The sequence below is a fragment of the Vigna umbellata genome, chromosome 3, assembly GCF_029865625.1.
Source record: "Vigna umbellata cultivar VRB3 chromosome 3, Vumbellata_1.0, whole genome shotgun sequence".
In the NCBI taxonomy this organism is placed as follows: domain Eukaryota; kingdom Viridiplantae; phylum Streptophyta; class Magnoliopsida; order Fabales; family Fabaceae; genus Vigna; species Vigna umbellata.
The window spans coordinates 1,172,547-1,244,635 of NC_142167.1; the positions used below are offsets into that span (position 1 = coordinate 1,172,547).

Here is a 72,089-nt window from a genome sequence, read left to right on the forward strand (position 1 = left end):
ATTAATTATAATTTAATATTAATTTATTACCTGGTTCAAAATGTTCTATGGAGTACATGCAAAAAAAGTCATATTTAATTAAAATTGATTATAACAATTGGTAAACATAAATTATTTTCAAACACCTTTCGAGAGCATTTTATTATTTTTAAACTGAACTTTTTTCAAATACATAGGAAAAATTTTAGTTGTTTTTCTAGAATGAAAGTTCTTGGAGTATCTCCTTTTATATTTTAAAAACATATCATTGCTTAAATATTATCAATCAATATTTAAAGTGTTGTGAGTTTTTTTTTTAATTATTTTGAAGAATATATGTCACTTTATTGTCTTTATTACTGTAATTTTCTCTGTTGTATACACAAGAGTTATTCTAACTTAATCATTGAAAATAGAACAATTTAACTAATTAACTGCACGTAATTAAATGAGATTTATCAGAAAAAAAAAATTAAATAAGTCAACTTTTACAGATATAACATTTATTATATTTTTCATCTTTTTCAATTAGTCATACATTTGTCAAGCTTATTCAAATGTATTTAACCACAAGTAATCGTAAGGGATTTGTTTGAAGAAAAAATACTTAACCACCTAACGCTAGGAATTAATCAATTTTATACCTGCAATTATTAACATTTGAAATTGACACGAAATTTATATAAAGAAAAAAACTTAGAACTTAAAGATAGGAATTAATCAACATACAATTTGTCACTACAATGAAAATTTGCATGGCTCCCTCTCAGTTTTCTTTTTATTTGTTGTGTTAGGTTGTGCTTTCAAAATATATTAATTTTAAGGGTTAAATAAATTCAGTTTTTAAATTTTAATGCGATTTTTTTTAATGTATCAACTTTGATCTAGTTGATTTCTTAAACTTTAAAATTGAATACAGTTTTTCTAAATTTTTTTGGGTTAAATATGTTTTTAGTCCCTAAACTATTGGCTGTTTCTGGTTTTCGTCCCTCTTTCAAAGTAAGGTACAATTTGGTCCTCTTTCTTTTCGAAAAGTTCGTTTTAGTCCTCGAAATTTTGGTTTTAGTCCTCATTTGTTGCTAAAGGAGGACTAAATTTTTAAACAGTGTTTAATTTTCGAGGACTAAAACGAACGTTTCGAAAAGAATGAGGACCAAATTGTACCGTACTTTGAAAGAGGGACGAAAACCAGAAACGACCAATACTTTAGAAACTAAAAACATATTTAACCAAATTTTTTTTGACGTGTTAAATATTTTTTAAGTGTCAAGTGTTTCATGACGACATTTGAGTTACTCATACTATTTTAACATGTTTGAGTTCAAGCTACCATTTAACAAGTTCAAAAAATATTATTATTAAATTAAAACGATGGTATTCATTCAATCTTAAAGTTTGAAGCCAAAATATGTCAAAATTTAAAGTTTAATTTTGAGTCTAAGTTTAAAAACTAAAAACATACTTAACCCTGATTTTAATATATTAAAAATGTTTTTAAATATATATTTTAAATAATTAAAATAAGTGTATTTTGAAGTCCAAACCCAAAGGACAACATAAAAAAACTAACAAATAATCTAAATGAGCTCCCCTTCCTTTTCTCATTTTTCTATTGAAAATTATGAATAGTTTATAATCAATCAAAATTTTTAAACTAAATAATTTGTTGTCTACTATAAAGATTGTTTATTCTCTTTCTTTCCTTTTGTATTTTTCATGAATAATTGTGGATTAGTTAAGTGAAAAAATTATTCGCTCAACATAATTAAACATATATTGAAATTTGTTTATGTTTAGATTGTAACGTCCAATTTTTATAGTGAAAAAAAAAACTATTAAATAAGTTACCTAAGTGATAATAATACAACTATTATGTTACATTTATTTATAAAGCATAAACTGTGAACATAGCAAGTTTATATAGACACACGGAGAGGAAACTAGAATCCCAAAAGAAAATGCTTACAAGATAGAACAAAACCTAACTATGTTGTTGTTTCTCCCTCATTTATATCACATCAATTGGAACATTTTTCTATACTTACATCATTAAAGTGAACTTGATTGGTACAATTATAAAAAGTGATGAGGAAATTGAGACCTTTTTGAAGTTGACACTAATAAGGAAACCAATTAGATAATTAAGCCAATTAAATTATGCATGTCAATGTACACTGTCACGTCTCATTTATTACTGTGCTGAGTCACCTACTAGCTTCCATTAATGCACCCACGTCACACGTGCAGTGCCATTAAAACGCATTCACATTCTCTGACTCACGTCTGCCATGTGTCAATTCGGAAGGTTCGAAAACAGTAAGTGGAAACCAGGTGTCAATTGGAGAGGGGGATGTTCGTTTTTAACCGTGGAGCAAAACTAAGTTTTTCAGAAAAACCCTTCATTCTCCTCTGCATGCACCTTCTTTCCAAAAACTTGATTTTTCATCTTCCTCCGTCTTCTCTCTAAAAACCATTCTCCTTCTCTTTTCTGCAACTTACCATTTCCTACTCCGATCAACCTTCAGGCACCTTGGAAGCAGTCCCGGAGTCATAAGCTACGTTTTGAACCGAACGGTTTTGGATTCTGAAACGGGTAAGTTTCACGTTCTTAACTGTTCTTCCTTATCAACATGCAAGCCTCACTCTGAAATTGCATGCACCTTATCTGAACCAATCTTGGTTTTCTGTAATTTTAGCTTGAAGAGTTTTGGGTTGAGCGTTAAGGGTAGAAGAGATTTTTCACTGAAAACTAATTCTCTGTCTGGAGAACGTACGCACACTTCTATAGGTAAGGGAAACTTATTTGATTTAATTCATATGTTTTGGTTGTTATGAACGTTCGTTGTTTGCTGGATTGAATGTGATTTATGATGATTAATCTGCATGATGATGTTGGATATGTATCAATGTGAAAGTATGTAAATGGATATTGAATGTGAAGTATAAAGTATGAACTGATGTATGGTAAATATGAGATGAACTATAGTATGATTATTGGGAAGTATGAAATGTATATGCTGAAAAATGAGTTTACTGTAAGTGAGATTTTGAATATGAAATTCCTATGATATTGAACGTTCGTTATCGAAACGGTCTTTGACCGTTCGGTATTCTCAGTAACTTCTTTGAAATAGCTGAACCCTTTCATTTGGAAAGGATTCTATTTGAGGACGAACGCCCTCTTATATTAGTCTTACGTTTGAGCTTTCGGCCAAACGTAGATATCCTGAGTGTTGTGTGAGAATTTGAGAAGCTTGAAATTTTACATTTGGACACTTAACCATTTTGTTAAAATCATGAATGTAAACATCTCATCTTATATAAATTCCATGTTTTATGATTTTGAATCAGCGATGGGTCTCGACCCAAAGCGTACGTCCTAAGTGGCGCTCGGTCTTATACCGAACGCTCGTCTCAATGCGTATGTTATAAAGGAACGCTCAGTCCTATACCGAACGTTCGTTCTTCCCGTAATTTCCAACGAGCTGAAATAGCGTTCGTCCTAAAACTTAATTAGCGTTCGTCCTAAATTTCAGTAAATTCACGTACCGCGTTCGGTCATTTACTGGTAGTCGGTTTATTCTAACTAAATTGTACTTAGTACATTTAGTACTCGTCTTCGGTATCTTCGTTCAATTGAATTGACTCTGAAATCTTGGCAATTAAATTATTCTAAGTATAAGTTGAATTGTTCTAGAGTCAGTTCATTTAACTGATTCGAATTGTAATGACATTCGTCATGAAAGATGGGCCAGCTTTATCCCTTCGGCAAAGAAGTTCTTTCAGTCTCACTCTCGACGTTCGTCCTCGTTATGAAGAGGATTGAACGCTCGTCTTTTTATGGAAGTGGAACAAAGAATGAAAATGTTAATAAAAGGATGTATTATGATGTGCGAACAGTTCAAGAGATGAAATTATGTTTGTGGATTTTGAACGAGCGTTCCAGGGAGGAACGACTCTTGGATGAAAGTTGGAAATTTGTAAAGTATGAATGTGGTAAGCTTAGCTGGCGGGTCATCCTGATATTCCGTGAGTGCTCGTTCTCAAGTAGAGAGGAGTATGTCATGTGTGGGAATGGCAGGAGGTCTTAGTCCATAACTGTAACTTGGACAGAACGGACTAACCTCAGGTGGCAGCTGACGAGTATTCCAGTTATCCCACCTGGGTGCACGGACGTCGTAGCTACACAGAATTCATACAGTCCGGACAGTCAGTCTAGTACCAGGAATTTGATTGAATTAACGAATGAATTGAATGTATGTGTTGTGAATTAATTGATGTATTTGATATGTATGAAATGTATGCTTTACTTGAATTAAATTCAATAAGCTTACCCTTTCGTTTTTCCATTGTGTTGTCCGTATCTGTACGTCCGTCTTGTCAATGCAATGATCATCCGTGTGGATGTGAGCAGAGGGAGATGCATCCCTCTGGAGGAAACGCTTGAAGAGGAAATCATTGCTGAAGATAATTTGGTAGATGTTGAAGTGAAGGTCGAACAATAGTACGTTCGGTTATTTGCTAGTTTAGTTATAATAGCGGGCCATTCTAAAGCGTGCGCCTTTTTACTTTAAGTAAATATTTGGACGTTCGATATTTTTATTTTGTAAACCGTTCGTTCTTAAATTTTAGTGAACGCTCGTACGTTTATTGGTATTTAAGTGAGGCCGTTCGGCCATATGCGAACCTTATCTCTTTAAGTGTAAAACTGTTTTGTTATATTAATACATGTAAATATTCTATTATATAGTTGCTGACTGTATAATTTTGGGATGTTACATACACAGTTTATTAAATTGATTTTTAAATATGGTTTTTGATGAGTATAGTTAATTTTTATAGTTTCTCTTTATATTAATTTACGAGTTTGATTTAAATGAAATATATGTTAAGTTTGAATAATTAAAATTGAATTGAGATGGATGAAGAATGATATTTGAATAAATTTTATATTGTATTAATAATTTTGAATGTGGTTGATAGTTTTATAAGTTAAACTGATTTTTGAAAAAAAATTGAAAATAGTTATATTCTTATGCATGAGGTTAATTTTATGACCATGTTTTTCAAGCAAAATATTTCGCTGAAAAAAACAATATAAAAGAGACCCTGCACACTCAAATAAAAATAAAGATATAAATCAATCTTTACCTACCATGTTTTGTGAAAACACATGTGATAATAAAAAATAATAAAATTATTATTATTATTATTATAAAATTAAATATAATTAATTTTTATAATCTGATTGTAAATAGTTTTTTTAGAAAAAGTAAAATTAAAAAGTGAATATGAGCATCAAAAACAAAATTCTTCTCTATATATTGATATAAAAAATAATAATTTTTTTATTGTTATTATAAAATTAAATATACATTATTTTTATAATTTTATTATAAATAATTTTTATTGAAAATGATTTTTACTTATAAAGTAAAATTAGAAAATTAATGTAGATAAAAAAGAAGAATTATTTTTATGTATAGATATAAATAAAATATTTTGCATTATTTATTTAAGGGTTAAATATGTTTTTAGTCCCTAAACTATTGGCCGTTTCTGGTTTTCGTCCCTCTTTCAAAATAAGGTACAATTTGGTCCTCATTCTTTTCGAAACTCTAGTTTTAGTCCTCAAAACTTTGGTTTTAGTCCTCAAAAACTAACCTCGAAAACTACCACATTTTTAACGGTGTTAGTTTTCGAGGACTAAAACCAAAATTTTGAAAAGAATGAGTTCCAAATTGTACCTTATTTTGAAAGAGGGACGAAAACCAGAAACGACCAATAGTTTAGGGACTAAAAACATATTTAACCCTTTATTTAATTTCAAATTTTAACTGGTGAATAGAAAGAAATAACTTTTACAAATATAACATTCCTATGTTTTTAAGTCTTATTCAATTCTCCATGTTCATTATTTATTTGCAATTAACCAATAATTTAACAAGGGAAACAATTTAATGAATTGTGAAATCTCACCATTATTCTAACATCTTTAATTTATGGCAAATTAAATATATTAATTAAAAATTAAATATTGCTATAAATTTTTTATTTAGACTAACAATATTTTATATTTTTCAACTTAGTAATTTAAGGGAATATAATTTCAGTATGTAATTTATTACTATAAAAAATAAATTTTATATTTAGGATTATTAAAATTTCAATAACTTAAAATGAAACTGTACCAGCAGACCGGACGCCGTACGGAAGGACATTCACGTCATCGTACCGGCCGCCCACATTACCATACGAGACCCAGAAAACTACTCTTTTACTTACTGATTGGGAAGGGTTACGTGGTGAAGGGCGGACGCCCATGTACCCGTAATTACTCACTGTTGTGAAAGGTTGTGGCAGGGTGGACACCCGTCCGCCCATATTCAAGGCTCACCCCGAAGCCGGCCGCCCAGGCCAGATACCTGTTAGGACCGGCCGGTCTTGAGGATAAGACACGCGAGGGCGGCCGGTCGCGTTATTAATCATCTGAGTTTAAGGTAAGTAGGGTTTAAAAGCTATTGGGCTGAATTGGGCCGTGATTAACTTTTCACTAATCCCAAGCCCATAGCGAAAACTATAAATACAGATCCAGGGTGAGTGGTAGATAGGTTGCATTTACTGCACATTTATTACTGTCTGAGAAAAACGCCATAGCTCTCAACTGACTTTGGCATCGGAGAATCTTTTGCAGGTCTCCCACCAGTAGACTGAAGAGTGCACCGAGGAGTGAACACGGAGGATCGGACGTACGGAACAGGAGTAGAGAGTGACGTAGAGACGTGGGACCAGCACAGCCCCTCACATCCGAAACATAAACAAATATAATTTAACTATTTTTTGTTATTTTTAGGTTTAATCCTTTTCGACATCCCTATTTGTGTACGAATGTCTGAGATAGGTCCTCGTTTTCTAAAGTGTATCAAAATGGTCCTTAATTTTGAAAATTGATATCAATTGAGTCCTTTCCGTTAAGTTGGCTGGACGGCGTTAAAAAAATTGATGAGTGGGATGCTGAGATGACGAACGAACGCTCGTCCACCACCGAACGAACGCTCGTCGACCTCTTACCGCTGGACGAGCGTTCGTTCCACACTCGACGACCTTTCGTTCGGTGGTCGACGAGCGTTCGTTCGCTGGTGGACGAGCGTTCGTTCGCTGGTGGACGAGCGTTCTTTTGCTGGTGGACGAGCGTTCGTTCGTCATCTCAGCATCCACTCATAATTTTTTTAACGCCGTCCAGCCAACTTAACGGGAAGGACTCAATTGATATCAATTTTCAAAATTAAGGACCATTTTGATACACTTTAGAAAACGAGGACCTATCTCAGACATTCGTACACAAATAGGGATGTCGAAAAGGATTAAACCTTATTTTTATACATTATGTATAAAACTTCCGAATTTAAAGAAAAACAAGTTTCCACTGAAAACTATAATAATTAGGCAAAAATAAGAAACGGTAATTAAACTGGCATCACTTAGAAAATTGTAACTTTAAGAACATTAATTAAACTGACTTCAATTAGAAAACTGTGACGTTCTAAAAGACAAACTACATTAATCAAATAATAAGATGTCTGACCTCGTTTTAAAGAATTGTAACGTCATCATAAACATCTATACCTATTAATAAGAGAATTAATTTTGTAATTATTTTATAACTATTTTTTATTTTCAATTTTATTTTATTAATATAAATTATATTATTATTTTTAACATAAATTAATTATCTATAATAAAATTATAAAAATTATTTATGTTATGTGTTATTTCTTTGGTTTAATCATTCACTAAGTCCCTATTTTCGCATGGAATCTCAATTTCGTCCCTTTCTTTCTGAAAATATCAATTGGGTCCCAATTTTATGAAAATTGCAACAAATCGATCCTTTCCGTTAAATTGGCTGGACGGCGTTAAAAAAATTGATGAGTGGATGCTGTGATGACGAACGAACGCTCGTCCACCAGCGAACGAACGCTCGTCCACCAGCGAACGAACGCTCGTTCACCAGCGAACGAACGCTCGTTCACCAGCGAACGAACGCTCGTCCACCAACGAACGAACGTTCCACACTGGACGACCGTTCGTTCCACACTGGACGACCGTTCGTTCGGTGGTCGACGAGCGTTCGTTCGCTGGTGGACGAGCGTTCGTTCGCTGGTGAACGAGCGTTCGTTCGCTGGTGGACGAGCGTTCGTTTGTCATCTCAGCATCCACTCAAATTTTTTTAACGCCGTTTGACACTATTTAACGGAAAGGATCGATTTGTTGCAATTTTCATAAAATTGGGACCCAATTGATATTTTCAGAAAGAAAGGGACGAAATTGAGATTCCATGCGAAAATAGGGACTTAGTGAATGATTAAACCAAAAACAAATAAACTAATTAACTTGTCAAAATTAGGTTATACAAACTAATTTGTAAAAGTTTTAACTTGTCTTAAAGTAATTATTTTAAGTTGAGTACAGAAGAATTTTAGTCTATCAAAAAATTATTTTGTTTTATTTTTCTTACTTTTCTCTAGTAAAAGTTTTTATATTAAAATTTATTCAAATAAATGTGGGCAAAATTTGGATTTGACCAAAATTATGAATTATATGAAATAGGTGACTAATTGTCTTTATTATTTAAAATAGAATCAAAATCGTACAGACCGAATAAAATAGAGAAATCAAAATTCTACGACATAAAACTAATAAGGCTTACTGTAGTAAATATATGAAACTTTCAATTAATATTTATCATAATAAAATCAATGATATTCATAACTGTCGAGTTATTATGTTATTTAAGTATATCTTTTAAGAGTTTAGAGTTTTTGATGAATGAAAAAGTATTTATTAATTTTTTAATAATTTCCACCAATGATTACTGTCCTGATATTTTAGTGAACCGAATAAAATATTTTACTAAAAGAATTTGGGTATCATTATTTTTATTTATTTATTTATGACTATTATTATTATTATTATTATTATTATTATTATTATTATTATTATTATTATTAGTATTGTTGAAATATATTGTATTGTATAATGGGCTTTTAGGGTTCGCCGCTGCTCACTGCCCGCGCCGTCGTTCTCCGTCGCTTTCCGCGCCGCTGCCGTCGTCCGCCACCGCCGTCCGCCGCCGTCCGCCGCCGCCGTCGCTGCCTTTTCTCCGGCGAAGTTAAGGGTTCGGTTCGCCTCGACGAGCGCGACCCATCCCTGGTGGTCGCCGCCTCATTCTTCTCTCGACGCGCTGTCACGCGCCGTTTCTCTCTGACCACTCTCGGGCGCGTGGGCTTCACGCGCCGCCTCTCCCGTGCCGGATCTTCACCGCGCCACTGCCGGTCGTTTCGCCGCCGTCTCCTGAGTGTATTGTGGTCTCTGATTTGCTGTTCCGTTGAGGGTTGCTCCGTTTAGGGTTTCTTCCCACACCTTTTTCCCCTCTTTTCTTGTTTGGCTTTATAATGGCTGGTCTTGGAACACCGTCTCTCTCTGCTACTCCAACCATTACTTCTGCAAAACTCAATTGGAAAAACTATCTATCTTAGTCTTCTTCCGTGGAGTTATGGTTTCTTGGTCAAGGACACCATGATCATCTTGAACAAGATGTTTCCACCGTTCCTGAAGAAGAGAAATCTCAATGGCAAAAACTTGATTTTCAACTATGTGCTGTCCTATGGCAATCTGTTGAACCAGAAGTGTTAGAAATTTTAAGACCTTACAAATCGTGCTCTTCCTTTTGGAGAAAAGCTCAAGATATCTTTGCTAACGATGTGCAACGTCTCTTTGATGCAACTCAAAGAGTGACTTCCCTTAAACAAAACAATCATGACATGGTTACTTACATAGGAACGGCCCGTGCTGCTGTAGAAGAATTGAAGAATTTCTTTGTGGCTGATTCTTTAGAAGGCCTAAACAAGAAGCTTGATAAGTTTTATATGGTCTTAATTTTGAGAGGTCTACATTCAGATTTTGACCATGTTCGTGATCAAATGTTAGCTGGTGATCAAGTTCCATCAATGGACAGCTTAGTTACTCGACTTCTTCGGGTACCTTCATTAGTTAAAGACGAAAGTTCAATTGGTGGTATTGAAACATCAGCTATGGTAGCACCACAAGGAAGAGAGGAGGCAGAGGCAACCGAGGAGGACGTGGTGGCCGTGGTATGCGTCCTCAGTGCACATATTGTAAGAGGATAGGCCATACTCGAGAGAAATGTTATGCCTTACATGGATATCCTGACAAAGTCGCTCATGTTTCGAAATCTGATGATCTCGAACCCAAAATTTCAAATGAAGAATACCAAGAATTTTTGAAGTATAAGTCTGGAAAATCTTCTCATCCTGACCAATCCTCTTCCATGTCCAATGTGTCAACTGTCTGCATATCTCAATCTATGGAAGGTCACAATCCATGGATCCTTGACTCAGGTGCCTCAGACCATATCTCTGGTACTATTTCTTCATTTTCTTCCATGTCCTCTCAGAAAATTCCTCATTTAATTACTGTTGCCAATGGATCCAAAGTTGCATCTCAGGGAATTGGCAGAGTTTCCTTATCTCCTTCACTAAATTTAAATTCTGTTTTGTATATTCCTCATTGTCCTTACAATTTAATCTCCTTGAGCCAATTGACTCGTTCCTTAAATTGTTCTGTAACCTTTACTGCTAATTCCTTTGTTATACAGGAACATGGTACGGGTCGCCTGATTGGAGAAGGACATGAGTCTCGAGGACTTTATTTTTTGAAACATAGCTCTTCAGTTTCCTGTTTTACCACTTCATCTCCAAAACTTTTGCATGATCGGTTGGGCCATCCAAGTTTATCCAAGTTGAAGATGATGGTTCCAAGTCTCAAGAACATTCAAGTCTTAGATGGTGAGTCGTGTCAATTAGGAAAACATGTTAGATCTTCTCATCCTAAAAAGTCTAAGACACTATGTAATTCTCCTTTCTCAACTATTCACTCTGATATTTGGGGACCAAGTCGTGTTACTTCTTTTGGTTTTAATTATTTTGTAACCTTCATTGATGAATTCTCTCGATGTACTTGGGTTTATTTAATGAAAGAGAGATCTGAACTTTTGTCCATATTTGTGTCTTTTATTAATGAAATTAAGAACCAATTTGGGAAGACAATTAAAATCCTTCGTAGTGATAATGCTAAGGAATATTTTTCTTCAGCGTTTTCTTCATTTTTATCTTCCCAAGGAATTTTACATCAGTCAACATGTCCTCACACTCCACAACAAAATGGTATTGCAGAGAGGAAGAATAGACATCTCATTGAAACTGCACGCTCCTTGATGTTGAATACTAATATCCCTGTACATCACTGGGGCGATGCAGTCCTCACTGCCTGTTTTCTAATCAATAGGATGCCTTCTTCCTCTCTTGAAAATAAAATTCCTCATTCTGTCATTTTTCCAAATGACACTCTATATCATATCTCCCCACGTGTATTTGGGTGTACATGTTTTGTCCATAATGTTTCTCCAGGTCTTGATAAGCTATCCGCAAAGGCTATTAAGTGTGTCTTCTTGGGATATTCTCGTCTTCAGAAAGGGTATAAATGTTATTCTCCCTCCACCAAGAGATATTATATGTCTGCTGATGTCACATTCTTTGAGGATACACCGTTTTTCTCGTCCTCTGTGGAGGATCGTTCATCTGTTCAACAAATGTTTCCTCTACCATCGTGTGATCCCTTGGTTATTCCTGCTTCTATACCTCAAACTCAAAATGTGAATGACATTGTTCCTCCACCTCTTATCACATATCAGCGTCGGAGACAATCTCAAGCTCAGAACAATGAAGATCCTCTAGACTCATCTCCTCCTCCCTCAGCTCACCAGACCATGGATCCTTCATCCTCCTCGTCTTCTACTGACTCAGATGATAATTTGCCCATTGCCCTTCGAAAAGGTATTCGTTCTACTCGTAATCCATATCCTGTTTATAATTTTTTGAGTTATCATCGTTTGTCTTCTACCTATTTCTCTTTTGTTTCTTCCTTATCCTCCCTTAAGACTCCTAATAATATTTATGAGGCACTTGATCATCCTGGATGGCGTCAAGCCATGATTGATGAAATGCAGGCCCTTGACCACAATGGTACTTGGGACCTTGTTCCTCTTCCTCCTGGTAAGAAGCCTGTTGGCTGCCGATGGGTTTATGCTATTAAGGTTGGTCCTACTGGTGAAATTGATCGTCTAAAAGCTCGTCTAGTAGCTAAGGGATATACTCAAGTTTATGGCATTGATTATTGTGATACTTTTTCTCCTGTGGCTAAAACCAGTACAGTTCGTATTTTACTTGCTATGGCTGCCATTCGTCATTGGCCACTTTACCAGTTGGACATTAAAAATGCCTTTCTTCATGGTGATCTGGAAGAGGAGATATACATGGAGCAACCTCCTGGGTTTGTTGCTCAGGGGGAGTCTGGGTTAGTTTGTAAATTACGTCGTTCCCTCTATGGCTTGAAACAATCACCCCGTGCTTGGTTTGGTAAATTTAGTCGGGTTGTGCAAAATTTTGGATTGAAACGATGTGAGGCGGATCACTCAGTGTTTTATGGTCATTTTTCTCCTGACAAATGTGTTTATCTCATGGTGTATGTTGATGATATTGTTATTACAGGGAATGACAACACTAAAATTACTCAATTAAAGAATCATTTGTTCAACCACTTTCAGACTAAAGATCTGGGTCGTCTAAAATACTTCCTTGGTATTGAAGTAGCACAGTCAAAAGAAGGTGTCATCATTTCACAAAGGAAATATGCTCTTGATATTTTAGAGGAAACAGGCTTGACAAATTGCAAGCCTATTGATAGTCCTATGGACTCAAATCAAAAGCTAATGAGAGATCAAGGTGAACCTTTCTCAGATCCAGAGAGATATAGAAGGCTGGTTGGAAAACTCATATATCTTACAATAACAAGACCTGATCTTTCTTATCCAGTGGGAGTTGTGAGTCAATTTATGCAAAATCCACATGTTGACCATTGGAATGCAGTGATTCGAATTCTCAGATACATAAAAGGAAATCCAGGACAGAGATTGTTGTATGAGGACAAGGGAAGCACTCAGATTGAAGGATATTGTGATGCAGATTGGGCTGGTTCTCCAATTGATCGAAGATCTACTACAGGATATTGTGTTCTACTTGGAGGGAACCTTATATCTTGGAGAAGTAAGAAACAAAGTGTTGTTGCTAGATCTAGTGCTGAAGCTGAATACCGATCTATGGCTTTGACTACATGCGAACTTGTGTGGATCAAGCAACTTCTCCAAGAGTTGAAATTTTGTGGAAATGAGTCTTTGAAACTGTACTGTGACAACCAAGCAGCCCTTCATATTGCCTCCAATCCAGTGTTTCATGAGAGAACAAAACATATAGAAATTGATTGTCATTTTAATAGAGAGAAGTTGTTGACTAAGGAACTTGTTACTGAGTTTGTCAATTCTAATGAACAACTCGGAGACATTATGACCAAATCTCTAAGGGGGCCTAGGATTCAATGTATATGTTCCAAGCTTGGTGCATATGATCTATATGCTCCAGCTTGAGGGGGAGTGTTGAAATATATTGTATTGTATAATGGGCTTTTAGGGCTGGTCCATTGTTCCTTATATAGGACTTTTCTGTGTAATAGAAACTTGAACACAGTAATAATATTTTTACGATCTTTCAAACTTTCACAAGTATTATTGTAAGGACCTTGTTTTGTTAAAGTGGTGGGTAAGCATTTAAGGCTGGGGGACACTAGCTGCCATAGGGGGAGGTGGGGTTTTGTTTTATTTGGAAAAATGGGGAGCATGGGTGTTGAAAAACAGCAGCAAAGGGGGAGCAACGTCCGGGTTTTTTTTCTCTCATGATGGGCACCATTCAACAAAGCTGCAGGACGTAGGAGATAAAAGGGGGATACTGGGTTCTGAAATGGGGGGAGTTCTTGCTGCAAAGTTTGTGAAAGAGGTGAAGCTTAGAGTTGCTGGAAATTGCTGGGTGCTGCAAAATCTTGAGGGGGATAGATTCAAAGATTCACAAAGGAAGTCTTCAAGAGGTAAGGGGAGCTAGATTTTTCGTTTTGATTGTTGAATTATGCTGTGTTTGATGCAAATCTGGGAATTTTGGGGATGAAAATGGGTTTCTGCGTTTTCTGGAAAACTGTTTGCGATTCTGCAGAATTCTGCAGAAACGCGCGTTCGTCAAATTTGGTCAGCCCAATTGGACGCTCGTCCAAATGGCTCGACCAAATTTCTGAACGTTCGTCCAAAATAACCCAATTTGTTCTGAGCGTTCGTCCGGATCGGCCAATTCGGGACGTTCGTCCACGTAGCTCGGCAATAATATGCTGAGCGTTCGCCTTTCTGTTCGACGAGCGTTCGCGTTCGTCCTGAGTGTCGCGTTCGGTCTTCAGTTTGACGAGCGTTGGCGTTCGTTTTCAAGTGTAGCGTTCGTTCTTCCATATGAGTGTATCGTTCGTCCTTCAATTTGAGCGTAGCGTTCGTCGAGAGAAGTGTTCGGCTCTTGTTGAGCGTTCGTCCTGTGGCGTTCGACCTCCCATAGGAATGTAGTGTTCGTCCTACCATATGAGTGTAGCGTTCGTCCAAAGCCAATATACCTGCACGTTCGGTTTTGCTTAAAATTTGATATTCTTAAGTGTCAGTCTCGACCGTTCGGTCTTAGTAAATTAGTGCTGAGTGTTCGTCCAAATCATCCACATTGAGCGTTCGTCCAAATCATCCAGTGGCCGTTTGTCCGTGCAGTGTTCGAAAATGGTAGGCTAAATAACCGTTCGGTTTTTCCAGTAACGAAGGTTAGTGTTCGTTCTGGGTTTGTTTAGTGAAGATCGGCGATCGTATTCTTAGATTGTAGCGTTCGGCCTTAATTTAATTCTGAATGTGAGCGTTCGGCTTTAAGTTAGCATCTTAGATTCCCATCTTGAGCGTTCGGCCTGGTTCTCATAGTGTCCGTCCAGTTCGTTGAAAATAACGTCCGGTCAAGAAATGTTTAATCTAGAGCGTTCGGTTTTAGCGTTCGGCTACCTACTGGAAATGTTCGGTTTTAGCGTTCGGCCTTGTTTCATTAGATCTCTTAGCGTGCGTTCGGCAAGATAGCGTTCGGCAAGTGGCGTTCGACATTCGGTTTTGAGCGTTCGACCTAGTAGCGTATGATTTGAGGACGTCCGTCCAAATAGTGCTCGACCTGTCAATTGGAAATGGCGTTCGTCCAGTGACGTTCGTTCCAGAATGGGTTAAGTGAATAGTGGTCTTCCAAATAGTATTCTACAAATTATGTTGTCTAAGTTTATTTTTCTTTTGAGTTGAATTATGTGTACTAATATTTGGAATATATATATATATATATATATATATATATATATTGAGAAGTGATATGAGTGAAAGTATGTGAATGAATGAGAAATATGATAAATTACTGTGATGATACGATTGTAAATGTAAATGATGTATGTGAGTATGAAGTGGACATCTCAGGGAGAGATGACTACAAGTGACTATGTGATGTTGTGGTTGTTGGGTATAACTGTAGTGAACCTAGGATCGGTCTGTCTATCCCTACACTCAAAGCATTGTTCATGCTCACCTAGAGAAGAACAGTGTCAGTGGTGAGAGTAGAGGGAGGTCCTCGTCTATAGCCTTTAATGGCAGAGATAGGCAGGTTGGGGATTTACCTTATATAGTGTTGCGAAGTGCCAGCAGAACTATACAAGTGCAAAGACGACTGTTGGTTCGACAGTTATACAAATCCGGATGAGTTGTGTATGTGGATTTACCTTGCATAGTGTTGGGGAGTGCCAGCAGAACTATGCGAGTGTAAAGGTGAGTCGTATGTGTGGATTTACCTTGCATAATGTTGGGAAGTGCCAGCAGAACTATGCGAGTGTAAAGATGTGTGAGTTGTGGTTCAATGAGCATGCTATAATTGTTCTTTTATATGAATCTATGTATGATGCCATGAGTTAACTGTGATATTGGTATAACATGCTTTTTATATCTAGCTCACCCTTGCATTGTTTGTGTTGTGTTCTGTTTGGGTATGTTTCTCTGGCGATGATCATCCACTTGGATGGGAGCAGACGTTGTTGAGGAGAACCCTTTGGAGCAAGAACTGGAGGATACTAAGGTTGCGGAGTAGTCTTCTTAGGAGTTTCCCATCTGAACACATGTAGTGTTCGAATCTTTAAACTGTTTAAGTTTGAATTTCCGTTTCTTTTATTTCTGGATGACTGTAATTTCACATTTAATTACACGTCATGCTCCGACTGTTCTCTTTATTGGAATGTTGACGTCTTTATTATGTAATAATTGTTATTATATAATCGGGATGTTACAATTATTATTAGGTTTAATCCTTTAGTACATCCCTATTTATGTACGACTGTCTCAATTGGGTCCTCGTTTTTTAAAGTGTATCAAAATGGTCCTTAATTTTGAAAATTGATATCAATTGAGTCCTTTCCGTTAAGTTGGGTGGACGGCGTTAAAAAAATTGATGAGTGGATGCTGACATGACGAACGAACGCTCATCCACCAGCGGACGAACGCTCGTCCATCAGCGAACGAACGCTCGTCGACCACCGAACGAACGGTCGTCCAGTGTGGAACGAACGGTCGTCCAGCAGTAAGAGGTCGACGAGCGTTCGTTTTCTGGTGGACGAGCCGTTCGTTCTCTGGTGGACGAGCGTTCGTTCGCTGGTGGATGAGCGTTCGTTCGTCATCTCAGCATCCACTCATGAATTTTTTTAACGTCGTCCAGCCAACTTAACGGAAAGGACTCAATTGATATGAATTTTCAAAATTAAGGACCATTTTGATACACTTTAAAAAACGAGGACCCAATTGAGACATTCGTACATAAATAGGGATGTACTAAAGGATTAAACCTTATTATTATTATTAATGGCCAAAATATGAAGTTATAAGTGTTTTAAAAAGATGTTATAAGTTTAAAGAAAATGTGTGGACAACTAAAGTTGTCATTAAATAATGCAGAAGCCACCACCTTAAAATCTCTGACACATGGCACAACAATTTTCCATTTTTGCTTCCACGTGTTACCTCTTATTAATATAACTTTCTTTTTAGGTTTTAGCCTACCTTAGTTTTCGTTAGGCTTAATTACCTACTTAGTCCCCATGTTCGGAGGTAATTTGCTGTTTAGTACCCGGTTTTAAAAATGTAGGCATTTGATACCTATGTTTTGAAATTTGTATCAATTGAATCCTACCCACTTAACGCCGTTATAAATCTAACGTTTTTCTGACATCAACTTTGAATTGTGGACGAGCGGTTGTGGACGATCGTCCAAACAGAGGAGGACGCTCGTCCAACACTGGAGGACGCTCGTCCAAACAGAGGAGGACGCTCGTCCAACAGTGGAGGACGCTCGTCCAACAGTGGAGGACGCTCGTCCAAACAGAGGAGGACGCTCGTCCAACAGTGGAGGACGCTCGTCCAACAGTGGAGGACGCTCGTCCAAACAGAGGAGGACGCTCGTCCAAACAGATGAGGACGCTCATCCAACAGTGGAGGACGCTCGTCCAACAGTGGAGGACGCTCGTCCAAACAGATTAGGACGCTCGTCCAACAGAAGAGGACGCTCGTCCAACGATGCTCGGACGCTCGTCCACTACCGCTCGTCCACAATTCAAAGTTGATGTCAGAAAAACGTTAGATTTATAACGGCGTTAAGTGGTAGGATTCAATTGATACAAATTTCAAAACATAGGTATCAAATGTCTACATTTTTAAAACCGGGTACTAAACAGCAAATTACCTCCGAACATGGGGACTAAGTAGGTAATTAAGCCTTTTCGTTATAGATATAAAAATGGCCTTCTAGTTAAAAAAAATAATATTATATTAGGTAAAAAATTAACCTAAATTGAATCGTTGTATATGGTTAATTTCAATGTAAATAATTTTGAGTTATGTTTTATAGAATAATTATTGAAAAAATTAATCATATGCATAGACTATGAATATGAATACTCTATTGTTTAAATCAAGTTAAAATTGAAACATTTCATTTAGATTAATTTTGCAAAACTTGCCTAGAAGTCTTAACATGAGAAAAGTATTTCCAAAAGTTGGAAACAATACTAACAACATTAGAGGGAAAAAATCAACGACTTTGACTAAATGTGGTAGCATGTAGAAATTTGTTGGAATTTTTTTTTATCAGTTGGACTTGTATTTAATACTACAATCTTTTCACAATATAAATGAAAAGGTCATAATTCTTAAAGACCGTGATAGTTTCACACTTAATCGCGACAGTGATTTTTGTCTGATTATCCAGAATTTTTTTTTATTGATCAGAAAATAATTAAAAATGAGAAGAAAAAGATAAACCTTTGACACGCGTGACATATACACGAGTCCTAAAAAAGATATGTTTTGTGTCTGTGTTCTGCTGTGTTTCTTGTATTCAACTTCCATCCATATAGCATTTATATGGATAATTGCAAAGCTTCTATGCATTATGTATTTTGATTTTGAGTGGTAACATAGTTAGGCTAACTTAATGTAGCATATTTGGGGGAAAAAAGAAAAATGAAAACCTGTAGACTAATATAAATTAGACCCTAAATATAAGATTGATTTGGTTTAGCTTGAGATATTATATTATATGTCTTGATACAAATTTTTACAAAAAGAGTGGTAACACATGATTAAGAAGTGTTCGATTGTGTCCATGCAGAAGAAGTCACTGAATCCAATGATTTAAACAACCCATTTTTCCTCATCCATTTCAGGGATTGCAACATCTTCCCTCATCATAGATGCATAATTCTTTCCAACCGGTGCTCCAGCCTGAGCAAATAGCTCAACCACTGCTGGCAGCATACCGTAGTACCTTTTCAACTCATTTACCAAAGGTTTATTTCCTTGCTGATCTCGAATGTGATAGACACACACTGGAGGTGCCAGATCATTAATTGTTGCCTTCTGCCATGCATGTTGTCCATCCCTCATCTGGTGTTTGAAAGCTTGACAATTTTGAACTCTATGACCTTTGGGCCCCACTTGTACCTCTGGACAATATCCACAAGTTTGGACATCATACTTCTCCATAAGTTTTGAAGCTCCTGTGCACATTTTTTCCCAGGCTTTCATGCCCAGAACAGCAATAGCTGCACAGAAGCAAGCACATAGTCAATACAGTTAACAAAGGATACAACTTAGTAATGTCTGGGAAAAGAAAAAAGTATTTGTTTCCAAAAACCTTGGATATCGTCAGAATGCATCACCATGGAATTTGTGCCTTTATTGAACTTTTTTTTCTTATGCCAAAATCCATGTGCTTCTATATCTGCCCCAAGAGACATTTCTTTCGGAAATCTTTTCTCAAAATCTATAATCCTACCAGCAACACAGTAAACAGGGAAGGTCCTTCTCCTGGTAGGGTACTCTGGTATGTCAAAACCTGCCTGGACACACAATTCCACAATTGCTGGAATTCGGTCGACTTCAAGCATTTCATTATGTGAAACAGCCCTCCCTATTCTATCATACAGATGAAATGATTCTACAAGTGGCAGAACATGTTCAACACCACCTTTGACCCAACTATGTTCTTTGCTTGATGGGCTTCCTCTAACATCACATGTTTTAATTTTATGTGGCGGATGACCAACATGAACTTCTCCACATAAGCTGCAAAGCATCTAACATTAAAGCAACAATAATGCACATTTAAACCAAGTGATGAATCATTTTAACATTATTCATGTTATAAATCTTGTTCACATTATGAATTCTTCTAAAACCCAGAATGCATTGAAAAATGGTATAATATTACTTAGTTGACAAGTTAAAAATACAAGTCAATTCCAAAAATACCAGAAAAAGAAAAATACTTCTGATTGGAACTCGATCGTACTTGAATGGAAGTTTTGTAGGCAAAATGCTAAATGCTTAAACAACCACAATGAAAAATACTAGGGTTACAGCACTACCTGCATACATAAATAGCAGTATAGTTGACGAGTCTTGAAACACAGGATAATAGTTCACATCTGGCAGCAAAAACTTCATGAGCAACAGGAATCAGATTCTTATCCAGCATGCCATTTTCAGGAGGTTGTAATATAGTCTCATGCACCTTTTGTCTCTCCTTTTTCTTTAGTCTAGCTTCTCGCTTAAGCTCGTTAAAACTTGTCACTAGCGGTTTCCGCTCAAACTTGTTGAGCTTTTTTGGCATCTCATTGCAAGTCGACAGAGTGGAGTACCAAAGACAAAAATGTCCATGTATACCTCTGAGTTTTGAAAATCGAACAAGTGTAACTCTCTCAAGGAGATCACTAAGAGTTTGAACATGTCTTGGCAGCATCACTGCTCATTACAAGAGGATACCTACATACATGGACAAATTTATATATACTTTAAGCAAACTAAAAATTTGTGGCAATTATTTATTTTATGTTTTTATAAGTAAAATCCAATTCGTTGAAAAAACATGCATTATGATTTAATGTCTTCATGTTGGCTTTCCAACAAAACAAAAGGTTGTTAAATCCAAACTTTACGGCCGAAGTTACACATGTAACAGAATCATGACTACAGCTAGGAAAAAACACCCACACAAATATGAGCTTCAGCAGTTAACTTCATACACATAACCTACTTAGATTATGAAAATTGTAAACTCAATCAACAAGCAATTATTATTCACATGCTTGGATCGAAACCATTTAATCATGCAGCTTTTGGGGCAACCAACATTCTCTTATTTCTAGGTCACGATTTATGCAGAAAAGCACCTAGGTAACAATTTCGTGGTTCACCAGTTCACTCTTGCAAGTTTCTGTCGTTTTAGTCACTACAAGAAAAAAGTGTATTACATACAGCAAAAATCCGTATATAAGACCCAAAATCCGTATATATTCTGTGTTTATATATGGACATACGGACAAAAATCCGTATATAATACCATCGTAGCTAAGTTTACATACGGATTTATCCGTATATAACTTATATACGGAAATTATATACGGATTTATCCATATATAAGTTATATACGGATATTTCTGTATATAACTTATATACGGAAATTATATACGGATATTTCCGTATATAAGTTATATACGGATAAATCCGTACATAATTTCCGTATATAAGTTATATACGGATAAATCCGTATATAATTTCCGTATATAAGTTATATACGGATATTTCCGTATATAATGGTTTAACAAGAGCTAAATAAATTCTCTGTATATAGCAGTTCTCCATGCACAATATACAAGCAGACCTGGACATTATAGTGAACATTCAGCATTGTTACAAGCAAACCTGGACACTATACATTGCACATTGACATATAAATTTAATAAGGTTTTCAGATACACTTAATCCACAAAGAAAACATATGAATACATAAATATAACGGCAACATTTGGTAAGTTCATAAACAGATTGTATATGTGAGATTTATTTATGTACGATTGAATTTTTAAAACATGGACCGTCCACCAATGTTTATGCCACATTCACATAGAAAAGAATTTTTAAAACCATCTTTGTTGGAATGCAAAAGTTCAAGTGAATGCTTATCTTGGTAAGTAATATGTTAAGTGGAATAAAAAAAAACACATGGCCCTGCTAGCTTGGAAAAAAGAAGCCTTTCATTTTGGAGAAAGAAGCAACACGTAAGGAAAGCAAATTGTCATTTCTTTTTTATGAAAGCAAACGGCCAATGCACATGATGGAGGGGGCCACCACTTTGAAAGGTCACATCCAAGGAGCTCTAAAATTCTAAGCTTTTGAATGATAAAAACAACCACACGGCCCACACTTGCAGACAAATTGAAAAAGTGGAATTGGTATCTACGTGATGTGCAACTCAACTTGAAGAAGATCCCACGCATAGACAAACACGGCTGCCACATGAAAAAGCTCACAAGTTCTACATCCAGCACTACAGCAGTCCAGCAGCCCTTACGCACATGAAACTGTGGCTGCCATGATTTTAGAAGAGGAGAAAACGGAGCAGCCACCGAGAGCTGGAACGTGAACATCCAATGGAGAGCACCGTTTTGTATTTCTTTTAAAGTCAAAGCAGAAGTTCACGGTCCAGCACGTTGAGAGATGAAGGGTTATGGTTCAGTTTTTATTATCATTTTCTTTGCTAGAAAAGATGGTGCACACGTTGAGCTGGATCATAGGAACACACGGAGATGGTGTCTCAGCAAAGGCAGCAACAACAAGCGTCCAAAACCAGCAGTTTGGTTCAGTAGAAGGCTTTGTCCAGCAGCCATCCACACGCAGGGAGAGAAGGCTGTGACGGGAAATGGAGAATGGATGACGTCCCAACTGTTCCAGCAGTAACCACGTTGGAGAACACACGGTCGAGGCAGAGGAGGCATAGAGAAAAGAAATTAATCAATTTTTTATTTGGTAATGGAGAGCAAATGTTTGTCTTCTTTTGGAAATGGTGCACGTAGAAAGTGGAGGGCAGAAAAGTAGAGACAGCAGCCGTATGGGAGAGCACACAGAAGGGAGCATTTTACTTGGAAGAAAATAAAAGAGCCGTGTGTAGAAGTGAAGTGGAAGACGGCAGCAAGCACGATGTCCATATGGAGGCACACCCACGGTAGCAAGAAGGGAGCAAGGAAGTGAATGATGGTCTTAAAGAAGAGAAGGAGGCTGTGAGAAAAGTCTCACGGTGGTGCAGTGGTCAGAAGCAAACAGAAGAGAAGAAACCCACACACTCAAAGGAAATTATTTGTTTATTTGGCATGGGAATACACGTAGGAAATGGGGTGCAACTTTCCCTTATTTTCAGAAAAGTGGAGACTTCTTTCATTGTGGCATGCGCAGGAAGAATGAAGAAAATGCCTAATTCTATACACGCATGTGAACAAAGAAAATAACTTAATCAGTCAAATTCTGTAAAATGACTTCAAACTGTATAAACATGATACCAACATCAATCTAACATTAAAAAAAATGTTTCAATAATAAAATCCCTACTGGAATCAACAAAACAGAAAAAGTAATTGGAAAGTGGATGAACAAGTTTTAAAGTAAGAACACCAAGGTAGTTCTGCATATGTTTGCAATTAGGGTGTGAATGTTTACTAATGCCTAAATGCATCATCTTAATAGCTAACATGTTTAGTATGATCCTAATCAAACTCTAAAATAAAGAATATATCAAAAAACTAAAGCACAATAAAATTCCTAATTCTAGCTAGTCTGGGTAGCCTAAAGTGTGAGCCTAAAATGTGCCTAAAACAGAAAAAGGTTCGTTGTAATATTCAATCCATTCCGAGATTAAATTTGCATGAATTACATTTGCACACACTTCAGACATAGTCAAGGAACGCAAAGACCCACTGAATGAGACACAGAACACATCAACAGAGGAAGTTAATATAATTGAATTTTCCAGAACTTCCATTTCCAAATATTCTGGGCAACAGGAATGTTTATATGGTTGAATTCTAATACATCCAAATAAAGAACATTAAACTAAATTATCCCATTTGTTTAAATTGGGCAGAACTTTTCCCTTCCACGCATCTCAATTTCTTATCAAAATCACAATCCATGCCATCGGTTCCAAGACAAACTTCAAATTCAAAGAGACAAATTTCAAAAAACCAATAACTCTCAGGAAAAACTGCAAACAAAAGATTTCATATTGGAGAGACAAGAACTCACTTGTAACTCCACAGTGATAGCAAGGCCCTTGCTTGCCCATGTCTCAAACTTTTCCTCAAGTAAAGGGAAAAATATGTAGAAAAACTCAGAACACACAGAAAATATGTACAAAGGCAGCAGAAGCCAATACACCCAGAAGAGTTTATGCAATCAGTGATCCAGTGGTGCAGTGCATTCAAGACAGTTCAGATTTTTATCTTTTTTTTGGGATCTTTGGTATTGCAAATGACATGTTCAACCATGACTAATCCAAGTTGATCAGTGTGAACTTACTAAAGTCGGATTCAAAACCTTAAAAAAAATGAGCCCTTTGTCCATGAAGTTAAGTAACTTCATTACCACATATGAGGATAATTATCTCCATTAACAAGCAAAACAGATGTAATGAGCATGATATGTTCAAAGACAGATTAATTAAGGGGGTTTTTTCTTTTCAATGATTGACATAAGAATCTGAATTTGGAACTGAGGAGCCACAACTTCTCTGTTAAAACAGTAGATAGAACTTGATTCACAGAACATGTTATCTCAACAAGAATTGGCCAATAAGAAGGGAATAAGAAGGGAACTGATTGCATTTGCATCAAACTAGATGATGAGGTAATTCACTGTTGGGAATTTGGGTATAACTTAATGTCTTTAGCACTAGAGCTAAGGAATCTGCATCTTAGATTTTGGAAAGACAGAAAACTACATGCAGTACCCGGAACCTTTTCTAATTGGGAATCACATCTTCTAAAATCACTGAAAGAGGGTCAAGATTGTACACAGAACAAACCAAAATTTTCACACCATGACTTTTACACAACAGAACTAAAATAGACGGTCATCATGAGAAGACAATACCCATTTTCAATAATATCAATTAAACACAAACCCAAGTCTAATGAATTAATACCTGGCAGGTGCAGAAGGCAATTGGAGCTCCACCTTATCTCTTCCAACGGGAATAAACCAACCTAGGGTTTCAAAATTCGGGATTTCCAACCTCCAAAAAAACAAGAACAATAATCGGTCAATGTAACATTATAGATACTATGAAAATGAAGCAAATTTGGATTACTTACCAGATGAAGGTTTCAACTAACCACGGAGGTCGTCCTACAGTGTTTGCTGAACGAGATTGTTTCGGCAGGCAACGACGCACAACCACATTTAGGGAAAACGCTTCCAAGCCCTTTAGTGTGTTCGATAGAAGAGCCTTTCACTGCGTTCGACAGAGGAGACTTCAAGTTAGCCTTTGAGAGAGGTTCAACGAGGGAGAAGGTTGCAGTAGCATACAGAAGAACGCTCCATGAGGGAGAATAAGCCTCAACGAGGGAGAAGGTTGCAGTGAGTGAGGAAGATTAATGACGAGAACGAGGCATAGGTACGAGTAGAGAAGGATGAATAGCTAGGGCTCGAGAAGGGGAGAAACTTGGCTCGAGGGAGGGAGGGAGAAAAGTGATACTTCTATATTATTTAGTTTTATTTTTTAATTATTAATTATTTCTATATCTGTATAAAAAATCAGCGGGTAAATATTTTGTCAACTTACATACGGTCTTACATACGGATTTATCCCTGGAAAGGTCCGGCTTACATGCGCCAACTTTACCCACTGATATTATATACGGATAATCCGTATATAACATTTTACCTCATTATATACGGATTTTTCCGTATATAAGGCTATTCCACAGATCTGTATATAAAATCCGTATATAATAATATGTATATAATTGCCATTTTTCTTGTAGTGGGTGTTGATGTTGCGTTCTCCAATTTCACAGACATTGATGCCTTGTGAGCCCAATCAAAGTACAAATGGTGGGAGGAAAAGAAAGGAGAAAGCGTGAGTGACTATGGAAGGCAACGCGGCGGAAGGAGCGATGTCTGTCGCGAATGGTGAGCATCGCGCCACCAGCGAGCTTGAGAAGTGGGATCAGTACTGTTGACGTACGACTGGATTCTTGACTGTGGCGGAAGACCGACGATGGACTCGTCGCTATCGCGGCGACGACCTCCAGGTTGCACGGTGGTGTTCTCGGGGAAGGGGTATGTTCATTCCCAATTTGAGTTTCAGAATAGGAAGGGTGAAGGAGAAGATGGAGCCGCTGAAAGCTACGGCGGTGGCTCGAGTTTCGAGGGCTGTGATGGCTCCGGCGTCGCCGGAGAACTTAGCTGGTTAGGGAGGTGCAGCCGTGAGTGGATGTTGTGTCCTTGAACCTGTGCAGGCGAAGGAGGAGACACGTTGAAAAGATGAAGTTAGGGTTTGGGCAAGCCCAACCCATTTATGTGTCTTCTTGCACCACCTCTATTTTTATTTTACTTCATGCACTTCCATAATTGTTAACTCCACGTCCCTTATGTATTTTATTCTGTTGTATAGTTAAAGCATGCTTTGACTACAATATCTGTTTTAATATTTCCTGATTTAAAAGAACCTTTCACATTTGAAATTGATCAGATAATAGTATTTTTTACTGTAAGTTCAAAATTCACATATTGAGAATGGTATTTTTGAAAAAAATAATAATAAAAGAAGATACGTTAATGAACAAAAGACAAACAAAAATAATAATCATCTTTATTTTTTAATACAACATAAACTTTTATATAAATCTTCATTTGTTACCTAACCTAGCTCTCAGAACATCCCCTCTCCCGATCAACATATATTTGAATGGTAAAGTTAGAATTTTTAATAAATTCAAATATATTGAATTTAAGTTATTTTTATTTTAAATTATTTATTTTTAAAAATACATTAGTTATATAAAATAATTTAAATTTATTAAATTTTAATTTTTATACAAAATGTTTATACTACCATGTAAAAAATTGTCCCCGTTATTTTACTATTTTATCAATTTAATTGGTTTTTAAACTAATTTACCATAAAAATAACAATATATTTCAACTTTATAATATAATATCTAATAAATTATTATTTTAGTTTTTAATTATTTTCTCAATTTTAAAATTTTCATATCAATATCCAAAATGTCAATTATGTATAAAATTTGAATTATATTATTAATTGATTTAATTATGATATATATTCCTAAAAGTTATTTTAAAAATTTGTTAATTTTAAAAATAAATAGATAATTACTTATTTTAATGTGTGCCCTTAAACACATTTTAATCATCTTAAAAAAATTTCTAATATATTTTTAATATATTTATTATTAAAGAATAATTTGTATTAAAAACATTAACTCATATGTTCTATATTTTTTATTTTTAGTTTTATTACCTTACAATTTCTAATTACTTAGTCATTTAATAAATTATTAAATAATAACTTATATTAAAATATTAATTATTTTTAATTTTGTTTCTTTATAATTTCTAATTATTTGATTGGTCATTTAATAAAGTTAAATTTAGAGAAATATATTTTATTTTTACTTATTAAAATATTATCATTTAAAAAATAATATATATTTATTAACTGTCACGCCCCATTAATTATTCTGCTTAGTCACCTCCCTGCTTCCATTAATACGTGTGACACGTGTTCTGTGCCATTAAAGAAGCACACGCCCTCACTCTGCATGCCACCGCCAGGTGTCAAATTGGAAGGTTCTGAGTTTGATAGTGGAAGCCAAGTGGCAGCGCAGGAGAGAATGTCCGTTTGACTTGGGAAGAGAAACTAATTTTCTGAAACACTCTTCCCTTCTCTGCGTGCTCTTTCATCTTCCTCAGAAAACCAAACCCTCATTTTTCTCCTCCTTCTCTCTAGAACTCTCCGTCTTCCCTCTTCTGCAACTCACCCTCCTTTTCTCCGTTCACGTTTCAGCACCGTGAGAATCAGCACTGCACCGTGAGCTTTCCATCAAACCGATTGGTTTTGGATTCTGAAACGGGTAAGTTTCACGTCCTCAACCACTCTTCATTTTCCACATGCAAGCTCGTTTTAAATCTGCATGCACCTTCTCTGAACCAGTATTGGTTTTCTGAATTTTTAGTTGAAGAGTTTTTGGGTTTTTGAACGAAAAAGGGTAGAAGAGTTGATACTGGGATCTGGTTTTCTTTTAAAGAACGAAAGCACGTTTCCAATCCAGGTAAGGGAAGCTTATTGGTTTAATTCATGTGATGCCTGTACTGCATGCGCGTTATGTGATGTTTGAAAGTATGATTTCTGATATTTGACTTTTGAGTATATGAATATGATGCTGAAATGATATGTGAAAGTGTTGCATGTATGTACTGGGAACTATACGTTTGTGTGTATGAATGTTCTGTAAATTGTATGTAATGTGACCCTGAAAATTGATGCTGGTATATGATGTTGATTCAAAGATTGAGAAGTTTAGAGTATACTGTGATATGATTAATTGAATGAATGTAAGTTATAACTGGAAAATGAGTTACTGTAAAAGAGGATTTTTATATGAAAAGTGCATGAAATTGAACGTTCGTTATCGATACGGTCATTGACCGTTCGGTATTAGCAGTAAATTCTTGACGTAGTCGGACCCTTTCATTTGGAAAGGACTCCCTTTGAGGACGAACGCCCTCTTAAATAGCTTTACGTTTGAGCACTTGGCCAAATGTACTCTTTATGAGTGTTGCGTGAGATTTGAGAAGCTTGATAACCTCCTTTTGAACACTTAGTCAAATTGCAAGACATGAATTTTAAACATCTTAACTTATAGAAATCCCAAACTTCTGAAATTTTGAATCAATGGAAATTCCCTATCTAAAAGCGTATGTCCTGAAGTGGAGTTCGGCCTTAGACCGAACGTTCGTCCTAAACAGTGTAAATGATAAGTAGCGCTCGGTCTGATACCGAACGCTCGTCCCAATACGGATGTGATAAAGAACGCTCGGTCATATACCGAACGTTCGTTCATTCTCTCAATTATTAGCAAACGGTAATAGCGTTCGTCCTGAATTGAAATAGCGTTCGTCCATAAATTTAATTAGCGTTCGTCCAAAAGTTCTATTGACGTTCGTCCAACATTTTCGTGACGTTCGTCCAAAGGTTTCATTTTAGCGCTCGTCATTGACTGGCGTTTTGTCTCTTGAATTAAATCTTGTAAAGTGAATTATTCTAAGTTAATTTTTCTAAGGATCAGTTCATCTAACTGATTGAAATTATAACGTTCGTCTTGACAGATGAGTCAGCTTGATTCCTTTGTAAATGAACTTCTCTTGGTTTTAATCTGAACGTTCGTCCTAGTTGTGAAAGGAGTGAACGTACGTCTTTTTAAGAGAGTGGAACACAGAATGAAAATGTATTTAAGAGGATGAATTAAGATGTGTGAACACCATGATGAATGAAATTGTGATTGTGGAATTTGAACGAGCGTTCCAGGGAGGAACGACTCTTGGTTGGAAATTGAGATTTGTAAAGTATGAATGTGGCAAGCTTAGCTGGCGGTTCATCCTGATATTCCGTGAGTGCTCGTTCTCAAGTAGAGATGAGCATGTCATGCGTGGGAATGGCAGGAGGTCCTAGTTCATAACTGTAACTTGAACGGAACGGACTAACCTCAGGTGGCAGCTGACGAGTATTCCAGCTTTTCCACCTGGGTGCACGGACGTCGTAGCTACACAATTCATACATGTCCGGACGGTCTGTCTAGTATCAGGAAGTTTGATTTGAGTTAATGTATGTATTGGATGCATGTGTTGTGATGTATTTGATATGATTGATAAGTATAAATTGTATGTTTGACTTGAATTAAATTCAATAAGCTTACCCTTGCATTTCCTTCGTGTTGTCTTGTCTATGTATATCCGTCTTGTCAAATGCAATGATCATCCGTGTGGATGTGAGCAGAGGGAGATGCGTCTCTGGAGCAAACTCTTGAAGAGGAACTCGTTACTGAAGAAAATTTAGTAGAAGTTGAGGTGAAGGCCGAACAGTGAGGCGTTCGGTTATTTAGTTAGTTTGATTAGAGTAGCGAGCGTCTGTGAGCGAGCGCTCTTTTGTTGCTGTATATATATATTGGAACGTTCGGTCAATTCTTGTAAACCGTTCGTCCTCCTTGTTTTGTAAACGCTCGTTGTTTTAAATGAAAGGCCGTTCGGCCATTTATTCAATCTGCTTACTGTATTATTAAACTGTTTTGCCATATTGATTAATGTGATTATTCTAAGTATATAGTTGATGACTGTATATTTCCGGGATGTTACATTAACCATACAAACTGTTTATATTGTCATATAAAAAATTATCTTCCATATAATTATATTGGTCATTTAGTAATTATTTTGACTTTTATTTAATTGTTATTTGATATTCTTATTTAATATTTATAAAATTATAATGTTTATTTCATATTTGACATTGAAAAAAAGAATATGTATTTTTTTTTACATTGGATATTATATGTTTCTTGATCAGATTTTTTATTTTTGTAAAAAAATAATAATTAACATTTGAAACAATAAAAAAACAGAACGGAATAGTAGGGTTTATCTATAAATAAGAAAGATTAGGTTAAGAAAACCAGAAAGAAAAGCAAAGAAAACAGAGGACGTAAAGGGGAAGCTCATCCGGGTAACGTTCAAACTTGGTTTCTTGGTGATGAAAATCTGTTTCTTTTGCTATTTGTTTGGGTTTTAATCTTTTGCTATTGTATTGTGGCATACAGGGAATTATGTTCAAAGATTTTCATTATGATAGGAATTCAGCTTCAGCTTTCTTAGAGCAACTGGAGTTGCAGAAAGAATTCATTCATGTGTTCTCGTTATCCCTCCCTCCTTGAGAACAGGACGAGGAAAAGTAAATGTTTTATTGAATGTTCTCTCAATTCACTGGTTCAAGTTCTTTTTTTTCTGAAGACTAAGAAGATTAAAGACATTGATGATCTCCAACGTGCATGGGAACAGGTTCAGTGTTTTGAATTTGACCTGAATTGGCTCAAACCTTTTGTTGAGTCTGTCCTAGAACTTAGGTGAAAAAAAAATTGTCGCAACCGGAATCGCGACGGGACGACGATCCAAAAAGAAACGGGTTTTGAAAAGAGATTTTGGAGTCGCCACCATAGTTTATTCTGGAAAACTACGGAAAAACCATAAAATGATAAGGCATGGTCTACAAAAACCAGATTCTGGGTTCGGGAGTCGGTTACGCGTAGGGAAGGTGTTAGCACCCTACAACGCCTGCCCTAAGGCAGTACCTTTAACTAAATACGCGAATATGATGTGGTTTTCAAAATGTTTAACTGTCCCCTAAAATAAAACACAAAAGAAACAAAATATATTTTTTAGCTTTTTGGGCCCGACAAGGATTGACCTTGCTCCTACGTATTCTCATTCAAAATGAGAAATCAGGGTTACGTAGTTCTTTTGAAACTGCTTGAGAAATTTGTTTGGAAATTGTTTGAAAATTTGTTTTGAAATGATTTTGGATTTTTGAGAAGTGAACCTGACAAGGGCTAACCTTGCTCCTACGTATCTCCACTTTTGATGGAGAATCAAGGATCACGTAGTTCTGGGTAGAAATATTGTCTGTTTGCTTGAAAGTGTTGTTTTTAGTTTTTGAAGATTTTTATATTTTTTTGATATTTTTATAAAAGACAGAGAGAGGTTTTTAGCACGAGGACGATGCGAGCGATCACACACGTGCTTAACCTTTAAAACATATTTTTGGTATTTTTTTATTTAAGAAAGGAAAAAGGTTTTTAGCACAAGGACGATGCGAGCGATCACACATGTGCTTGACCTTTAAAATATATTTTTGTATTTTTATAAAAGAAAGAGAAAAGGTTTCTAACACAAGACGATGCGAGCGATCACACATGTGCTTGACCTTAAAAATATATTTTTGTATTTTTTATAAAAGAAAGAGAAAAGGTTTTTAGCACAAGGACGATGCGAACGATCACACATGTGCTTGACCTTAAAAATATATTTTTGTATTTTTTATAAAAGAAAGAGAAAAGGTTTTTAGCACAAGGACGATGCGAGCGATCACACATGTACTTAACCTTTAAAATATTTTTTTGTATTTTTATAAAAGAAACAAAAAAGGTTTTTAGCACAAGGACGATGCGTGCGATCACACATGTGCTTAAACCTTTAAAACATATTTTTGTAATTTTTGTATATATATATATATATTTTTTATTTTTTTATGTATTATTAAATATGCATTTAAAATAAATAGATATTTAGAATAAATAAATAAAATAAAATAAAAACAATAAAAAAACAATAACAACAATAAAAATAATAAAATAAAAAAACAAATAGAATAAAATAAATAAGGGAACAAAATAAAATAAATAAAGAAAAGCAAATAAATAAATAAGTACTAAAAATAAAACAAATAGTAGGGGTGCCTAAATGAGAAAATGGGGTGTCTAAACTATTTTTCTTCTTTTTTTTTATATAGATTGGGCCTAAACCCAAACTGAAAGGGGGTGTGAAAGTGAGAATAGGGGTGTCTAAACTAATTTTATTTCCAACAGCGAACTGGGCCTAAGCCCAGACGGACAGGGGGCGTGAAAAGGAAAACAGGGGGAATAAAAACAACTTTGTTTGGTTTTGTTTTGGGCATGGCCCAGCGCTGGCCCAAAGAGGTGTGGGGGTGCGCGGGTGCGATGTAGGGATTACGCGAAGAAGAAAGGATTTTTATTTATTTTTTGTTTGTTTGTTTTTTTAAAGAAAGTTGGTTTCTGAAAAACAGGCCCAAGGCCTTCCCTTTCAATCAGCAGAAGAAACCTTAGGGGTTTCCTTCTTCCTCCCCATTCTCAACGCTCAGCTCTCCAGAGACCTAGGGTCTTTTCCTTCTCCCGGAGGTTCGCCGCCGCTCCAGCCAGAACCGGCCACCGCGCCACTGCCTTCCATCAGCCTTGAAATCGCCGGCGACAGTAGGTACGCCCGAAACCAATGGCGGCCACGACGTCGCTGCATCCAGCCACCGCGCCACCACCTCTTCCAGTCTCCGCGCGCGAGAGAGAAACTCTCACCTCTCCGTGCCACGCCGACGCCGCCTCCGATGACGACAACCACCATAAGCCGACCGCCACGAGTAGCAAGCTGGGACGCCACCAGTCGCGGCCAAAGTCGCCAACGATCACCGTCGGCGTCCTCTCTCGTCTTTCGCTCGCAAGCAGGGAAACCCATTTTCTCTCCTTCACGTTCGACACTACAGCCACCAATGAAAACGGTAACCCTAACTCCGAGAACTGCCCGCTCCTACCGCTGCTTGCTTTCTCTACACAACCATGACTTTTGCCTCCGGCAAACTCTATATAATCCCGCTTCGACAGCGCAACTCGTCGGGGCTGGGGTCTTCTACCTCTCCACAGATATGCTGGAGTTTTTAAAGCAGAGAGGTCGAAGATGGTGATGATCGGTGAGGATGACAGTGATATGAGAGGCACATTATGAGAAGGTTTTATCTCATACTCTTTCTTTTGGTGATTGGATTAAGGAATGTAAATGAAAGAAAAATTGAATCTGCTTTGGCATTCTTTGTTGCTAGAGTAATGAATGGGTATCGATGAGTCTGCCTTGGTGTTATATTTTTCTGGTGATGATCAGTGTTTATGGGATCATAGATATTCTATTTTTTGTGGATTGTTGAGAATGGATGAACGACAAGGGAGGGAACAAAAGCAAACCAGAAGTAACAGATAATATATATCCCAGTATAATTACATCTTTAGTCCAAATATGAGCAAGCAAACCATGCCAAGCGTTATCAAATCAAATGGAAGCAGATATCAACCCAACGCAAGCAGACAGCAGCCATCAACATCCCAAACATTCATAGCATATGAGCAATTTAAGAGTGAAGACTTACCTTTCGCGTTCGCTTTTCCTTGCTTAGTAAGTGTCTGCGAGCTACGACCAGGAAGATGCTAACGAGAGTGGATAGATGAAGATGCTCCCCCCGAGAGTGGATAGTGAGGGTCCTGTTATGTGAATGGGGAGGAATCAATTTTCCTCTTTTTTTTTTGTGAAAAAATGTTTCTGGGCCTCTCTGCTCTCTTTTCCTTTGCACCAGGTTGGCCCCTGCCACACTGCCATTCAGCCACTCTATTTCCTTTTTTCTGCTCCTCATGGTCAGGCAAGCCATTAGGAAAACTAGAAGACTGATAGGGAATCAGTTTTGACTCTTGGCAGGATCGTGTTCTACTTTACGTTTTGTCTCTTCCCCTTTTTTCTTTTCTTTTCTTTTTTTTTTTCTTAACATTTGACAAATGAATTAAAGTAAAAGAACATAAAGATAAAAAATAAAATAAAGGCTTAATTACCTACTTAGTCCCCATGTTCGGAGGTAATTTGCTGTTTAGTACCCGGTTTTAAAAATGTAGGCATTTGATACCTATGTTTTGAAATTTGTATCAATTGAATCCTACCCACTTAACGCCGTTATAAATCTAACGTTTTGCTGACATCAACTTTGAATTGTGGACGAGCGGTAGTGGACGACCGTCCGAGCATCGTTGGACGAGCGTCCTCTTCTGTTGGACGAGCGTCCTCCTCTGTTTGGACGAGCGTCCTCCACTGTTGGACGAGCGTCCTCCACTGTTGGATGAGCGTCCTCCTCTGTTTGGACGAGCGTCCTCCTCTGTTTGGACGAGCGTCCTCCACTGTTGGACGAGCGTCCTCCACTGTTGGACGAGCGTCCTCCTCTGTTTGGACGAGCGTCCTCCACTGTTGGACGAGCGTCCTCCACTGTTGGACGAGCGTCCTCCTCTGTTTGGACGAGCGTCCTCCTCTGTTGGGACGATCGTCCACAACCGCTCGTCCACAATTCAAAGTTGATGTCAGAAAAACGTTAGATTTATAACGGCGTTAAGTGGGTAGGATTCAATTGATACAAATTTCAAAACATAGGTATCAAATGCCTACATTTTTAAAACCGGGTACTAAACAGCAAATTACCTCCGAACATGGGGACTAAGTAGGTAATTAAGCCTAAAATAAAACAGCCTAAGATAAAATAACTCTAAATGAAAAATTAGAATAACCAAGAAATAAAATAAAATAGAACACAATATAGTAACATAGAATAAAATACAATAACTCAACATAAGATAAAAATAAATTCAGAATAAAGATAGAACAAGAAAAATTAATTCCAAATTATTATTTATTTATTCACCCGGACGAAATTAGGTGTTGACAAAAATCTTTATAAAATCATTCATAATGGTGAGTTTAGATATATTTATAGAGTTTAGAATTTTTGATAATTTCCACATGATTACTAGGTGTGAAGCCCTAAATAATTAACGCACCAAAATCCACTCTTTAATCACCATTAAACACGTTTTGACACGTCAAAACCAATCTGCATGCGCCTGCCATGTGTCACTGAGGGAGCGTTCCGGAAAGCTTGGTGGGAAACAAGTGGCATGCAGTGGATTGGACGTTGGTTCTGCGTAGAGGAAGGAAATTTTTACCCTCTGCATGCGCTGTCACTCTACTGTCACGACAGAAGCTTCTAAAACGTTAGTGGAAAACCATGTGGCAGTGCGTGAATGCATGGCTGGCTGGCGAGGAAGAGAAAATAATTTCTCTGATACGCTTCACTTCAATTCAAGCTTTCATCTTCTTCCTCACGAAACCCTAACCATTTTTTTTCTCCAACTTCTCTCTAAACCCTTTCCATCTTCTCTCTACGATCACTCACCACCAGCACCTCTGTTTCCATTTCAGAAACCGTAGGATCATTCTCGGAGCTGTAAGCTTTCAGTTGAACCGATCAAGTTTGCATTCTGTGACTGGTGAGTTCTCTTCCCTGGAACGTTCTTCTCTTCTGTTCCTGCAAACCAAAATTCTGGTTGCATGCGTGGGTTAGGGGTCTGATCTGTCTATGGTTTCGTGATATTAGGTTAAGTGGATTTGGTTGTGTAAGTTGCTGGATAGAAATCTGTGAGAGCAAGAGCGAAACCTTAGCATTTGGAAGTCACTGCTGAACCAGGTAAGGGAAGCTTGAGTAATTTGATTTAATACTTGGTTGATGTTTATGACAGTAAGGAAGTGTGTTGGATGTGAATTGTATGAAATATATGAATTTTGAAGTATGCATGTACGTGTATGTTGTACTGGTTGTATATGATGGTAAATGCTTTGAACTGTATGTTTATGATGTTATTGGTTGAACTGTACGCAGAGAAGTAGAAGCATGATTTAGGATATGATTAAATTTTCTGTATGATTTGGAATGTTAATGTTTTGAACTGGATGTTGATGATGATATGTTAGAACTGGAAAATTTTATATTGATGAGATGATAATATGAATTCTGGAATGTATGAGAATTATGGTGGAGAGAAATCGTAAGTTATGAAAATCTGTAAAGTCATTGTAAAACGAGAAGTCTGGAAAAATATTCTGTCTCTGATTGATCAATTACGCTCGTCCTTGTGCGGTCATTTACCGTTCGTCTTCTCTAAATTTGAATTAGAGTTAAATTCTTTCGTTTTGGAAAGGATGCTGTCTTAGAACGAGCGTCCCCATTTGAAATCCTAAATTTAGTGTCAGTACTAAGTGGCGTTCGGTCTTAGACCGAACGTTCGTTCACAAGAATAAATGATTTGCTAGCGTTCGACCTTATGTCGAGCGTGCGTCTTTGCTAGCGTTCGACCTTATGTCGAGCGTACGTCTTTGCTAGCGTTCGACCTTTTGTCGAGCGTTCGTTGTTGATAGCGTTCGACTTTATAATGAGCGTACGTTCTAAATCACGCAAGGTCTCCTATTCAGCACGCGTATAAATAGCGTTCGTCCTGCTTTCTAAATAGCTTTCGTCCTGCTTTCTAAATAGCGTTCGTCCTGCTTTCTAAATAGCTTTCATCCTGCTTTCTAAATAGCGTTCGTCCTGCTTTCTAAATAGCTTTCGTCCTACTTTCGAAATAGCGTTCGTCCTGTTATCCAAATAGCGTCCGTCTATACAGTGAATTAACGTTCGTATTTTAAAGAAGTGTAACTAAGAATGAAAGTATGATGTTGAGGGAATTGTGAAGTATGCGAACCATATTTGAGATGAAGTTGTGAAATTGGAATTTGAACGAGCGTTCCAAGGAGGAACGTCTCTATGAATGATTATGTTGAATGGTAAAGTGTGACCAAGGAAAAATCGCTGATGGCTGATCATCCTGATATTCCGTGAGTGCTCTCCTCATGTAGAGGGAGTAGGTCATGCGTGGGAATGGCAGGAGGCCATTAGGGTTAACCTCGGTTGGCAGCTGATGGGAATGCCAGTTACTACACCAACCGGGTGCATGAACGCCTGCGGTTACTTGGATTCACACAGTCCGGACGGTCTGTCTTAGGGTAGTTGGATGATTTATATTTTGCTTATACGTATTGGTGCATGTCTTGTGTGTTAAATGCTTGTGTTAAAAATTGTATGTGATATGTATGAATTAAATTACCTAAGCTTACCCTTGCACTCTCCTTGTGTTGTCTACTGTTGATGTATGTCCGTCTTGTCAATGCAATGATCATCCGTTGTGGATGTGAGCAGATGGGGAGGCGCCACTTGATGCTATGTTGGAAGAAGAAAATTTGGAGGACGCCAACCTGGTCGAAGTGGAAGTTAAAGCCGAGCAGTAGCTCGCTCGTTCTTAGTAGCTGTTAGTAGTTTTATTAGCGTTTTGGACGTTCGGTTATTGTATTGTAAAACCGTTCGTTTTTAGCTTTCGTTGTTTACTTTGGGGCTCGACTTTGTAATCGCTGGAACTTATAGCCGTTCGGTTTCTGTCTCTTGTTTAGTTGTAAAGACTGATGACTGATTACTGTTAATTGTAATTAATTCTAATTAATGGTAGTTACTATTTATTGGGATGTTACATTTATTGGTATCAGAGCAGTTTTGTTCTATCAAAGGACATGTAGGGTTATGAGCATACTTTGCTTTCGTTGTGTGCTTGTTATGTACTGGATGAGTTATTGCTCATTTAACTTTTGAACAATTCTGACGCTAGTTTTCTGATGAATCAGAGGACGAATGGCGCCTAGACTCCCTCCACCTCCCCAACCGAGTGAGTCCGATACGTCCAGCAGCACTAGGTTGTTGGAAACCGTAGTTGAACGGCTGCATCAACAGAACACCACGTTGCTGGAACAGAACGCCACCCTGATGCAGCAAAACCAAGCTGCTATGCAAGGTTTGGAGGCCTCGCGTGTCAACTCTGAAAACACGCAAAGGCAGTTGATGGAGATCTTGGCTGCAACTAGAGGTGCGCCTGGAGCATCCTCTTCAAACGTTGCCCAACCGAATGCTGAATGGAGTTTGGAGAGTTTCCTTCAGCATCACCCTGCCAAGTTTAGTGGAAAGTGTCTTCCGGACGAAGCTGACCAGTGGCTGAGGGATATGGAAAGGATATTCAATGCCAAGAGGTGTCCAGATGAGAACCGCTTGGCCTACACTGAATACTTGTTAACTGGAGAGGCGAGCCATTGGTGGGCGAGTGCCAGAGCCATTCTGATGGACGCTCAACAGCAGATTACTTGGGAAGTATTTAGAAACAAGTTCTATGAGGAATATTTCCCTGACAGTGTCCGTTTTGCCAAGGAGGTTGAGTTTCTACAGCTCGTCCAAGGAGGAATGTCAGTTTCGGAATATACGAACAAGTTTAAACACTTGATTCGCTTCAATACAATGGCCACTAGTGAGGAGTGGCAGTGCAGAAAATTTGAGAACGGTCTACGCAGTGACCTGAAGGTGGTAATTTCCAGTTTGTGTATCCGAACATTCCCTGCCATGGTTGAGAGGGCTAAGGTGTTGGAGAAGAATTTGGCAGAGGCGGAACGTTTGAAGAAACAACAAACAGTAAGGGGGCCGATTGTCTCGAAGGGGAATGTAAATCAGAGAGGATCCCCTTACGCTCGTCCAGCAGGCAACGCGAGTGGATCCCAAGCCTTGACTACTGTCGGACAGTCTGGACAGTCAAGGAATGTAGCATGTTTTCAGTGTGGAGGACCACATCTTCGGTGGGCTTGTCCTCAACTGAATGGGGGAAAATACTGTACTAAGTGCAGAAGGAATGGGCACTTGGAGAACGAGTGCAGTGTGGGAGGACGTGCGGCAATGAGACCGCCGAACGCTGGGAGAGCTCAACAAGGCAGAGGTGGACGTGCACAAGCTACGGGGAGAGTGTATGCGATTACTGGTGCTGAGGCCGCTCGTTCAGGTACGCTCATCACCAGCACTTGCTTGTTGTTTGGAAAGCCTTGTGGTGTGTTGTATGATTCGGGTGCAACTCATTCCTTCATCTCGAAGGCATGTGTTGAGAAGCTTGGGTTAGTGGAGAGTGAATTACAGTTCGACCTGGTGGTGTCAACCCCAGCGGCTGGTGGGATTAAGACGTCCACAGTTTGTGTGAGATGTCCAATAGAAGTTGAGGGGCGTAGATATAAGGTCAACCTCATTTGCTTACCCCTTCAAGACTTAGAAGTAATTCTGGGGATGGATTGGTTGGCCACCAATCGGATCATCATTGATTGTGGAAATAAGGAGTTGGTCTTTCCAGGAGAGGAGGAGGAAGAATTATCTGTTGATCGTGGTCAGTTGAAGGAGGACATCATGGAAGGAGCGAGCTGTTTTCTGATCCTGACGTATGAAGACAGCGAAATTGAGCGTTCGTCCAATAACGAGAGCAGTGGAGGACGAACGGTAGTAGATGAATTCCCGGATGTCTTTCCGGATGAAGTTCCTGGTCTACCTCCTATCCGTGAGGTCGAGTTCACGATCGACTTGGTGACCACTGCTGCACCCATCTCGGTTCAACCTTATAGGATGGCACCAGCAGAATTGGCTGAGTTAAAAATGCAGATTGAAGAATTGATGGATAAGAAGTTCATCAGGCCAAGTGCTTCACCATGGGGAGCGCCTGTGTTGTTAGTTAAGAAGAAGGATGGCAGCTCTCGACTCTGCATTGATTATAGGCAACTGAATAAGCTGACCATCAAGAACAAGTATCCCCTTCCAAGGATAGACGACCTGCTGGATCAGTTGCAAGGTGCGTGCATATTTTCGAAGATTGATCTACGTTCGGGCTACCACCAGATTAGAGTGAAGGAGGGAGATATTCATAAGACAGCGTTTCGGTCTCGTTATGGTCATTATGAATATGTGGTGATGCCCTTTGGAGTGACGAACGCACCTGCAATCTTCATGGACTACATGAACAGGATTTTCAGACCGTATCTGGATAAGTTTGTTGTAGTGTTCATTGACGACATCCTGGTCTACTCCAAGAACGTTGAAGAGCATGAAGATCACTTGAGAATCGTCTTGGGAGTGTTGAGGGAGAAAGAATTGTATGCCAAGCGTTCAAAGTGTGAATTCTGGATGAAGGAAATCCAGTTCTTGGGGCACGTCGTTTCTGCAGGAGGGATTGCAGTGGATCCAGCCAAGGTGAAAGCAGTGCTGGATTGGGAGCGCCCACGTTCGGTCACAGAGGTTAGAAGCTTCGTGGGGCTCGCGGGCTACTATAGACGGTTCATTGAGGGATTTTCTAAGATAGCAGCCCCTCTGACTTATCTCACCAGGAAAGATCAGCCGTTTGCATGGACTGATCGTTGTGAGGAGAGTTTCCAGGAATTGAAGAGGAGATTAACGAGCGCCCCAGTGTTGGTCATTCCAGACACGACCAAACCTTTTGAAGTATATTGTGATGCGTCGTTTCAAGGTTTGGGCTGTGTACTGATGCAGGAAAGGAAGGTAGTAGCGTACGCTTCTAGGCAGTTGAAGATCCACGAGAAGAATTACCCCACCCACGACTTGGAGCTGGCAGCAGTCGTGTTTGCATTGAAAATATGGAGACATCATCTGTATGGAGCAACGTTTCAAGTATTTAGTGATCACAAGAGTCTCAAGTATCTCTTTGATCAAAAGGAATTGAATATGAGGCAAAGGAGGTGGCTGGAGTTCTTGAAAGATTATGAGTTCGAGCTGTTATATCATCCTGGAAAAGCAAACGTGGTGGCTGATGCCTTGAGTAGGAAGGCTGTGAGAGTCTCGGCAATGATGGTGAAGGAGCTGAGTTTGGTAGAAAGTTTTAGAGATCTAAGGTTACGGTTCGATTTGGGAGCGAACGTGATTAGATGCTGTAACCTGGTACTTTCCAGTGATGTGTTTGAGCAGATCAGAGTGAAGCAGCGTGAAGATGAGGAATTGACTAAGATATTGAGTGCGCTCGGCACAGATCAGGCTAAAGAATTCAATATTGGTACGGATGGCTTACTGCGCTATATGGATAGAACTTGCGTTCCAAACGATGGTGAGCTGAAGAGGATTATAATGGAGGAAGGACATCATAGCCGTCTTAGCATGCATCCAGGCATGACTAAGATGTATCAGGATCTCCGTTCATCATTCTGGTGGCCTGGAATGAAAAGTGACATTGCACGTTTTGTAGCTTCTTGTTTAACCTGTCAACGTGCAAAGGCGGAACACCAAAGACCAGGTGGATTGCTGCAGCCATTGGAGATTCCAGAATGGAAGTGGGACAGTATTTCTATGGATTTTGTGACCCATCTACCGCGCACAGTCAGAAACCATGACTCGATTTGGGTGATCATAGATAGGTTAACTAAGAGCGCTCACTTCCTAGCAGTTAACTTGAAAATGTCAATGACGAATCTGGCAAAGTTGTACGTGAAGGAGATCGTTCGCTTGCATGGAGTTCCTTCGAGTATCATTTCAGACCGAGACACGAGATTCACGTCTCGTTTTTGGCAATCGTTGCAAGGCGAGTTGGGAAGTCAACTACGAATGAGTTCTGCATATCACCCACAGACGGATGGCCAATCTGAGCGAACCATCCAGACACTTGAGGATTTATTGAGGACGTGCGTCCTAGATCATGTGGGAGTTTGGGATGAAGTTCTGCCGCTCGTTGAATTCACGTACAACAACAGCTTTCAAGCAAGCATAGGGATGGCTCCGTTTGAAGCTCTTTATGGAAGGAAGTGTCGAACACCTTTGTGTTGGTTCCAAGAAGGCGAGAACGTTTTCACTGGACCAGAGTTAATTCAGCAAACAACCGAGAAGGTGAAACTAATTCAAGAACGACTGAAGACGTCTCAAAGCAGGCAGAAATCCTATGCTGATAAGAGGAGAAGACCCTTGGAGTTCGCTGCTGGAGATCACGTGTTTCTCAGGTTGAATCCAATCACTGGAGTAGGAAGAGTCCTTCGTCCAAAGAAGCTTTCACCCAAGTTCGTAGGGCCTTATCAGATTCTGAAGAAGATTGGATCAGTTGCGTACGAACTAGCTCTACCACCTCAACTGTCCAACCTGCATCCAGTCTTTCACGTTTCTCAACTCCGTAAATACATATCTGATCCAGCACACGTATTGGAGTTGGAAGACGTCCAGCTTCGTCCAAACCGAACCCTGGAAATGCAACCAGTCCGAGTGGAAGATAGTCGTATCCAGCTCTACAAGGGAAAACAAGTTAATCTGGTGAAGGTGGTGTGGGATGCGAGGACTGGAGACTCAACATGGGAGGTTGAAGAGGCCATGAAGGAGCTGTACCCTCAATTGTTTAACTGGTAAGTTTTAGAATTTTCGAGGACGAAAATTTTTGTAGTTAGGGAGATTGTGAAGCCCTAAATAATTAACGCACCAAAATCCACTCTTTAATCACCATTAAACACGTTTTGACACGTCAAAACCAATCTGCATGCGCCTGCCATGTGTCACTGAGGGAGCGTTCCGGAAAGCTTGGTGGGAAACAAGTGGCATGCAGTGGATTGGACGTTGGTTCTGCGTAGAGGAAGGAAATTTTTACCCTCTGCATGCGCTGTCACTCTACTGTCACGACAGAAGCTTCTAAAACGTTAGTGGAAAACCATGTGGCAGTGCGTGAATGCATGGCTGGCTGGCGAGGAAGAGAAAATAATTTCTCTGATACGCTTCACTTCAATTCAAGCTTTCATCTTCTTCCTCACGAAACCCTAACCATTTTTTTTCTCCAACTTCTCTCTAAACCCTTTCCATCTTCTCTCTACGATCACTCACCACCAGCACCTCTGTTTCCATTTCAGAAACCGTAGGATCATTCTCGGAGCTGTAAGCTTTCAGTTGAACCGATCAAGTTTGCATTCTGTGACTGGTGAGTTCTCTTCCCTGGAACGTTCTTCTCTTCTGTTCCTGCAAACCAAAATTCTGGTTGCATGCGTGGGTTAGGGGTCTGATCTGTCTATGGTTTCGTGATATTAGGTTAAGTGGATTTGGTTGTGTAAGTTGCTGGATAGAAATCTGTGAGAGCAAGAGCGAAACCTTAGCATTTGGAAGTCACTGCTGAACCAGGTAAGGGAAGCTTGAGTAATTTGATTTAATACTTGGTTGATGTTTATGACAGTAAGGAAGTGTGTTGGATGTGAATTGTATGAAATATATGAATTTTGAAGTATGCATGTACGTGTATGTTGTACTGGTTGTATATGATGGTAAATGCTTTGAACTGTATGTTTATGATGTTATTGGTTGAACTGTACGCAGAGAAGTAGAAGCATGATTTAGGATATGATTAAATTTTCTGTATGATTTGGAATGTTAATGTTTTGAACTGGATGTTGATGATGATATGTTAGAACTGGAAAATTTTATATTGATGAGATGATAATATGAATTCTGGAATGTATGAGAATTATGGTGGAGAGAAATCGTAAGTTATGAAAATCTGTAAAGTCATTGTAAAACGAGAAGTCTGGAAAAATATTCTGTCTCTGATTGATCAATTACGCTCGTCCTTGTGCGGTCATTTACCGTTCGTCTTCTCTAAATTTGAATTAGAGTTAAATTCTTTCGTTTTGGAAAGGATGCTGTCTTAGAACGAGCGTCCCCATTTGAAATCCTAAATTTAGTGTCAGTACTAAGTGGCGTTCGGTCTTAGACCGAACGTTCGTTCACAAGAATAAATGATTTGCTAGCGTTCGACCTTATGTCGAGCGTGCGTCTTTGCTAGCGTTCGACCTTATGTCGAGCGTACGTCTTTGCTAGCGTTCGACCTTTTGTCGAGCGTTCGTTGTTGATAGCGTTCGACTTTATAATGAGCGTACGTTCTAAATCACGCAAGGTCTCCTATTCAGCACGCGTATAAATAGCGTTCGTCCTGCTTTCTAAATAGCTTTCGTCCTGCTTTCTAAATAGCGTTCGTCCTGCTTTCTAAATAGCTTTCATCCTGCTTTCTAAATAGCGTTCGTCCTGCTTTCTAAATAGCTTTCGTCCTACTTTCGAAATAGCGTTCGTCCTGTTATCCAAATAGCGTCCGTCTATACAGTGAATTAACGTTCGTATTTTAAAGAAGTGTAACTAAGAATGAAAGTATGATGTTGAGGGAATTGTGAAGTATGCGAACCATATTTGAGATGAAGTTGTGAAATTGGAATTTGAACGAGCGTTCCAAGGAGGAACGTCTCTATGAATGATTATGTTGAATGGTAAAGTGTGACCAAGGAAAAATCGCTGATGGCTGATCATCCTGATATTCCGTGAGTGCTCTCCTCATGTAGAGGGAGTAGGTCATGCGTGGGAATGGCAGGAGGCCATTAGGGTTAACCTCGGTTGGCAGCTGATGGGAATGCCAGTTACTACACCAACCGGGTGCATGAACGCCTGCGGTTACTTGGATTCACACAGTCCGGACGGTCTGTCTTAGGGTAGTTGGATGATTTATATTTTGCTTATACGTATTGGTGCATGTCTTGTGTGTTAAATGCTTGTGTTAAAAATTGTATGTGATATGTATGAATTAAATTACCTAAGCTTACCCTTGCACTCTCCTTGTGTTGTCTACTGTTGATGTATGTCCGTCTTGTCAATGCAATGATCATCCGTTGTGGATGTGAGCAGATGGGGAGGCGCCACTTGATGCTATGTTGGAAGAAGAAAATTTGGAGGACGCCAACCTGGTCGAAGTGGAAGTTAAAGCCGAGCAGTAGCTCGCTCGTTCTTAGTAGCTGTTAGTAGTTTTATTAGCGTTTTGGACGTTCGGTTATTGTATTGTAAAACCGTTCGTTTTTAGCTTTCGTTGTTTACTTTGGGGCTCGACTTTGTAATCGCTGGAACTTATAGCCGTTCGGTTTCTGTCTCTTGTTTAGTTGTAAAGACTGATGACTGATTACTGTTAATTGTAATTAATTCTAATTAATGGTAGTTACTATTTATTGGGATGTTACACTAGGTCTAGGTATAATTAGTCTAACTGTACTAAACTCTATCTTTACTATAAAAACTAAACTATTTTTAATAAAAACTGAATTATACTATATTGCAGTTCAATTTAAAAAACTTAGGCGCATGGGATGAGGTACTGCCTCTTGTGGAATTCACGTATAACAACAGCTTTCAAGCTAGCATTGGAATGGCGCCGTTTGAAGCTCTCTATGGGAGGAAGTGCAGAACGCCACTTTGCTGGTTTCAAGAGGGAGAGAACGTGTTAACTGGACCTGAGCTTATCCAGCAAACTACTGATAAAGTGAAGTTGATCCAGGAGAGACTGAAGACGTCCTTGAGCAGACAGAAATCCTATGCGGATAGGAGAAGAAGGCCATTGGAATTCGCTGCAGGTGATCACGTATTCTTGAGACTCAATCCAATCACTGGAGTGGGAAGAGTTGTTCGTCCAAAGAAACTGTCTCCCAAGTTCATAGGACCGTATCAAGTTTTGAAGAAGATTGGACCCGTAGCCTATGAACTCGCATTGCCTCCTCAGCTATCAAATCTGCATCCAGTCTTCCATGTGTCTCAGCTTAGGAGATATATAGCTAATCCTTCTCATGTCTTGGAGCTGGAAAACATTCAACTGCGTCCAGACCGAACGTTGGAGCTGCAGCCAGTCCGCATTGAAGAAGAACGCACCAAATTACATAAAGGAAAGGACATTCGTTTGGTGAAGATAGTGTGGGACGCTAAGACTGGAGATTCAACGTGGGAAGTGGAGAGTGCAATGAGGGACTTGTATCCACACTTATTCACTGGTAAGTTCGAAATTTTCGAGGACGAAAATTTTTGTAGTTAGGGAGAATGTGAAACCCTTAATAATTAGCCTAAATTAATCCTGACATCTCACCATTAATGCTTGCCACCTCATTCCCAGCCATTAAAACCCACTCCCTAAACTGATCCTATCCCTCTCTGACGTGCACGAAGAACCACGCTCATCATTCTCTGAAACACGCACCACGTTACACACTCAGTGCATTAAAACGCACTAAACTCTGCATGCAAGCATGCCACTTGTCACGCTGGAAGTTTCTGAAATCAGAATGGGGGTTGCAGGTGTCCGAAAATGAGACGCTCACTCGTCTGGAATTTGAAGGAACAAAAGTAATTTTCGAAAACCTTTCCGCTCACCTGCATCAGTCATCTTCTTCCTCAGAAAACCAACCTTTCATTTTCTCCAACTTCTCTCTAGAAACCCTAAACTTCTCTCTACTGTAATTCTCACGTTTCTCCTCCGATTCCATTTCCAGCACCGTAGAAACGTCCACTGCATTGAGAGCTATTCACTGGACCGAACAGCTTCAAGAACTGAAACTGGTAAGTTTCATTCCGTAGCTCATCCTTAGGATTCTGGAAAAAAATAGGGTTTTGGTTGCATGCAAACATGTATTCTAAGTGATCTGCATTCCGTGGTTAGATTTTATTTTGGAAGAGTCAAGAACGTAAGAAAAGCGTAGTTGGACAAAGCCATTTCCTATCTAGGACAAGCTTGAAATCCAATCCGGGTAAGGGAAGCTTATATGTTTAATTTATACTGTATGTTCTATATTCTGATTTGCATGTATGATACCTCTGAAGTTTGAGCTGCTATGGAAATTTACTGATATGAATTCTGGTTGGAATGATCTGTTGTGAACGAACACTGCTCGTATGTATTATATGTTGTTGATCTTGATTTAAATGTATGATTGATTTGATTATGTATGAATGGAATATGATTATTGTATAGTTGGAATTATTAAAATGTTGAAATCTGTATGATGGTGAAGTTGAAGGTGAATTAAATCTGGAATGAAAGTTATAAGGTTTATAAGATGGAAATCTGGAAAATTCTGTTAAGTTTGTGAAATCTGAAATTTTAAATCATCCCCTTTGCTAAATGACGCTCGTCACTGTACGGTCTTAGACCGTTCGGTTTTCATTAAATAACTTAGATTGGAATTCTTTCATTTGGAAAGAATTCTGCTCGAGAACGAGCGTCCCCATTATTAGTGAATGAGCGTTCGGTTCAGCTCAGTATAGATAAATATTTGAAACTTTATAAATACGTGACGTTCGGCCTTAAGTCGAGCGTTCGTCCTCAATGACGTTCGGCCTTAAGTCGAGCGTTCGTCTTCAATGACGTTCGACCTTAAGTCGAGCGTTCGTCCTTAATGTCGTTCGACCTTGTGTCGAAAGTTCGTTCTACAGAGCGTTCGGCCTTATATTGAACGTTCGTCCCAATTGGCACTCGGTCTTATACCGAAGTGTTCGTTCTGATTTGTGCTCGGTCATTGACCCAGCGTTCGTACAAGTAGGGTTCGGTTTTATAACTGAACGCTCGTCCTTATTATTGAATTCTGAGCGAACGTATCTGGCGTTCGTCCACGGTTGTTTATGGAACGTTCGGTCATTGACAGTAAGTGTTATTTTCTGATTTACAATTGTCAACACCCAATTTCGTCCGGATTGACTCTAATAGGTTTATTTTATTTTTATTTTTTTGTCTTATTTTATTTTATCCTATTTTCTTTCATTTTTATTTTTAAGTTAGGTTTCTATTTTACCCTTTTTTTATTAGTTATTTCGCTTTATTTGATTTAGTTTTTTTATCTTCTTTTGCTTTAATTTTTATGTTAAACGTTAACAAAACGAAAAAAAAAATCTGAAAAAAAAAGAGAAAAAAAAAGAGAAAAAAAAAGAAAACGCAATAGTCAACTAAACCTTTCAGGAACAGCAGACTTTGCTTCTCCCCATTCTCAGTCTACGCAAGCACGAATTGAGCTTTAGAGGACTGTCCTTCTGCAGCAAAGGGGCTTACAGTAGCTGCAATCATATATCAAGGGGGAAAGGATATCTGATTCGCTAGGACCAATTGATCCATTTGAAACATAAAAGAGGAAAAAAGACAATTTGAAATCAAAGTGAATATCCTAAGTCAGAGGTTTTTCCTCCTGCGGAATCTTGCAAAGCATTTTTGAAAAAGAAGGACCATGGAGTCTTTCAAGATTTCATTTTTTACAGACCTCAGGAGAAGAACAAAAGAAAACCTCCTGGAGGGTCTTTATTCATATTTTTCAGCTACCAACCATCATTGGCGATCACCACAACCCTCTTGCACCCACAATAGCACCTACAACAGCACTTACAACAGGGGAGCAACAACAAAAGGTCACGTCTAAGAGCGGAGAAAGAAAGAAACGTTGGCTATAAGAGGGACATTTGCTCAGATACAAAGGGATAGTAACAAAGCGAAAAACAAAGTCTTCTTTAAAGGTAAGCTTCCAACTCTAGCTGACTGACTGGCATTATCTTCCATATATGGATTGATCTTTTAGGATAATATTTCTGTTCCCGCCTACTCCCAATTAATTTTGCGTATGCGAATCAGTTTTTTTTTCCTACTGCTCTCCTTTCCTTTGCTGTTTGGACTCCATATTGTTTTCATTGTCCGAATCACTCGCCCCCGTCGCGTCGAAACAAACCCCGATGTTTCTCCACATTTTTGGTCACAACCATCAGTGCACCCATCATGGCGAGATATTAAACCGCTCAAAAACAGAATAGAGTAATAGGAGAACCCATCGTCAGCGGCGACGGTGGCGGTCGCCGGCAGTGTCTCCCTCTGGCGAGGGTTGGGACGTCGTTGGGGTTCACAAGGGAGAAAGGTTGAACCGCAGTGAAGGGAGATCCTTCCTTTGGAGCCACCGGTAGCAGCTGGTCTCGTTAGTGGTGGTGAGAATGTGTCACAGGAAGTGAGGATGTTTCCCTCTCGCGTAAGAAGAGGAACGAGAAAGGAGAACCTTGCGGTGTGACCAGCAATGACTATGGCGACGAACGACATCGCCGGCGACGTGCTGGGCCGCAGGGAAGGATGCCACGGTGGTTGGCTCGACGATGGCAGCGGCATATATTGTATAAGAGAAACTCTAGGTTTTTTGCTCACGAAACAGGGGATGAGGGAACCCATCTTCTTTTTACTTTCCTGACTCTCTTATTGTTTACTTTCTTTATTTCATTTTTTTGTTTATTTCTTATCTAATTTTTATTTTTATTTTGTTTTTCTTCTTCTTTTGTTTTTCGTAAAGGCTTGACTTTCTTTTTTCTTTCGATGCAAATTTTCTTTTTTCTATTCTCGTACCTGCCATTAATTTTTCCTTATGTGAGCTTGTTCATGGAGAAGAAGTTTTTTTTTACAAATAAAGAGAAAAAAGAAACCTAGGGTTTCTGCTCAGAAAAGTAGGTCTGGGCCAAATCTTCCTAACAGCTGGTTTTAAGCTTTGGTTTAATTAGATTCTTCTTTGTTTATGCTTTTATTTTGCTTTACGCAATCCTGATACGTGTTTTAATTTATTCATTGCACATACATTTTATTTGTATAATTTATTTTACTATCATGTTATTATTTTACTATTATGTTAATATGTATTTATTTAACCATTATTTTCTCGTAGAATATAAAATGGTATAAAATAAAAAAATTATGAGAAATAGATTTCAGTTTTTTACGTTTAAAATTCTTCTTTTATCTAATAGTTAAATATGGTCTTATTTCATTTTAAACAATTATTTTCATATAATAAAATTAGCCAAAAAAATTTGTAAAATTATAAAATATAAAAAGGATAAAATTATACAATCAAAAATGGTTTTTGAGTATATTTTAAAGGTTAAGCACATGTGTGATCGCTCGCATCGTCCTTGTGCTCAAAACCTTCTCTCTTTCTTTTATAAAAAAATACAAAAAAATATTTTAAAGGTTAAGCACATGTGTGATCGCTCGCATCGTCCTTGTGCTCAAAACCCTTTCTCTTTCTTTTAAAAAATACCCAAAAAATTATTTTAAAGGTTAAGCACATGTGTGATCACTCGCATCGTCCTTGTGCTAAAAACCTTTTCTCTTTCTTTTATAAAAAATACAAAAATATATTTTTAAGGTCAAGCACATGTGTGATCGCTCGCATCGTCCTTGTGTTAGAAACCTTTTCTCTTTCTTTTATAAAAATACAAAAATATATTTTAAAGGTCAAGCACATGTGTGATCGCTCGCATCGTCCTTGTGCTAAAAACCTTTTTCCTTTCTTAAATAAAAAAATACCAAAAATATGTTTTAAAGGTTAAGCACGTGTGTGATCGCTCGCATCGTCCTCGTGCTAAAAACCTCTCTCTGTCTTTTATAAAAATATCAAAAAAATATAAAAATCTTCAAAAACTAAAAACAACACTTTCAAGCAAACAGACAATATTTCTAGCCAGAACTACGTGATCCTTGATTCTCCATCAAAAGTGGAGATACGTAGGAGCAAGGCTAGCCCTTGTCAGGTTCACTTTCCCAAAAATCCAAATTTATCCATAATCATTTTCCAAACAAAATTTTCTAAACAATTTTCAAACAAATTTTCAAGCAGTTTTCTAAAAGAACTACGTAACCCTGATTTCTCATTTTGAATGAGAATACGTAGGAGCAAGGTCAATCCTTGTCGGGCCCAAAAAACTAAAAAATATATTTTGTTTATTTATAATTTTATTTTAGGGGATAGTTAAACATTTTGAAAACCACATCATATTCGTGCATTTAGTTAAAGGTACTGCCTTAAGGCAGGCGTTGTAGGGTGTTAATACCTTCCCTACACGTAACCGACTCCCGAACCTAGAATCTGGTTTTCACGGACCGTGTCTTATCATTTTATGGTTTTTCCGTAGTTTTCCAGAATAAACTATGGTGGCGACTCCAAATCTCTTTTCAAAACCCGTTTCTTTGGATCGTCGTCCCGTCGCGATTCCGGTTGCGACAGATGGCGACTCCACTGGGGACTTTTAGAGAGTCAAGCCATTTAATTAGATGCGCGAATTTGACATGATTTTTCTTCATGTTTTTCTTCCCCTGTTTTTTTTTTCTTTATCTGTGTTTGATAGTTGGAATAACTGCATGTGAATTGTTGAAAATGGAACCCTAGGGTAGAAAACATGTTTATATCTGCCTGGAATTTTTCTGGTTGTTTTGCAGGTAAGGGTTTGGGTATGCATTGCATTCTCCCTTCACACACACGCTTTGTGCATATCATGAGTGGGGCCCTATACCCGGGTCTGAGCGTAACTTAGAATTAGAGGAGTTGTGTAACGGTGTCATTCTGGGATGTACTTCCTGTCTGGCTATCGTGAGAGCTCCAGCTAGAGTCTGTTCTCTTCATTTGTGTCTCCACATCTAGTTGATTACTCTGACTGTTGTGGAGAAGCAATGAAAAGGGCCATAGCTCTAGTGACCATTGACCTTTAGGCTCAGGGAACCATCCTTGTAAGATTGCATATACTTAACCTTGAATCTTAAGTGTCGGACCTTCTCTAGGGCACAAAGGGAAATGTGTGCAATTTTCATAATCCTCATGTTTGCTTAAAAAAAAATCACGCACCTTGAATATATCATCATATCTCTTTATACATTTTTTTTTCTTCTTTCTTCTTTTTGCCTTCTTTCTTTTTAGCTCGTGCTTTTTATGGTCTTATCACACTTTGTGGATTATAGTCGAGAAATTATAAATTTGTGACTAAGCCTTTAAGATAAAATGGAAATTAACATGAGATCTGAAGTCAAGGGGGGTTCAAGTTCAGACATTTTAAAGGAAATGTTAGCCATTGAAGTAAAGGAGGGTAATATGGATGGCCTGAGAGAACTGCTGAAGAAAATGAAGACAACCCCAAAAGGATGCATTCAGGAAGGAGTATGGGAATCTGTTGAGCCTGTTAAAGGTGAAAGTTCAAACACGGCCATTACTGTTTTAGCCCAGTACTATGAATCACCATTGAGATGTTTCACTTTCTGGGATTTCCAATTGGTGCCTATGGTAGAAGAATTCGAGCAAATTTTAGATATACCTCTCAAGGGAAAAATTTCCTACAACTACCTGGGCAGTATACCCCTATCTTGCAGCAAGTGAGAATCATAAGAGTGCATCCAATGAAGTTGGAAAGAAGATTCATGCTTAAGGGTAAAGCGAGGAACCTTCCTCAGGGTTACCTAGAGTGGTACCTGTATCGTTCGGATAAGGGGGAAGAGTGGGAAACAATTACGAATGTGCTAGCTCTTGTCCTCTATGGTGTCACGCTCTTTGCTAATATCTCGGATTTTATCGGCTATGTCACCATGAACGCATTTTGTGGGATACAAAGTTTTCTCTAAAGAATCCACTCACTATTGTCTTAACTGAAGTTTCCAAGACCCTTAGTCAAGGTTATGATCCGTGTAGAAAGAAGATCTCTCGCATGAGTAAGGCCATTTTGAATGCCACATGTCACGTGGAGGAGTTGTTGCGGTGTAAACCAAAGATGAAAGAGGCAAATGAATGAGCGCAACTATGTGCGGGCTTAGAGGAGGAAAGGTTTAAATGACATGTTTTCTGGGCAGCAAGGACCACACATCATATATCATTGCGGGAAGTACCCTAATGTACCCCTCATGGGTATTCGATGTTGTACTAATCACAATACTGTGTTAGCACAAAAGCGATCTGGGTAGCGCCTACGCCTGCATCTCCTGCCATATCGTAGATCTTAAGAGGAAGGAACCTTTGCTGAATTGCTTCATCAGGTTAGAGACACTTGGGGCAATGGTCGGAGGGAGGCTCAAGATTATGGATTATTAATGAAAGTTTTCCTTAGGAAAGGGAACATAGAAAGGGTTAAGACAATCAAGTTGTAATTCACGTTAATTTCACCTACCCAAATTGTGAAAAACAATTTCAAAATGACGAGCAGTGGATAAAAGCAGTAATGACAAAACGGAAGAAGGAACGTTGGCATCGGGCTGGATCAGAGAAGAAACATAAAGAATTGATAATTCAGATGAAGAAGCATGTTGTTGAGCAAGGGGGAATTGAAAGAGAAGTCTCTCACAACTAGCTTCTCTCGCTAACGAAGCCATTGAAGGTCTTCTAAAGTTATTAGTTGATGCTGAGTCTGCAATGCCGATCTCTAACCCGCCCAAGGGGATTGAAAATTTCCTCAGTTGTTGCAAGAATCTAATGGATGAGGCCCGAGTCAGTTGACCAAGACTTCCTATGACGCACTTTTTCGGAACTTCTGAATGATGAACCACTTTATTGACTCCGTTTCGTGTTAATTTCCAAATTATACCGGGGCAATATTTTCGCAGCTTTATAATTTCTGACTAGAAAATCTGAACTACGTTGTCTTTTCTTTTTTCTTTTTATTTTCATTTTCTTTTTCTTAAATATGTTTTGCAAAAAAAAAAAAAAAAACAAAAATAACAAAAAAAACTAAAATACAGCTAAACATCCAAGATACCCTAAAGGAATCGAACCAGTTAACAAATCTTGGAGAACCAAAGAGACGTTCAAGAAGGGATGAAAGTCGATATCCAACAACTAAAGAGACAAATGAGCCAAATCCTAGAGGCCCTGAATGCCTTACAAAGCCCTGGAGATTCGTGCACCACGACTACAATAGAGAGTTCCAGAGGCACAAACTTTCCTTCCTTATTGGTCCTTCCTCAAATTACACTCCACCCTGAGGGGAAGACTTGGGGCATGTTGACACTCAAAAGGCCGAAGAGAATGCAGTTGAGGAGCAAACGAGCTTGGGGCAACCACTTTCATGGTCCTTAAGGAAATGATTAAGCCAAGTATTGTGAGCACGATGAGGACAGAGCCGCCCGAGTTGAAATCTTCTCCCCATGTCTGTTGAGGTTGTTAGGCACAAATTTGAAGCGCTGAAAAATAATGATAGCCATATAGGGTGGAGGAAGCTCTAAGTTTGCAAATGTTGCAGGGTTATGCTTAGTCCTGGATGATATGGTGATACCTAGCAAAGTTTAAATTACCCGGAGGGACCACTTGTTCAAGAGCCATCTCATGATCAATGGAAAGAAAAATGATTGTGCATACATATGATGGAAATTTGTTCCGAGAATTGGGCTGGCATGACACTAATTGGTGTGTTCATCTTAAACCTTCACACAACTTGTCCTGGATGGATCTATTGACTGCTTTCTTAAAGTAGTACAAATATAACATGCATGTGGCACCTGATGGATTACAACTGTGGAGCACGGCAAAGGAGAGTGAATCATTCAAAGAATACACCAAAAAGTGTAGGGCGTTCAAGCGCAAAGACAAACTTTAATTGATTCAAGATGGTTAAAGTTTGAAGACAGTCAACCAACACTAAGGCAGGGCTTGAGAATGTCTCTACAGATGCCATAAAGAAATGAAGTGTCTTGCTACCGGGGAGGTATGCGCATTGATATCGCACTTTCATCCATGACTTTTGATGTGAACATTCACTACATGGTTCTCCAAGCAGTGCTGGAAATCGAGTCCTGAAAGCGCATTACGAAAAAAAAAGGAAAACAAAATTAAAAAAAAAAGAACAAAAAAATTGAAGGTAATCTTGAGTCACTTGTCTTTCTTGCAAATTGCCAAACTCTTGTTTTTCGAAAATAGCGAAAAGGAATAAAAAATGATGAATCAAAAACAAAAGTTATTGTGTCAGACTTTTCCGAGGTCAAATGTCTAATAAAAAATAACAATTTGACGTTTTCTCTCGAGATGTTTGTGCGCATGTTGCTTGAAAACTCTCACCCTTCACCTTCCAAGAATAAAGGATTTTCCCCCAACAAACACTAACACTACCCTCAGTAACAAAATAAACCTTTACACTAGGGCAGATTGGCCTGGCCAATATTGTTCTCATTTGCGCTAGTTGAGTGATCCCTGAATCCATTGAAGCAAACAAAAGAACAAAAGAATTTAAAAAAAAAAGAATAAGTCCCCTAGATTGAAAACCCGAAAGGGCAGTCTAGAAAGAAGGAAAAAGAAAAAACGACTCACGTTGAGGTCATCCAGTCGTGGAGTTAATCTTTTGAAAATAAAGCAATCAGAGTTCAAAATGATGTGTGGCCTTCTTCTTGTCATTATCTAAAAGGAAAAAAAATCCATTCTCACCCTGTTTTGAGCCAAAAATAAATCATTTTTCAAAATTATTCCCAAGCAAGGGTTATCATCAGTATGAGTCAACTCAGGAAGCAGATGAAGAGCACTCAATGTCAAACGAGAGAATCCTTCAAAAGGGTAAACAAAAAAAAACAAAAAAACAAGACAAACAAAAAAAAAATCACAAAGTGATGATGAAAAAAAATGAAAAAATGGAGATTCAAGAAAAACAAAGTGCTCAAAAGGTCAAATAGTTGACACAATGCCAGATGATAACCCTTGTTTCCAAAAAATAACCGACAAGCATTCATTTGGGCCTTTAACCCTTTCTTTTGATACCTTCTAGCCCTAGCCACATTACAAGCCTAATAAAGTCCACACAAATTGAATAATGTTTGCTCAAATTTTCATAAAGTTTAATTTTGCGACAAGACGAAATGACTTGCAATGTGTTAAAAAAAAAAAAAATTTTGAAAATGAATGAAAAAAGTAATGTCTCAGGAAGAAGGGATCTCTTTGTCAACTAGTCAGAAGTATGCAACAGAAAATCAAACCAATTGGGCCATCCTTTTAGCCGATCTTTTCATGCCCACTACCTCTTCCAAACAGAATCCCATGCCAAAAAAAAAAAAAAAAAAAAAAAAACAACAAAAACTGGGGCAGCTTGGTGGACCTCACCACGCATTTTTCCTTGAAATTCATCAACCCATAATCTCAAAACTGGGGCAGCTTTGCGGATCTTACTCGAATTTTTCACCTAAATTATCAGGTATTCATCATCATACTCATTACACCAAACTGGGGCAACTATTTAGATACCTCATGTTTGGCACTCTTCTCCTTTAAGGAGCGTATGAGGTGACAAGCCCGCATGGCTATCACATTCTCTTTTGAACAATTCTAAACAGCTCTCTTTCTTCACTCGCCAGTAAATTCAAGCATGTGTGCGTTGATGTCTCGGAAGACAAAGTCAAAAATGTAATAATCTCAAAGTTAGATCTCGGACGTATGACATTCCTCACTTTTAGAAGCATTGAAAATAATGACCAGTTTGATGATTGCAAGTAAGACGTTTGACTCAAGCAAAAAAAAAAACACACACACACAAAACAAAACAATCGTTTTCATATGTGGCGTCGATCCACTCAAAAAGAAAGTCTTTCTGATCGAAACCATTTTCATTCATATGAATGGTTATCGAATCCTTCTTCAAAAACACAAAAAATAACATTCAGATTTTCTCTTTCAAGTCATATTGTTTCATTTCGATCACGTTTTTTCTCTCATTATAGGGTCTTGACATCCTGATCCTGCATTAAGATTTTAATACTTTGTAATGAAAGGTTTCAACACCTTGATGTCTTTTCAAAAATCAAATTTCTATCAAAATTACAAAACAATTCACAAAATTACAGCTTTCAAGAATTCCGAAAATATCAAAGCCCAATTTTCACATTGGCCCCCAAAGCCCAGTTTCTACACTGGCCCCCAAAGCCCAGTTTCAACACTGGCCCCCAAAGCCCAGTTTCAACACTGGCCCCCAAGCCTAGTTTCTACACTGGCCTCAAAGCCCAGGTTCCATACTGGCCCCCAAAGCCCAGTTTCAACACTGGCCCCAAAGCCCAGTTTCTACACTGGCCCCAAAGCCCAGTTTCTACACTGGCCCCCAAAGCCCAGTTTCTACACTGGCCCCCAAAGCCCAGTTTCAACACTGGCCCCCAAAGCCCAGTTTCAACACTGGCCCCCAAGCCCAGTTTCTACACTGGCCTCAAAGCCCAGTTTCCATACTGGCCCCCAAAAGCCCAATTTTAACATTGGCCCCCAAAGCCCAGTTTCCATGCTGGCCCACAAAGCCCAGTTCCACACTGTCCCCCAAGCCCAGTTTCTACACTGGCCCCAAAGCCCAGTTTCAACACTGGCCCCCAAAGCCCAGTTTCAACACTGGCCCCCAAGCCCAGTTTCTACACTGGCCTCAAAGCCTAGTTTCCATACTGGCCCCCACAAAGCCCAGTTTTTACACTGGCCCCCAAGCCCAGTTTCCACACTGGCCCCTAAAGCCCAGTTTCCACACTGGCCCACGAAGCCCAGCTCGCCTGGCCCCCAAGCCCAGTTTCCATACTGGCCCACAAAGCCCAACTTGCCTGGCCCCAAAGCCCAGTTTCCACACTGGCCCCCAAGCCCAGTTTCTACACTGGCCCCAAAGCCCAGTTTCCACACTGGCCCACAAAGCCCAGTTTCTACACTGGCCCCCAAAAGCCCAGCTCGCCTGGCCCCTAAAGCCCAGTTTCTACACTGGCCCACAAAGCCCAGTTTCTACACTGGCCCCCCAAAGCCCAGTTTCCACACTGGCCCCCAAAGCCCAGTTCGACACTGGCCCACAAAGCCCAGTTTCTACACTGGCCCCCAAGCCCAGTTTCTACACTGGCCCCCAAAACCTAGTTTTCTTTGGCACCCTAATATTCTGGCCTTCCACTAGGCAATGGTCGAACTCCTTTTTTTTTTTTTTTTTTTTTTTTTTTTTTTTTTTTTTTTTGAAACCCAGACGAAATTAGTGTTTCAATCTTTACTTAGCTTTTACTCAGATAATACGAAAATATCAAATTTTCATATTATCCAGTAGTATCTAAGTAAAGAGGGGCAGCTGTCAACACCCAATTTCGTCCGGATTGACTCTAATAGGTTTATTTTATTTTTATTTTTTTGTCTTATTTTATTTTATCCTATTTTCTTTCATTTTTATTTTTAAGTTATGTTTCTATTTTACCCTTTTTTTATTAGTTATTTCGCTTTATTTGATTTAGTTTTTTTATCTTCTTTTGCTTTAATTTTTATGTTAAACGTTAACAAAACGAAAAAAAAAATCTGAAAAAAAAAGAGAAAAAAAAAGAGAAAAAAAAAGAAAACGCAATAGTCAACTAAACCTTTCAGGAACAGCAGACTTTGCTTCTCCCCATTCTCAGTCTACGCAAGCACGAATTGAGCTTTAGAGGACTGTCCTTCTGCAGCAAAGGGGCTTACAGTAGCTGCAATCATATATCAAGGGGGAAAGGATATCTGATTCGCTAGGACCAATTGATCCATTTGAAACATAAAAGAGGAAAAAAGACAATTTGAAATCAAAGTGAATATCCTAAGTCAGAGGTTTTTCCTCCTGCGGAATCTTGCAAAGCATTTTTGAAAAAGAAGGACCATGGAGTCTTTCAAGATTTCATTTTTTACAGACCTCAGGAGAAGAACAAAAGAAAACCTCCTGGAGGGTCTTTATTCATATTTTTCAGCTACCAACCATCATTGGCGATCACCACAACCCTCTTGCACCCACAATAGCACCTACAACAGCACTTACAACAGGGGAGCAACAACAAAAGGTCACGTCTAAGAGCGGAGAAAGAAAGAAACGTTGGCTATAAGAGGGACATTTGCTCAGATACAAAGGGATAGTAACAAAGCGAAAAACAAAGTCTTCTTTAAAGGTAAGCTTCCAACTCTAGCTGACTGACTGGCATTATCTTCCATATATGGATTGATCTTTTAGGATAATATTTCTGTTCCCGCCTACTCCCAATTAATTTTGCGTATGCGAATCAGTTTTTTTTTCCTACTGCTCTCCTTTCCTTTGCTGTTTGGACTCCATATTGTTTTCATTGTCCGAATCACTCGCCCCCGTCGCGTCGAAACAAACCCCGATGTTTCTCCACATTTTTGGTCACAACCATCAGTGCACCCATCATGGCGAGATATTAAACCGCTCAAAAACAGAATAGAGTAATAGGAGAACCCATCGTCAGCGGCGACGGTGGCGGTCGCCGGCAGTGTCTCCCTCTGGCGAGGGTTGGGACGTCGTTGGGGTTCACAAGGGAGAAAGGTTGAACCGCAGTGAAGGGAGATCCTTCCTTTGGAGCCACCGGTAGCAGCTGGTCTCGTTAGTGGTGGTGAGAATGTGTCACAGGAAGTGAGGATGTTTCCCTCTCGCGTAAGAAGAGGAACGAGAAAGGAGAACCTTGCGGTGTGACCAGCAATGACTATGGCGACGAACGACATCGCCGGCGACGTGCTGGGCCGCAGGGAAGGATGCCACGGTGGTTGGCTCGACGATGGCAGCGGCATATATTGTATAAGAGAAACTCTAGGTTTTTTGCTCACGAAACAGGGGATGAGGGAACCCATCTTCTTTTTACTTTCCTGACTCTCTTATTGTTTACTTTCTTTATTTCATTTTTTTGTTTATTTCTTATCTAATTTTTATTTTTATTTTGTTTTTCTTCTTCTTTTGTTTTTCGTAAAGGCTTGACTTTCTTTTTTCTTTCGATGCAAATTTTCTTTTTTCTATTCTCGTACCTGCCATTAATTTTTCCTTATGTGAGCTTGTTCATGGAGAAGAAGTTTTTTTTTACAAATAAAGAGAAAAAAGAAACCTAGGGTTTCTGCTCAGAAAAGTAGGTCTGGGCCAAATCTTCCTAACAGCTGGTTTTAAGCTTTGGTTTAATTAGATTCTTCTTTGTTTATGCTTTTATTTTGCTTTACGCAATCCTGATACGTGTTTTAATTTATTCATTGCACATACATTTTATTTGTATAATTTATTTTACTATCATGTTATTATTTTACTATTATGTTAATATGTATTTATTTAACCATTATTTTCTCGTAGAATATAAAATGGTATAAAATAAAAAAATTATGAGAAATAGATTTCAGTTTTTTACGTTTAAAATTCTTCTTTTATCTAATAGTTAAATATGGTCTTATTTCATTTTAAACAATTATTTTCATATAATAAAATTAGCCAAAAAAATTTGTAAAATTATAAAATATAAAAAGGATAAAATTATACAATCAAAAATGGTTTTTGAGTATATTTTAAAGGTTAAGCACATGTGTGATCGCTCGCATCGTCCTTGTGCTCAAAACCTTCTCTCTTTCTTTTATAAAAAAATACAAAAAAATATTTTAAAGGTTAAGCACATGTGTGATCGCTCGCATCGTCCTTGTGCTCAAAACCCTTTCTCTTTCTTTTAAAAAATACCCAAAAAATTATTTTAAAGGTTAAGCACATGTGTGATCACTCGCATCGTCCTTGTGCTAAAAACCTTTTCTCTTTCTTTTATAAAAAATACAAAAATATATTTTTAAGGTCAAGCACATGTGTGATCGCTCGCATCGTCCTTGTGTTAGAAACCTTTTCTCTTTCTTTTATAAAAATACAAAAATATATTTTAAAGGTCAAGCACATGTGTGATCGCTCGCATCGTCCTTGTGCTAAAAACCTTTTTCCTTTCTTAAATAAAAAAATACCAAAAATATGTTTTAAAGGTTAAGCACGTGTGTGATCGCTCGCATCGTCCTCGTGCTAAAAACCTCTCTCTGTCTTTTATAAAAATATCAAAAAAATATAAAAATCTTCAAAAACCAAAAACAACACTTTCAAGCAAACAGACAATATTTCTAGCCAGAACTACGTGATCCTTGATTCTCCATCAAAAGTGGAGATACGTAGGAGCAAGGCTAGCCCTTGTCAGGTTCACTTTCCCAAAAATCCAAATTTATCCATAATCATTTTCCAAACAAAATTTTCTAAACAATTTTCAAACAAATTTTCAAGCAGTTTTCTAAAAGAACTACGTAACCCTGATTTCTCATTTTGAATGAGAATACGTAAGAGCAAGGTCAATCCTTGTCGGGCCCAAAAAACTAAAAAATATATTTTGTTTATTTATAATTTTATTTTAGGGGATAGTTAAACATTTTGAAAACCACATCATATTCGTGCATTTAGTTAAAGGTACTGCCTTAAGGCAGGCGTTGTAGGGTGTTAATACCTTCCCTACACGTAACCGACTCCCGAACCTAGAATCTGGTTTTCACGGACCGTGTCTTATCATTTTATGGTTTTTCCGTAGTTTTCCAGAATAAACTATGGTGGCGACTCCAAATCTCTTTTCAAAACCCGTTTCTTTGGATCGTCGTCCCGTCGCGATTCCGGTTGCGACAACAATTACTCTGATTATTTATCCAAGTCATTTTGTAAGGTATTTATCCTCTTTATTCAACATAAAGTTCTTGTACTCCAAATCTTCTAAGTATTATACTGATCTTCTAAATTCAATTTCATTTAAATATGTTAGGTTTTCTTAACGTCCGTAAATGGAAAAGAGTTTGTTTCTTTTGTTCAGAAACGTGTGGTCAAACAAACTGGAATACTTTCGTTTTAACTAATTAAAGGATGCATGTTGTTAATGTTAAGAGAATGGAACACTTAATGAAAATGTGAATAAAGAGAACTGGTTATTATGGGCGAATGATATTTTGAATGAATAATTGGAAGTGGATTTTAACGAGCGTTCCAAGGGGGAACGTCTCAGATGTGCTGAATATGAAATATTGAATGGTAAAGTATGAACCTGGATAAGTTAAGCCTCGCGGTCCATCCTGATATTCCGTGATACGCCTCTTCAAGTAGAAGGGGGTATTCATGCGTGGGAATGGCAGGAGGCCCTAGTCCATTGAGTACTTCGGACAGATAGGGTTAACCTCGAGTGGCAGCTGGGGATTGATCAGTTATTACACCACTCGGGTGCAAGGACGCTTGTAACTACATGGTTCATACAGTCCGGACGGTCTGTCTTATATTACATTTTTCTAAGATTATTATTTGATGAATCACATGCTGTATGTGTGTTTTGAAATATAACTGTATGTGTTGATTGTATAAATTAAATATTATAAGCTTACCCTTGCATTTCCATTGTGTTGTCTACTGTTCATGTATATCCGTCTTGTCCTAATGCAATGATCATCCGTTGTGGATGTGAGCAGATGGTGGTGCATCCCTTGAGCAAGTGCTGGAAGAAGAAAATTTGGATGAAGCCAATCTGGTAGAGGTTGAAGTGAAGGCCGAGCCTTAGAGGCGCTCGTTAGAATAGGAATTGTAAATGTTAGTGCTTAAAGAACGTTCGGCCAAGTATTTTGTAAGGCCGTTCGTCTTAATCATGTATTCCCCTATTTTGCGTACGTTGTTTTGTGCATATAAGAACGTCCGTTTTGGGTTTCCTTTGTATGCGTTTATAAGCGTTCCCTGTACTGATGCCGTTTAGGCTTTTGTGAATCTGATTTAATACAAAGACTGTTTGTGATTACTGTTAATTGTAATTAATTCTGATTTATGGTGATTACTGTATTTTGGGATGTTACATTAGTGGTATCAGAGCAGTTTTGTTCTTTTAAGGAACACTGTAGGTTATGAGTGCACTACGTTTTTGCTGTGTGCTTATTATGTGTTAATGAGTTATTGTTTTAACTCTTGAACTTTACTAACGCTCGTTCTTCTCTGATCCAGAGAACTAATGGCGCCTAGACTTCCTCCTCCTCCCCAACCGAGTGAGTCCGATACGTCCAGCAACACTAGGTTGTTGGAAACTGTGGTTGAAAGGCTGCATCAACAGAACACAACGTTGCTGGAGCAGAACGCCACCCTGATGCAGCAAAACCAAGCGGCTATGCAAGGTTTGGAGGCCTCGCGTGTCAACTCTGAAAACACGCAAAGGCAGTTGATGGAGATCTTGGCTGCAACTAGAGGTGCACCTGGAGCATCTTCTTCAAACGCTGTTCAACCGAACGCTGAATGGAGTCTGGAGAGTTTCCTTCAGCATCACCCTGCCAAGTTTAGTGGGAAGGGTCTACCGGACGAAGCTGATCAGTGGCTGAGGGATATGGAAAGAATTTTCAACGCCAAGAGATGTCCGGATGAAAACCGCTTGGCGTATACAGAGTACTTGCTAACTGGAGAGGCGAGCCACTGGTGGGCGAGCGCTAGGGCCATCTTGACGGACGCTCAACAACAGATTACCTGGGAGGTTTTCAGGAATAAATTTTATGAAGAGTACTTCCCTGACAGCGTCCGTTTTGCAAAGGAGGTTGAGTTTTTACAGCTGGTCCAAGGAGGAATGTCAGTTTCTGAATATACGAACAAGTTCAAACACTTGATTCGTTTCAATACAATGGCCACTAGTGAGGAGTGGCAGTGCAGAAAATTTGAGAACGGTTTGCGCAGTGATTTGAAGGTTGTAATTTCCAGCTTGTGTATCCGAACGTTCCCTGCTATGGTGGAAAGAGCTAAGGTGTTAGAGAAGAATTTGGCAGAGGCAGAACGGTACAAGAAACAGCAAACAGTAAGGGGGCCGATTGTCTCAAGGGGAAATGTGAATCAGAGAGGATCCCCTTACGCTCGTCCAGCAGCCAACGCGAGCGGATCTCAAGCTTTGGTTCCTGCCGGACAGTCTGGACAGCAAGGTAGTGTGGTATGTTACAAGTGTGGAGGGCCACATTATCGTTCGTCATGTCCTCAACTGGTTGGAGTAAAATATTGCACTCGGTGTAGGCGAAATGGCCATCTGGAAAATGAGTGTAATATGGGCGGACGTGCAGTGATGAGGCCGCCGAACGCAGGAAGAAATCAGCAAGGAAGGGGTGGACGAGCCCAAGCTACTGGGCGTGTATATGCAATTACTGGGGCAGAAGCAGCAAGTTCAGGTACACTTATCACCAGTACGTGCTTGTTATTTGGAATGCAATGTTGTGTGTTGTTTGATTCGGGGGCAACACACTCCTTCATATCGAAGGCGTGTGTTGATAAGTTGGGCATAGCTGAGAGCGAGATGCACTTTGATCTGGTGGTGTCAACACCAGCTGCGGGTGAAGTGAGGACGTCTACCATGTGTGTGAGGTGTCCTGTTGAGGTAGAAGGACGTAGGTACAAGGTGAATCTTATCTGTTTGCCTCTCAAAGACTTAGAGGTAATTCTGGGAATGGATTGGCTAAATACCAATCGCATTCTCATAGATTGTGGAGCTAAGAAGTTAATTTTTCCTGAAGAATATGAAGAGGAGTTGGGTGTGACGCTCGGTAAATTGAAAGAAGACATTATGGAAGGCGCGGCTTGTTACTTGATCATGACGCATGAAGACCGAGAGAGTGCGGATGAGAATTTTGAGCGTTCGTCCATTAAGTGCACTAACGGACGAACGGTTGTGGACGAATTCCAGGATGTCTTTCCAGAAGAGATCCCTGGACTGCCTCCTGTGCGTGAAATTGAATTCACCATTGACTTGGTGACCACGGCAGCACCTATCTCAGTTCAACCATATCGGATGGCGCCTGCAGAGTTGGTTGAACTCAAAAAGCAAATTGAAGAACTGATGGAGAAGCAATTCATAAGGCCGAGCGTATCGCCCTGGGGAGCGCCTGTGCTCTTAGTGAAGAAGAAGGATGGCAGCTCTCGGTTATGTATAGACTACAGGCAATTAAACAAGCTGACCATCAAGAACAAGTACCCGTTGCCAAGGATTGATGACTTGTTGGATCAACTGCATGGGGCAACGGTGTTCTCCAAGATTGATCTGCGTTCGGGATATCACCAAATCAGGGTGAAGGAGGATGACATCCAGAAGACTGCTTTTAGGTCGCGTTATGGACACTACGAGTATGTAGTGATGCCATTTGGAGTCACGAACGCTCCTGCAGTGTTCATGGATTATATGAACCGCATTTTCCGGCCATACTTGGACAAGTTCGTGGTCGTTTTTATAGATGACATTCTCATCTACTCCAAGACACAAGCCGAGCATGAAGAACACTTGAGGGCAGTGCTGAGCGTGTTGAGAGAAAAGGAGTTGTATGCAAAACTGTCCAAGTGTGAATTTTGGATGCAGGAGGTGCAGTTTTTGGGCCATGTGGTCTCGGCAGAAGGTATTTCAGTGGATCCTTCTAAGGTGAGAGCAGTGTTAGAATGGAAGAGCCCGCGCTCGGTCACGGAAGTGAGGAGTTTTGTTGGTCTTGCGGGTTACTATAGACGCTTCATTGAAGGTTTTTCTAAGATAGTAGCACCACTGACACAGCTCACAAGGAAGGACAAACCGTTCGCGTGGACTGACTTGTGTGAGGAACGCTTCCAAGAGTTGAAGAATAAGTTGACGAGCGCTCCAGTTTTAATTATTCCGGACACGTCCAGACCCTTTGAAGTTTACTGTGACGCTTCTCATCAAGGGTTGGGCTGTGTGCTCATGCAAGAGAGACGAGCAGTAGCGTACGCGTCTCGTCAATTGAAGGTTCATGAGCGTAACTACCCCACACACGACTTGGAATTGGCAGCTGTCGTGTTCGCATTGAAGATTTGGAGGCATTATCTATACGGATCCACCTTCCAAGTCTTCAGTGATCACAAGAGCCTCAAATATTTATTTGATCAGAAGGAATTGAACATGAGGCAGAGGCGTTGGCTAGAATTCTTGAAAGACTATGAGTTTGAATTGCTATATCATCCTGGGAAGGCCAATGTAGTGGCAGACGCTCTAAGCAGGAAGGCAGTGCATGTCTCGGTTATGATGGTGAAAGAGTTAAATTTGGTGGAGAGCTTCAGGGATCTAAGGTTGCAGTTTGAGTTGGAACCGAATAGCATCAAGTGCTGCAACCTTAGGATATCAAGCAATGTATTTGACCGTATCTGGATGAAGCAACGTGAGGATGAAGAGTTGGTGAAGATCTTTAGCGCGCTCGGTTCAGATAAAGCTAAGGAATTCAATGCTGGAACGGACGGTATGCTACGTTACCTTGGTAGAACGTGCATTCCTAATGATGGAGAGCTGAAGCGGATTATTTTAGAAGAGGCACATCATAGTCGTCTTAGCATACATCCCGGTATGACTAAGATGTACCAAGATCTTAGGCGTTCGTTCTGGTGGCCTGGAATGAAGAGTGATGTCGCTCGTTTTGTGGCATCCTGTTTAACTTGTCAACGCGCTAAGGCCGAACACCAACGACCAGGAGGGTTGCTTCAACAGTTGGAAATTCCAGAATGGAAGTGGGACAGCATTTCCATGGACTTCGTGACTCATCTACCACGAACGGTTAGGAATCATGACTCAATATGGGTGATCGTGGATAGATTGACGAAGAGCGCACACTTCTTGGCCGTGAACCTGAAGATGTCCATGACTAATTTGGCCAAGCTGTATATAAATGAGATCGTTCGTCTGCATGGGGTGCCTTCAAGCATAGTTTCTGACCGAGACACGAGATTTACATCTCGTTTTTGGCAATCCTTACAAGGAGAATTGGGAAGCAAGCTGCAGATGAGTTCAGCATACCATCCACAAACGGACGGCCAGTCCGAACGTACTATCCAGACGCTAGAAGACCTACTGAGGACGTGCGTCCTAGATCACTTAGGCGCATGGGATGAGGTACTGCCTCTTGTGGAATTCACGTATAACAACAGCTTTCAAGCTAGCATTGGAATGGCGCCGTTTGAAGCTCTCTATGGGAGGAAGTGCAGAACGCCACTTTGCTGGTTTCAAGAGGGAGAGAACGTGTTAACTGGACCTGAGCTTATCCAGCAAACTACTGATAAAGTGAAGTTGATCCAGGAGAGACTGAAGACGTCCTTGAGCAGACAGAAATCCTATGCGGATAGGAGAAGAAGGCCATTGGAATTCGCTGCAGGTGATCACGTATTCTTGAGACTCAATCCAATCACTGGAGTGGGAAGAGTTGTTCGTCCAAAGAAACTGTCTCCCAAGTTCATAGGACCGTATCAAGTTTTGAAGAAGATTGGACCCGTAGCCTATGAACTCGCATTGCCTCCTCAGCTATCAAATCTGCATCCAGTCTTCCATGTGTCTCAGCTTAGGAGATATATAGCTAATCCTTCTCATGTCTTGGAGCTGGAAAACATTCAACTGCGTCCAGACCGAACGTTGGAGCTGCAGCCAGTCCGCATTGAAGAAGAACGCACCAAATTACATAAAGGAAAGGACATTCGTTTGGTGAAGATAGTGTGGGACGCTAAGACTGGAGATTCAACGTGGGAAGTGGAGAGTGCAATGAGGGACTTGTATCCACACTTATTCACTGGTAAGTTCGAAATTTTCGAGGACGAAAATTTTTGTAGTTAGGGAGAATGTGAAACCCTTAATAATTAGCCTAAATTAATCCTGACATCTCACCATTAATGCTTGCCACCTCATTCCCAGCCATTAAAACCCACTCCCTAAACTGATCCTATCCCTCTCTGACGTGCACGAAGAACCACGCTCATCATTCTCTGAAACACGCACCACGTTACACACTCAGTGCATTAAAACGCACTAAACTCTGCATGCAAGCATGCCACTTGTCACGCTGGAAGTTTCTGAAATCAGAATGGGGGTTGCAGGTGTCCGAAAATGAGACGCTCACTCGTCTGGAATTTGAAGGAACAAAAGTAATTTTCGAAAACCTTTCCGCTCACCTGCATCAGTCATCTTCTTCCTCAGAAAACCAACCTTTCATTTTCTCCAACTTCTCTCTAGAAACCCTAAACTTCTCTCTACTGTAATTCTCACGTTTCTCCTCCGATTCCATTTCCAGCACCGTAGAAACGTCCACTGCATTGAGAGCTATTCACTGGACCGAACAGCTTCAAGAACTGAAACTGGTAAGTTTCATTCCGTAGCTCATCCTTAGGATTCTGGAAAAAAATAGGGTTTTGGTTGCATGCAAACATGTATTCTAAGTGATCTGCATTCCGTGGTTAGATTTTATTTTGGAAGAGTCAAGAACGTAAGAAAAGCGTAGTTGGACAAAGCCATTTCCTATCTAGGACAAGCTTGAAATCCAATCCGGGTAAGGGAAGCTTATATGTTTAATTTATACTGTATGTTCTATATTCTGATTTGCATGTATGATACCTCTGAAGTTTGAGCTGCTATGGAAATTTACTGATATGAATTCTGGTTGGAATGATCTGTTGTGAACGAACACTGCTCGTATGTATTATATGTTGTTGATCTTGATTTAAATGTATGATTGATTTGATTATGTATGAATGGAATATGATTATTGTATAGTTGGAATTATTAAAATGTTGAAATCTGTATGATGGTGAAGTTGAAGGTGAATTAAATCTGGAATGAAAGTTATAAGGTTTATAAGATGGAAATCTGGAAAATTCTGTTAAGTTTGTGAAATCTGAAATTTTAAATCATCCCCTTTGCTAAATGACGCTCGTCACTGTACGGTCTTAGACCGTTCGGTTTTCATTAAATAACTTAGATTGGAATTCTTTCATTTGGAAAGAATTCTGCTCGAGAACGAGCGTCCCCATTATTAGTGAATGAGCGTTCGGTTCAGCTCAGTATAGATAAATATTTGAAACTTTATAAATACGTGACGTTCGGCCTTAAGTCGAGCGTTCGTCCTCAATGACGTTCGGCCTTAAGTCGAGCGTTCGTCTTCAATGACGTTCGGCCTTAAGTCGAGCGTTCGTCCTTAATGTCGTTCGACCTTGTGTCGAAAGTTCGTTCTACAGAGCGTTCGGCCTTATATTGAACGTTCGTCCCAATTGGCGCTCGGTCTTATACCGAAGTGTTCGTTCTGATTTGTGCTCGGTCATTGACCCAGCGTTCGTACAAGTAGGGTTCGGTTTTATAACTGAACGCTCGTCCTTATTATTGAATTCTGAGCGAACGTATCTGGCGTTCGTCCACGGTTGTTTATGGAACGTTCGGTCATTGACAGTAAGTGTTATTTTCTGATTTACAATTACTCTGATTATTTATCCAAGTCATTTTGTAAGGTATTTATCCTCTTTATTCAACATAAAGTTCTTGTACTCCAAATCTTCTAAGTATTATACTGATCTTCTAAATTCAATTTCATTTAAATATGTTAGGTTTTCTTAACGTCCGTAAATGGAAAAGAGTTTGTTTCTTTTGTTCAGAAACGTGTGGTCAAACAAACTGGAATACTTTCGTTTTAATTAATTAAAGGATGCATGTTGTTAATGTTAAGAGAATGGAACACTGAATGAAAATGTGAATAAAGAGAACTGGTTATTATGGGCGAATGATATTTTGAATGAATAATTGGAAGTGGATTTTAACGAGCGTTCCAAGGAGGAACGTCTCAGATGTGCTGAATATGAAATATTGAATGGTAAAGTATGAACCTGGATAAGTTAAGCCTCGCGGTCCATCCTGATATTCCGTGATACGCCTCTTCAAGTAGAAGGGGGTATTCATGCGTGGGAATGGCAGGAGGCCCTAGTCCATTGAGTACTTCGGACAGATAGGGTTAACCTCGAGTGGCAGCTGGGGATTGATCAGTTATTACACCACTCGGGTGCAAGGACGCTTGTAACTACATGGTTCATACAGTCCGGACGGTCTGTCTTATATTACATTTTTCTAAGATTATTATTTGATGAATCACATGCTGTATGTGTGTTTTGAAATATAACTGTATGTGTTGATGGTATAAATTAAATATTATAAGCTTACCCTTGCATTTCCATTGTGTTGTCTACTGTTCATGTATATCCGTCTTGTCCTAATGCAATGATCATCCGTTGTGGATGTGAGCAGATGGTGGTGCATCCCTTGAGCAAGTGCTGGAAGAAGAAAATTTGGATGAAGCCAATCTGGTAGAGGTTGAAGTGAAGGCCGAGCCTTAGAGGCGCTCGTTAGAATAGGAATTGTAAATGTTAGTGCTTAAAGAACGTTCGGCCAAGTATTTTGTAAGGCCGTTCGTCTTAATCATGTATTCCCCTATTTTGCGTACGTTGTTTTGTGCATATAAGAACGTCCGTTTTGGGTTTCCTTTGTATGCGTTTATAAGCGTTCCCTGTACTGATGCCGTTTAGGCTTTTGTGAATCTGATTTAATACAAAGACTGTTTGTGATTACTGTTAATTGTAATTAATTCTGATTTATGGTGATTACTGTATTTTGGGATGTTACATTAGTGGTATCAGAGCAGTTTTGTTCTTTTAAGGAACACTGTAGGTTATGAGTGCACTACGTTTTTGCTGTGTGCTTATTATGTGTTAATGAGTTATTGTTTTAACTCTTGAACTTTACTAACGCTCGTTCTTCTCTGATCCAGAGAACTAATGGCGCCTAGACTTCCTCTCCTCCCAACCGAGTGAGTGAGTCCGATACGTCCAGCAACACTAGGTTGTTGGAAACTGTGGTTGAAAGGCTGCATCAACAGAACACAACGTTGCTGGAGCAGAACGCCACCCTGATGCAGCAAAACCAAGCGGCTATGCAAGGTTTGGAGGCCTCGCGTGTCAACTCTGAAAACACGCAAAGGCAGTTGATGGAGATCTTGGCTGCAACTAGAGGTGCGCCTGGAGCATCTTCTTCAAACGCTGTTCAACCGAACGCTGAATGGAGTCTGGAGAGTTTCCTTCAGCATCACCCTGCCAAGTTTAGTGGGAAGGGTCTACCGGACGAAGCTGATCAGTGGCTGAGGGATATGGAAAGAATTTTCAACGCCAAGAGATGTCCGGATGAAAACCGCTTGGCGTATACAGAGTACTTGCTAACTGGAGAGGCGAGCCACTGGTGGGCGAGCGCTAGGGCCATCTTGACGGACGCTCAACAACAGATTACCTGGGAGGTTTTCAGGAATAAATTTTATGAAGAGTACTTCCCTGACAGCGTCCGTTTTGCAAAGGAGGTTGAGTTTTTACAGCTGGTCCAAGGAGGAATGTCAGTTTCTGAATATACGAACAAGTTCAAACACTTGATTCGTTTCAATACAATGGCCACTAGTGAGGAGTGGCAGTGCAGAAAATTTGAGAACGGTTTGCGCAGTGATTTGAAGGTTGTAATTTCCAGCTTGTGTGTCCGAACGTTCCCTGCAATGGTGGAAAGAGCTAAGGTGTTAGAGAAGAATTTGGCAGAGGCAGAACGGTACAAGAAACAGCAAACAGTAAGGGGGCCGATTGTCTCAAGGGGAAATGTGAATCAGAGAGGATCCCCTTACGCTCGTCCAGCAGCCAACGCGAGCGGATCTCAAGCTTTGGTTCCTGCCGGACAGTCTGGACAGCAAGGTAGTGTGGTATGTTACAAGTGTGGAGGGCCACATTATCGTTCGTCATGTCCTCAACTGGTTGGAGTAAAATATTGCACTCGGTGTAGGCGAAATGGCCATCTGGAAAATGAGTGTAATATGGGCGGACGTGCAGTGATGAGGCCGCCGAACGCAGGAAGAAATCAGCAAGGAAGGGGTGGACGAGCCCAAGCTACTGGGCGTGTATATGCAATTACTGGGGCAGAAGCAGCAAGTTCAGGTACACTTATCACCAGTACGTGCTTGTTATTTGGAATGCAATGTTGTGTGTTGTTTGATTCGGGGGCAACACACTCCTTCATATCGAAGGCGTGCGTTGATAAGTTGGGCATAGCTGAGAGCGAGATGCACTTTGATCTGGTGGTGTCAACACCAGCTGCGAGTGAAGTGAGGACGTCTACCATGTGTGTGAGGTGTCCTGTTGAGGTAGAAGGACGTAGGTACAAGGTGAATCTTATCTGTTTGCCTCTCAAAGACTTAGAGGTAATTCTGGGAATGGATTGGCTAAATACCAATCGCATTCTCATAGATTGTGGAGCTAAGAAGTTAATTTTTCCTGAAGAATATGAAGAGGAGTTGGGTGTGACGCTCGGTAAATTGAAAGAAGACATTATGGAAGGCGCGGCTTGTTACTTGATCATGACGCATGAAGACCGAGAGAGTGCGGATGAGAATTTTGAGCGGTCGTCCATTAAGTGCACTAACGGACGAACGGTTGTGGACGAATTCCAGGATGTCTTTCCAGAAGAGATCCCTGGACTGCCTCCTGTGCGTGAAATTGAATTCACCATTGACTTGGTGACCACGGCAGCACCTATCTCAGTTCAACCATATCGGATGGCGCCTGCAGAGTTGGTTGAACTCAAAAAGCAAATTGAAGAACTGATGGAGAAGCAATTCATAAGGCCGAGCGTATCGCCCTGGGGAGCGCCTGTGCTCTTAGTGAAGAAGAAGGATGGCAGCTCTCGGTTATGTATAGACTACAGGCAATTAAACAAGCTGACCATCAAGAACAAGTACCCGTTGCCAAGGATTGATGACTTGTTGGATCAACTGCATGGGGCAACGGTGTTCTCCAAGATTGATCTGCGTTCGGGATATCACCAAATCAGGGTGAAGGAGGATGACATCCAGAAGACTGCTTTTAGGTCGCGTTATGGACACTACGAGTATGTAGTGATGCCATTTGGAGTCACGAACGCTCCTGCAGTGTTCATGGATTATATGAACCGCATTTTCCGGCCATACTTGGACAAGTTCGTGGTCGTTTTTATAGATGACATTCTCATCTACTCCAAGACACAAGCCGAGCATGAAGAACACTTGAGGGCAGTGCTGAGCGTGTTGAGAGAAAAGGAGTTGTATGCAAAACTGTCCAAGTGTGAATTTTGGATGCAGGAGGTGCAGTTTTTGGGCCATGTGGTCTCGGCAGAAGGTATTTCAGTGGATCCTTCTAAGGTGAGAG

The 72,089-nt window shown here is 39.2% G+C and overlaps 2 protein-coding genes and 2 long non-coding RNA genes across 5 annotated transcripts; 3 read left to right on the forward strand and 1 right to left on the reverse strand.

Moving 5' to 3' along the window:
- The first annotated feature begins 13,746 nt into the window (after window positions 1–13,746).
- LOC148201370 (uncharacterized) lies at window positions 13,747–16,344 on the forward strand. The gene is made up of 2 exons (XR_015785174.1): window positions 13,747–14,034; window positions 16,072–16,344. It is a non-coding gene; the product is annotated as an uncharacterized LOC148201370 (long non-coding RNA).
- Window positions 16,345–18,566: 2,222 nt separating this feature from the next.
- On the reverse strand, window positions 18,567–26,104 carry LOC124848723 (APO protein 3, mitochondrial-like). 2 transcript variants are annotated; one of them, XM_088109121.1, is made up of 5 exons: window positions 25,415–26,104; window positions 20,761–20,813; window positions 19,957–20,353; window positions 19,224–19,654; window positions 18,567–19,131 (listed from the first exon to the last, which is right to left on the reverse strand). In XM_088109121.1, the coding sequence occupies exons 3-5, from the start codon at window positions 20,328–20,330 to the stop codon at window positions 18,722–18,724; spliced, it is 1,215 nt and encodes a 404-aa protein (XP_087965247.1). In that variant the 5' UTR covers window positions 20,331–20,353; window positions 20,761–20,813; window positions 25,415–26,104; the 3' UTR covers window positions 18,567–18,721. The 2 variants fall into 2 exon arrangements, with proteins under 2 accessions (XP_087965247.1, XP_087965246.1); XM_088109120.1 differs by lacking the exons at window positions 20,761–20,813; window positions 25,415–26,104 and adding exons at window positions 24,564–24,653; window positions 24,733–25,248.
- A 5,847-nt stretch (window positions 26,105–31,951) lies between these two features.
- On the forward strand, window positions 31,952–33,171 carry LOC148201371 (uncharacterized). Its single transcript, XR_015784913.1, has 2 exons — window positions 31,952–33,008; window positions 33,099–33,171. It is a non-coding gene; the product is annotated as an uncharacterized LOC148201371 (long non-coding RNA).
- A 3,539-nt stretch (window positions 33,172–36,710) lies between these two features.
- LOC148201372 (uncharacterized) lies at window positions 36,711–40,299 on the forward strand. The gene is made up of 5 exons (XM_088108840.1): window positions 36,711–36,733; window positions 37,808–38,203; window positions 38,309–39,353; window positions 39,930–40,204; window positions 40,287–40,299. Exons 1-5 carry the CDS (start codon window positions 36,711–36,713, stop codon window positions 40,297–40,299), a joined length of 1,752 nt encoding a protein of 583 aa, XP_087964966.1.
- The last annotated feature ends 31,790 nt before the right edge of the window (window positions 40,300–72,089 follow it).

Coding starts and splice junctions, on each gene's coding strand:
- LOC124848723 (XM_088109121.1), bottom strand. CDS start 20,330: ATGCTGCCAAGACATGTTCAAACTCTTAGTGATCTCCTTGAGAGAGTT. Junction 19,655..19,956: donor ACTGCTATTTATGTATGCAG/GTAGTGCTGTAA, acceptor GATGCTTTGCAG/CTTATGTGGAGAAGTTCATG. Junction 19,132..19,223: donor GCATTCTGACGATATCCAAG/GTTTTTGGAAAC, acceptor GCTTCTGTGCAG/CTATTGCTGTTCTGGGCATG.
- LOC148201372 (XM_088108840.1), top strand. CDS start 36,711: ATGGCTGATCATCCTGATATTCC. Junction 38,204..38,308: donor GTTTCGGAATATACGAACAA/GTTTAAACACTT, acceptor GGTAATTTCCAG/TTTGTGTATCCGAACATTCC. Junction 39,354..39,929: donor CCACTGCTGCACCCATCTCG/GTTCAACCTTAT, acceptor TTCTGGATGAAG/GAAATCCAGTTCTTGGGGCA.